Raw genomic sequence first — 68,046 nt, 5'->3', positions numbered from 1 at the left:
TTTACATGCAACTGAAAGAGGAGAGAGTTGACAAGATGCACCGTCCTTTCCGGCTCTTGGTACAGCTTTTGAGGGCAAGGATCCAGTCCAGCTGATTCTTATAATGAACAACTCTTGATACAAATTGGGTTTAAGTTCTATCTAGGTAATTTTGAGTAAATAAAGAGAACATTTGGTGTCTCAGCTTGCTCCAAAGAATAGCAGTGTCTTGAGTATTTTCTCCAGAGGACTTAGCAAGGTCCAATGAAACAATCCAACGAACACAGGCCCAGCTCCAAGGGCATTTACATGGAAGTGGACACCAACAAAAAGCAATTTAGAGGAAGGAGATTTCGGCTTATACAGACTTTAAACACTGTAAAATAACAGGGAGAGAGTGGAGGAAGGGCTCCTTTACATGAGATGAATGAGAAAGGCCTACGAAGATGATACAATTTAACAACCCATGCAGACAGCTGTGTGCCCAGTGCTTGCTGAGTCCTTAGAGTGAGCTACAAAATAGTAACTATCATTATTCCCATTTTGAGTCACAAAAACGGAAACACAGAAAGTTTAAATAAGCTCAGAGTTACATAAGTGATTTGAACCCAGCAGGCTTGGGGAGAGACCACGCCCTTAGCTCTCATGTTAGCCTCTCAAAACTGAGACATTACTCATGCCAGATGTCGAGTAAGGTATCAATTGTCATCATTATTAGTAATTGCGGACAAGGGTCCGAAGACAGAACTCTGTATTTCAAGGAATAGGGAATGGGGCTGGGTGTGTTAAATGACTGGCTCTCAGATAGGGCACTCTCCTATCTGACCCTCCTTTCCTGTCTCCCAGAGTTCTTACTCTCTGTGTTGGACCAGGGTCTGGAGCAGTTCCAGGGAGGAGACCTCCTTTGCCCTCTGAGGACTTCCCTCCACCCATTATTGAGAAGTCACTCCACCCTGGTCTGACTGAAGTGAAAGTAATACAGTAAGCTTTCTGTCTTTCTGCCCTGGTCACAGGATGCCATTATAAGAGGCTGGCAATTTTACCAGCTGACTTCTCAGGAATCCATGAATAGTGAACTCTGGCGACCTATTCTACAAAGGTGTTCTCTTCCCCGCCCCCCCCCCACCATCACCACAAGAATGAGACGCCAACTCTGGGGTTCTAGAAAGTCTTCCTGACAGATGCTTTCTGCTCCAATTAGGCAGCCTAGGTTTCACCTCTGCTTTTACTAATAGAATTAATTTGTGACCTAAGGGAACTCACCTGAGTTCTCTGAGCCTCAAATTTCTCATCAAAGAGAAACAAACAAAGAAACAGAGAAAGAAAAAGAAAGAAAGAAAGAAAGAAAGAAAGAAAGAAAGAAAGAAAGAAAGAAAGGAAGGAAGGAAGGAAGGAAGGAAGAGGAGGGGAAAAGGCGGGCTGGAGAGACGGCTCAGTGCCAGCAAGCCTGATTACCTGAGTTCAATCCCCAAAACCTACATGGCAGAAGGAGATTAAAAACTCTGCAAAGTAGCACGCAGCTTCCACCACGCATATAGTAAAATAAATAACATGTCAAGCAAGACAGAAGGAATTAAGCTGAGGGCCTCTCCAACCTAAGGCTTCAGTTCTCTCCACTTGTTGAAATGAACAGAACCTACTTCGGGAAAAAAACTTACTAATAGGTGAAAATATACCAGAGTAGTAATTATGTTTAGACTGCATCCAAATGAAGTTTTAAATTTTATTTTATTTGGTTAGTTTGGTTAGTTTGGTTAGTTGGTTGGTTTTTGAGACAGGGGATCTCTGGGTAGCTCTCCCTCGCTGTCCTGGTACTCACTCTGTAGACCAGGCTGGCCTTAAACTCACAGAGTTTCTGTGCTTCTGTCTCCCAAGTGCTAGGATTAAAGGCATGCACCAGGGGTTGGGGATTTAGCTCAGTGGTAGAGCGTTTGCCTAGCAAGTGCAAGGCCCTGGGTTCGGTCCCCAGCTCCGAAAAAAAGAACCAAAAAAAAAAAAAAAAAGTTAAAGGCATGCACCACCAATGCCGGCTCCAAATGAAATTTTAAAGATCAGTGTCTCACTACCAAAAGGGAAAACTGGCTGGCAATATGGCTCAGTTAGTAAAAGTTTGCTAAGCAAGTCTGGCAACTCAAGTTCAACCTGCGATGTGCATAAAAAGTCTGGCATTGCCCTCCTGAAGTGTGTGAAATCCAAGAACACCTATGGCAAGATGGAAGCCGGGAGGAACCTTGAAGCTAGCTTGAAGCGAGCAGCAGAGCAAAAACAAAAAATACTCTGACTCTAAGTGGAAAAAACTTCTGACTTCTAGAAGTTGTCCTCTGACCTTCACATGCTTGGTGTGGCACTGGTATACACACACACACACACACACACACCCTTACCACACTACACATATACACATACACACAGACATACACATACAGACACATATACAGATAAACATACACTCACACGTGCACATACATACACTCACATATACACATACACAGACATACACAGACATCTACACATATACACATATGCATACACATATACACAGTATATATGCATAACTGTATGTACCGATATATGCATACAGTATACTATACATAGATGTAATTTTTAATGTGGTTATATCTTGGCTCTATATTTCTGTTTAAGTGTATATAGGTAATATTCATTCTCTTTAATGATCATGCACTCTTAGCACACTCATTGAACGGGTGCAAGTAAGAACAACTAATGCACGTCCATTGAATGCACGTACTCTGCACCCTTGTGTCTATGTGAGGCTTCTGCTACTAGGTGTTTGGATTTCCTCCACATTTTGATGATGTAGAATCAGTGGATTTCCTCGCATGTGGATCTTTTTATTTAAAGGCAAATCTTCCTTTAGGATTCTTAAGAAATGGACTCCTGGGGTTGGGGATTTAGCTCAGTGGTAGAGCGCTTGCCTAGCAAATGCAAGGCCCTGGGTTTGGTCCCCAGCTCCGAAAAAAAGAAAAAAAAAAAAAAAAAAAAGAAATGGACTCCTATGCCTGAGAATTTTAACCAGTGTTATGGGCATCCCACATGCTCCCTCAGAGGTACATAGGAAACGCTTTCCTCTTTGCTCTCAGGATAACGCTGGCAAATCAGCTGACCTGCAACTCCTCAGGGTAGCCTCAAACCGTTCCTTCCTTCCCAGTTCATTTTGATCTTTCCTCTTAAAAACTATCATCATGGTCATCATGGTCACCACCACCACCACCACCACCATCATCATCATCATCATCGGTGTGTGTGTGTGTGTGTGTGTGTGTGTGTGTGTGTGTGTGTGTGTGTGTGTGTGTGTATAGTAGTGTTTGTGTAACGCAGGGTACAGCCACAGAGATATACTTCAGACTGTTAATAAAACAAAGGAAAGCTCTGAGTCAGGAGCTGGAGACATGGCTCAGAGGTTAGGAGCACTGGCTGCTGCTCGTCTAGAGGACCCAGGCTTGATTCCCGACTCCCATACCGTACTCCCATACTCACAACTGTCTGAAACTCCCGTTTCAGGGAATCTGATATACTTTTCTGGGCTCCACTGGTACCAGGCACTTAAGAGGCGCATGCAGGCGAAACACCCATACTCAGAAAAACGTTAAATGAGGGTCGAGGTGAGGTATGAACACTTTATTTTCCAGCTTAATTAAAATTTCATAACAAAGGGAAGTAAATAATTAGCAATGCCAAGAAACTTTTCAGAGGTCTAAACAGACCCAAAGCGGGGAAAAACCAACATGAAAGCAAGCCCTAGCAGCTAATGGAAGAGAACAACAGGGGACAGGGACAGAACGGCTGAGACAGTCATGGAGAACCGATAACTTCACTGTGGTTGAGAAAATGGCCTCTGGGAGCATCACCCTGCAGCTTAAATCCTGCTTGCTAACTTTCTTTACTTGGGCTCCATTCCCAGATGAGAGATGACATAACATCTGTAAGGCTCGGCAAATGTACTGTCCTCCTCGGCCTTTCCCTACCTATCTACTTGCCAATTCTGAATTCGGTGACATGATCAAAATGTCCTGTTGCTGGATGGTTACTGGGACTGCAGGGAGACCATCTAAGAACCTACAATAAAATGTCTTTGGACATTATGTCTCAAGCCCTGGAAATAGAGAATAATTTGAAGAAAATATCCCATGATTTGGGAAAGGGAATTAGCAACTGAAAGTTAGAATGCCCATGTTCCTTTTTTGTTCCTTTGAAGGAACAGTCAAAACCCAGAAGCCTCGAATGAGTTCTCTGACAGGGGTCCATGGTTGTGGGAGTTACACGGAACCGTGGGACATAGATGCAAAGATATGGTCTGACTGGGGTCCGCTTAAGATGTAAGGGACCCTGAGAGAAACCCTGGGGAGGAAGCAGAGGGGTTCAATAGCATTTCAGATAGGAGACGGAGGATGGAATGCCAAACCCACGCCTCTGTAAGGAGATTAGAAAAAAGCACAATTGCTGATAGGCATTACGAGCTGTTGGTTGGTCTACACCTCATCTGTACGACGTTTGCTAGCACACAAGAGGGAAATAATTAGTAATCATGGAATTTTCTTTTTTACTTCTGTCAAGTCTTTAAAAATATTGTCCTATAGATACACACATAAAAATATGAAAATGTGCACTTCGCCTGTGTGTAGTGTTTACTACGTGTGTGCCTGGTATGCACACAAGCCGTGGATTCCCTGGACTTGGAGTTGCCGGCGGTTGTGAGGCATCACGTGGTTGCTGGGAATAGAACCCAGGTCCCCTACAAGAGCAGCCAGTACTTTAAGCCTCTAAACCATCTCTCCAGCCCCCTCTAAGCCTTTTTGTAGTTAAAAACCAGAATTAGGGATACATTCCAGCCCTTGAGAAACTGAGGCAGGAGGATTGAGAGTTTTAGGCCAGCCTGGGCTATACAGCAAGTCCCAATCTCGAAACGACCAAACATAAAACAGCTCTATGAACTGTAAACTAAGGTGACGTTTTTCTCTAAGCAAATTTTAAAAGGACAAAGAAAACAAAGTTCTCTAGAGAACTCGCAGACAGCCTGCGGCATCCTCCCAGTGAAAACAGGTTTAAAGACAAAAGGTCAGTCAAAAGTCAGTGTGTTCAAGGGTAGAGTGTTTGCCTAGCATTCAAGAAAGCCCCGGTCCACCCTTACACTGAAGGAATCAGGTTCAAATTCGTGATTCTCCTGCCGTTACCTTCCACGTGCTGGGAATTACAGGCACACGCCACTGTACTCGGCCTAATTATTTAATCTCCCCGTGTCTCTATTTTCTCAGCTATAAAATGGGGTAATGGTACTAACCTGATTAAATGACAATGACAGTTAAGTGAATTAACACATCTATCATCCTCAAAGTGTCTGGCCCATCGCAGTCCCCTGCAGGTATAAATCTCTTAGCTCAATGGTTCTCTCCTAATGGTGTGACCCCTTAATATAGTTGCTTGTGTTGTGGTGACCCCAACTATTTCTGTTGCTACTTCATAACTACAATTTTGCTGTTGTGAATCATAATGTAAATATTGATACACAGGATATCGGATATGTGGCCCCTGTGAAAGGGGTCATGATACACAGATTGAAAATTACTTGCTGTCTTAAAAGGCCCCCTTTTCCCCCACACAGCAGGGAGAAGAGTGTGCTCTGTCTCTGGTCCAGAATTGCTTGGGGTGTCTTTGGTGGGATTCTAGGGCTGGTGGCAGGTGACAGTGGTCTCTGCACCTGATCCTCTTGGGTTTTAGAGCCTCACTTCTCCTTACTGTGAGTCACTAGACACTTAGCCTAGCTCCTTAGGGAAGCCCAGCTATTCTGGAGTCAGCTCAGACTGACAAAGGAGCAGAGCTGCTCAGAGGTGAGAGGTAGGGCTCTCTCTTACCAGGCTACAGATGTCTGAAGAGTGTGTTCCTGTGTGCCAGGTACTTTGCTAGTCTGTAGGGACGCCTTCACAGCGTAGAATGAGACTTGGCCATAACCTTTAGAAGTCCCGTCCAGAGCGGACCAGGCCCCTTAGACCACCTGGGTCTATCCAGGGCTTCTTTGAGTGGTAGTCAGAACAGGGAACAGGGATGGGGGGCTGTAAGAGAAAATCCCTGGGTTTCTCTCCTCCCTACTTCCTGGCTCCACATCCAACGAGGCCTGCCGTGGCTGAGCATGGTTTTCATAGAAGAGTAGAGAATGCTGGGTCATTCTAACCAGACCTTTCCCACCTCCTTGGGGTAGGTCTCATATATCTTCAAGCACCTTGGCAGAGTCAGAGACTTGGAGCTAGAAAAAAAACAAATCTTGAGGGTTCATTCACCCTGCTTCTTTAACAGGCAAGGAGATAAATCTTGGTGAGACAAGGAGAGAACACAGACACTCAGTAAACACCATCATAGTGACAGGCAAAGAATTTCAAAATGACTTCATCTGACCCCATGACAACCCCAAAGTAGGTATTACTTTCCTACTTAAAGGGACCTGAGGCTGAGAAGAGTCTAACGGGCACAGACGCCCAGAGTGCGCCCACCTAGTCGTTACTCTGTGGAGCCCAGGCCCTTCGGGCATCTGCCAGTCTCATCCTTTGCCACTTCCGTCACCTACGTGGCCGATTTTCCTGGATGCTGACTCAGCCCACGATAATGCAGAAGTGGGGTATCAGGCTTTCCCTGCTAACCTCCCCCAGAAATGCCTATCTCCCCGCTGGGAGCATCACTCCCCCTGCAGATGCATTCTGGGAAGAGGGCAGCAACTGTAGGAGCAACGGCGCGGCGCCATTGGGTCCTAGTTTACTTGAGTATGGCAGGATGTGGGACTTTAGAACAGGGAAGCCAACGTGGTGTCAGTCCAGGGAGGCTCTGGCTGGAACCCACTAGTCTCTGTGTTGTATCGAGTCTGACTGACTCCCTGACCTGCGCCTGCTGAGTCACCGACTTCACTCTGCCAGTATTAACAGCTTCTTATCTGAGTTTTCCTCCCTCCCTCCCTCTCAGATCATATGTTGACCTCTTGATTTGCTGATAATAGTTTTCTGATTAAGTTCCCGAGAATCAATAACTTTTTTTTTTTTACTACATTTTGCACTTGCGTACGTGTCTGCGTCTGTGTCTGTGTCACGCAGAGGACAACATGAAGAAGTACATTCTTTCCCTCCACCAAGTGGTGCCTAGGGATTGAGCTCAGGTCATAAGGCTTGGTGGCAGGAGCCATCGCTACCCACTGAGCTGTTTTACCAGGCCTAGAAGAATCAATAACTCAATGATTCTGAGGCCAGTAGCCCTGTCCCAAAGCACATGAACATGTTTCCTTTTGGAGATAATAGAAATAGATAGCACCTGAAGTGTCTACTGTCAAGCCAGAGGAGCACAGCATTCAGTACACTTGCAAAGCAAGAGAGCAGAGAACAGCATGGCTACTCTACTCAATTACTCAGAAACTTCCTTAAAAGTCTCCAGTTGTCGAGTGTTTTGGGATTCCAATAATCCAAGATCAGCATCTTAACACCCAATCCAGTTAAGTCCGCAATACACAGAGTTACGCCTGCTAAAGAGAGTGCAGCATGGCGAAGGGACATTTTACGTGAACGACCTTCCCTCCCGGTGACTCAGGAAGGTTTGGTAAAGTACTGTCTTGTCACTGAGGGTATGGGGTGTGGGGAAGCTTTGGTGCAGGTTCACTGATGGTAGCCCAAACCTCTGCAGTGGCTGAGGTGCTTTCCCTGTACTCCCACACGGGCCCCTTCAGGGGCTGTCGTCATATCCCTGGCAGAGTTGGGAGAGATGACTGCTACTAACAATGTGGAAACTCAGGCCAGGAGACACGGTGACATGTTCAAACTTTGAATGGTGGAGTCAAGCTTCCATTTTCCCAAAGACGATCTGAAGCTAGTTAGTCAGTGGTCTGATGACCCCACCCTCAGCGGTGACCCTATGACCCCACCCTCAGTGGTGACCCCATGACCTCACCCTCAGCAGTGACTCCACCCTCAGCGGTGACCCCATGACCTCACCCTCAGCAGTGACCCTATGACCCCACCCTCAGTGGTGACCCCATGACCTCACCCTCAGCAGTGGTGCCCCCTTCCCCCCACCCTCAGCAATTCCTGAAGGTTTCCTAGGGCACCAGTCCTCTCACATTGTTCATAACCTGGAGCCACAAAGACTTCCTTAGTTTCTCCAGACTTCGGAAATTGCTCAGATGAAAAGATCCTTGTCATGTAAGTGTGAGCACATGGACTCAATACCCAGCATACACGTTTGAGCGAGACTCTGAAATCCCAAAGCCATCGAGGTGAAGATAGGCAGATAGACCCCTGGCATTTGCTGGCTAGCGGCCTAGTGAAACCAGTGAGCTTCAGACTGTGTCTCGGGAGTCGGGGAGCGGCCTTCCCAGGATCATGGAGAGGCCCACAGCTGAGGCCCTGGTACCAAGAGGCCAGTGGGTTGGTAGCTTGTGGTCCAGGAAGCATGGGCCTCTAGGATTAGGCAGGACTCATGAGATTTCAGTATCAGCCATAAAAACCTGGGCTGCCCGAGGGAGGCTTACCTCCACCATGCCTCAGTGGTACTAGACCCACTGTCCCCAAAGGCCCATCTTCTCCCCGTAGTCCCCTCCTCACAAGGAGCAGATTGATTTACCCTTACCCTTTCCAGGTTGTGCCTCTACCTTCAGCCTTATGTGGAGCACTGGGTAGTGATGAACCCAAGCTCTCTGCACTCACCTCTGGGCTTTTCAAACCCCTCAGGATGGCACTGCAAGCCCGAGGCGAGACACAAACGGGCTGACACCCGCAAAGCAGGTCTTTCCTTGTGATAGCCCTTCCCCACCAACCTGGGCCTCTTCTCTCCTTCCATCAAGATATCCCTTCAGTTCAGTCACAGGACTTGAACTGAGAAGGCCCCTTACAGTTAATCCTGACAAGAGTTCTCATGGGGTCTTCCTCCCCAGGTGCATGATTGTCCAGAATGACCCTTTAGAGAGCAGAGCAGGAAACAGAGGCTGACTGGAAATGGAGGTGACTTGGTGTCATAGTGAGCTGGTGGCTGGCCCAGGATTTGTACATCCCAATCACCTCGGTAATGAATCCTCTATGATACATTTCCTCTCAGAGGCCACATGGGTCCAGGAAACAAACAGCTCCTCGGGTTGGAGGACGCACCAAGAAATCACATGGTGGTAACACCAACTCCACCCTTGCCCACTATCAGATGCCAGGGAAAGAACACCCAGCCTGACCCAGCTAGGGCTTTAAAAACTGAGGGTGAGGTACAGAGGCTTTGGACCAGGATGGTGTGGGGGCTGGGCAACACCAATATGGCGCCCACTCGTGTCTGGAAAGCACGTCCCATCAGCCTTAGCAAGCTGCAGCACATGCAGACCCTTCCCCACCATTCTTCTCTTAGTCCCATGAATTTGGCACGGAGGGGAAGTGGCTGCCAGCAGGAGTGTACCTGACTGAGCTCCTAGCCTCTGTCCTAGCGGCTGCCTGACCATTGCTTCCTTCTTGGTTTCTGAACTTTGAGCTTAGGCTGACATCATGAGCAGGGACAGTTCTGAGGAAAAGGCAAATAGTCAAACACATCCTGAATGTTTCCCCTATGCTTGACCTCTGGCTTCACTACCAGCTTCCTTTATGCAAAACAGCAGGCAAGGCCGTGCTACACTGGAGATACTGGGAAGAGCTAGCCAGGAAATAAAGTCCAGAAGCAACACAGGGGGCCTACGGGCTGCCTTCCCCTCCTCCCTTGTCACCTTCGGGGTCCTCTTAACTCTCCACCCTTAGCCCTACCCTCCTCACCCCAGTGCCGGGAGTGCCAACTGGGCGGGGTCCTCCATGTTGACTGAAAGCATGCCCTACCTGGTGAGAGTATACAGAAGCCGCCAAGGCCTTCCAACTCTGGGGAGCTCCAGGGGAATTCATGTTCTTGGTTCCGGGACTGATTCACCAAGTCAGTCAACACAGTACTGTATGGAGATGGAGGGAAGGAATTTCCATCTTCTATAGCCCCTTCTGTGAGCGTCTGAATAACGCTAGGTAACTCAGCTATAACACCATGCTGGTGGCACACTGAACAGCCCACCCCATTTTGGTGCTGGGATGGGTAAGAAGTCAGTGTGGGAGCTAAAGGGATGTGACATAGAATCTGCCGGGTTATCTGGGGCTTTGCTGCTGTTAACACACACTCCTGCTGTGCACACTAGGCTGGCCTCGTTTATGTTTATTTGCAAGTTTAACAGAGAAGTCTGCCCCTTCCTGAGACATCTTTGAGAAGTCTTCCAAGGTGAGGGGCTTTTCTCATTTTAGGAGATAATAAAATTATTTTGTTGCTGCCCCGTAACTGGAATTTCTCCGTTATGAGCAGTAATAAACATCTGATGTGCAGGATATAAGATGGGCAGCCCTCAGAGTTTGTAAGATTGTGTTTAGTACGGAAACCATGTCCCCTGCTGTAGGCTTTGTTATTCTTCCCTGTAAGAAACAGCGACGGGTGACCTAAGTCTGCTCCTTAAACAGAACAAACCACACAAGAGTTCGACACCAGCGACAGAATTTACTATTTGAAGCAGTTTGAGAAAGCTCAGGTGTTGGCCATGGCCTTCTCCAGCAGAGTCTTTTTTTTTTTTTTTTTTCATGTGACCCCTACTCATAGCTGAAGAGGTGGATTACAGGCTGCAGCCCAAGTTACATCACAGTTACTGTGCTCTTCTTGATTATCTTAAGATCACAAAGGGCATGATTTGGACCCAGATCTTATAAAGAAAAGCCCCATGATTTAATTAGGCTCTGTGATACCCATCCATCAGATATCACCAGCCTTAACAGCCGAGAAGGGGAGCATCTTCTGATGCCAGAACTGAGTGGGATGGGATAATAACTGCCTGGGAGTGAGCCTGGGAGAGGAGGCCAACCTGTGAGTGGGAAACTCAAGCCCTCCTGTGGCCCTCTTGTATGAGTTAGGCTGGATTTAGGATCTTTGGGTGGAAGTCTCCTGGTTGCTTAGCAACCAGTACTGCTCCTGATCATGAATGAGCACTGTTGGGAAGATGGCCTCCACTTTGCAAATGTAAGGACAGAATTCTGAGCTGAGGCAGAGCTGAGTGCCCTTATTCCCCTCAAATCAAATGACACTTGAGAAACACTGTGCTCTGAACAGCTCTGGGGCCACTTCCATGTTAATGACGTCATTTCTCCATGTTAGCCCCACTCTCTGGCACCCGCATTGGAACATGGATGAAGGCATGCTTCGTCTCTTCACCCAAAGAAAGTACAGAGAAAGGGCATTTCCGGGACCTCTGCCAGACTCTTGGTTCTAGACTTTACTCAGTATACACATCTCATTCTGGCTACGAGGTCCCCCAAGGTGCCCCTACTTCTGTCTTTAAGGCACGCCAGCTCCTCTAAGGCTCTCGGCTTATGAGTTTATTATTCCTACCATTCAAAAAGAAAGTTCTGCATTAATGGCTTCCCCTTCTGGTCCATTTAGCCCTTAGATGCTGAGAGAGTGGGCTAAGGGCATAGAGCAATCACATTTAGGGGTTCTGGTCATTGGGGTCACACTTGATCATAACTTTCAGCCCCACTCCCTTTTTGGCTGTTTCAAAGGCTTCTACAGCCTTTTCCAGGGGGAACCTATGGGTCACTAAGGGCTTTACATTCAAAGTCTTCGATGCAAGCATGGAAACTGCCATCGGCCACCTGTAAGAGATCACAGGCAGTCCATTAACCTTCCGGAAGAGTCAGGTCCCCCAGTTACTAAGCTCAGGAACTGTTCAACCATATTTGTTTCTGCAAGGTCAGCTTTAAAGTGACAGAAGCCTTGTGGGTTATAATCTTTGGGTACGGAGTTTATTTTCAGTCACCTCATCCATGCTTCTAGCTCCTCTGTGACAGACCTGTGCCATAAAGTTCTTTGGCATGAAGGCCTAAGTTATACTATGGATGCCAATACAATGAAAGCATCAGGGAGGTAGCCTAGGACGGGCTCAAGATAACCAATTAGCAGCCCAGAGTGGCAGAGCTGACTATAAAGTGGGTGCTGAGGGCATGGAACTGTATAGGCTGGAAATAAGAGGCATCACTGGGGAAGTGTGCTCCAGAGAGAGCACCCTTCCGGCACATGCTGGGGAACAGCAGAATATGTGTGAGGTGGGAGAGAAGCAACTCTCCAAGACAGATCCCTTATTCCCTTTAAAGGGGAGAAAACAAGTCTTAAGAAAGAAGTACACGCTCTCTCTCTCTCTCTCTTTTTTTTTTCTTTTCTTTTTTTTTCGGAGCTGGGGACCAAACCCAGGGCCTTGCACTTGCTAGGCAAGCGCTCTACCACTGAGCTAAATCCCCAACCCCGTACACGCTCTCTCTTAACAGCCCTGTGGTCAGGGAAGGGCCACATGAATAAGCATGCAGAGACGCCTGGTCTCAGGGGCTACACAGGACCTGTCTTGGGCATGCTGGCCGCTGGTCACCTTCCATCACCCTAAACATACTCACGTGTTGCAGTATCGAAACACGCCTTTGATATCCACCTCCCGCACAGCTGCGTGCACTAGGGGTAAATTGACCATCTCGGGGCCCATTCCCACAACCACCAAGGTCCCGCCAGAGTGAGTGGCCTAAGGAAGGAATAAAGACAGGAAAAGTCAGGATGTACACAGGAGGTCCAGATGAGAGCTGGACAAGTGTTTCTGTTATACTGCCACACTACTCTTCAGCACACCACCCAACGCTAACAGAGCAGCCGGTGAAAATCAGCTTTTGAAGACCCAGAAATGTGGATTGATAGAGTGGTTGACAGAGAAGAGACACTAGAAGTCAATTACTGGGTGGGCACAGTGCCATACTCAGTACCAAGGAAGCCAATGCAGGGGGCTTCTGAGAGTTCAAGACAAGTGTGGGCTACAGAGTGAGGGCCAAGTCAGCCTGGGCTACATAGTTGAGACCCCCCACATCTCAAAAAAAAATAAATAAATAAAAATTGGGAACCACACTCTGAGCTCATCAGTAGGGAGAAAACTGCAGCCATCACATAAAGCAGGCGACACAGCTTCATCCACACCATCACACAGACAGACTATTGAAACTACTGTGGTTTAAAAACAGCTTCATCCAGGAGGCCTGACAGGAACCACTTTGTCTCTCACCTCAAAAGTACTGGGCATAATGGATTTTTGTCTTCCCTAATGTCTGCTAACATCATGAAATTAGACTCAGTGAATCACTTCCTCCTTGAAGCATGTTGGAGGGGGGAGAAAACCTCCATTTAATGCCCTGTAACTACAGTGCTGGCCCCATGGCATTCAGTGGCCCTGGCCACAGGAAAAAGGACAAGTTGGTCAGACAAGGCAGCAGCTCTTATACCAGGACCATCGTGAAAGCTACAAAAAGAGCTACAGGGATGCGTACAGCCAGCCCTTTTGAGGGAGGCCGAAGAAATGCCAAGGAGAGAGGTCTTCGGTACCCAGATGAGAGGTGGTACCCCAGGCTGCTGGCTTCAAGACTGAGCAGCACAGCCCTGAACATGGTTCCTCAGCAAGCACCTCATGAATAACAACCACAGGGTTTGGCACTTACGTGCACTCAACATGTGGCTGTTTTCTGTTTTCATTAAAGTGCAGAAATCCTTACAAACCATTCAGAAATATATGTGCAATGGAAAAACATCACTGTCCCTATTGGAGATCAGTGAGAGGTCAAAGCTGTGAGTTGAGTCACAGAAAACTCTTGATTGATTTTTCCAGGAAAATGGTTTCCCCACTTGGGAGTTGCCTTCCTTGACAAAAAGGAGGAACTTACTGGCTATTCCAAGTAGCAAAGGCCAGCAGCATGCTAGCCACAGGTCAACGAATGCTCAGATCACCAGCCCACTGTGGGTGTGGTTAATATACTAAGAGATGCCCTCATTCTGCCCATGGGCATCCACACTCACAAACAGCACTCAGTCACCTTCCAGGCAGGAAGATAGTAGGCCCGCATTTGGTGCCCCTGCCTGCTGTGCTCATCGGAGGGATCACCATACCTTCTGCATGATGGCTCTACAACCATGTCAGGAGGACATGAGTCATGCCTGGGGAATACCTCAGATCATATTCACCTCTATGCCATCCAGGTTGCCTGGCAACTGTCCTACAGCATCAACGGTGGAAGGTGACATCTGTTCCCAGATATCAGGGCAGAATAGGAAGGGCAACCGCGTGCCTCACTGCTGCTCTGTGGTGTGGTACCACTCGCCTGCAAGCCACCTGCAGATGGCAGACAGAACTTCCTTGCTGCCACAACTTGCAATGTGATTAAAACAGAGCCTGGCACCCAGGAGGTACCCAAGAGAGTGCACCATGAGAGTAGCCCTACCATCAACAGACTCATCATCCCTAGGTCCCGCATGGAGACCACTGGCTTCCTATGAAGGTGGGGCAGAGGGTTTGTTGACTCTAGTAGAAACTCAGGACAGGACACTTGCTCATGTCATCCCCTAGCTCTGTGACACTAAGTGTCTTGGAGAAAGAATCATAGCAATGCTGCATGAGTTCCAGGCCCAAGGGCATGCCACAGCTAGAGGTAGGTGTGCCACAGCTGGCTGCCAGTCTCCCTGAACTTTTCACATGCTGCAAAGTGACCCGTGCATTTCTGAAGCAGGTCCTTAAGGTAGAGGCAGGAGCTTCTCCCAGCTCGGGCCCTCCCACCACACAGCTGCTTGTCTACTCCTTCCCATCCAGTGACAAAAGCTTAGGCAGTAGGGCCTACTCAGGCTGGGGCTGATTCTTGATCCTGACTCAAGACACTTAGAACCTGAGGACTTGGAAGCAGTTGAGCCAGGATGCTCACTGAAAACTGATTTCAGGAATTACGCTCAGAGGGCTGGCATCCAAAGGGCTAGTTTTTCCTCCTTTCCTTGTACTTTGCTCTGTCACTGCCACACCTTCCCCCACCCCAACTCCCTCTGTTTCCTATAAGTTGCTAATGGGGTGGGACCTTGAGGGGTGAATCAGGCACAGAGAGCTTATCTGCTCCTAACTCTGTAAGACAGCACCTCAATTACCAACTATGGCCTTGAAAAAAAATCCATCTCACCTTTGTGACTAGCTGAATTATTAACTGTGGCTTTGAATAAATGACACAAAGACTAGTTTTCCTCAATAAAACAATACAGGAATTTCCCACTCTACCAAGGCTCAGTTCCGTCTATCCTGTTTATGACTTTGCCAAGAGCGTTGCTTCCCTGGTACTTGTGCGACACCAACAGCAACCCCATCCTGAAGGGGTGTGTCTGCTTTTCACACTTGAACCTCACTAGGACTCAAAGCAAGTCCACACAAACAGTAGGAAAATGAAGTGCAGAAGGGTTGTCTGCCTCAGCTTGGGGGTCAGACAGCAGCCTGGCCGAGCTGGATGGCAGAATAACCTCCCCGCCACCCCCTCCCTATCTGCACCATCTCTGCCACGAAGCTGCACACCGGCAAGCTGCGCTCCGCTCACTCACATAGATGCCCGTCTGGATGGAGGACTCCGCTCCCGTGCATTCAATGGTGACCTCTGGCTTGCTCCCCAGCACACTTTCCACCTTCTTGGCAATGTCGTGAGGGTTCTCTTTGGCAACCTGGATGGTAAAGTCTGCTCCAACTTCCTTGGCCTTGGCTAACCGAGAAGCAGAGAGGTCTAAAGGGAAGCACAGTCATTTCAAGTGGAGAAGCCGAGCACCGACAAGGAAGAAAATAAAATGGGACAGGCGAGCTGATACAGCAATCCCCAGTGCAAGGGCTGAGGCTGCTGAGCCTGACACAACCCACGCTACACATCGCCTATGTGCAACACATATGCACCCACTCACAGACACCCTTTACATACAAACAAACCTCTACCCAGCCTCCCACACACTACAGCGCTACATAGCAACACACACACATGGACATGCATGCACTAATTTTGGTTACAGACCAAGCATGATCCTTCATTTAGCATTAAGAGGGGTAGTGTGAGTTTTCCTCTCTACAACAGCTACCTTCTCCTTTCACAAAAGGGCCTACTGCTAAATCCTGACTTGCTCACTCCTGGGAAGGCTGTTCCACTCTAGAACCCAGGAGATAGCAGGCGGAAGCTCTTTCAGACACCTATACTTCAGAACATGCTATGGTTTATCCCTTAAAGGTTCACACAAGGGGTTGGGGATTTGGCTCAGTGGTAGAGCGCTTGCCTAGCAAGCGCAAGGCTCTGGGTTCGGTTCCCCAGCTTCGAAAAAAAAGAAAAAAAAAAAAGGTTCACACAAGGTTTGCTCTACAGCATGAAGAGCTGAGGTAGTACAACCTTTAGGAGCAGGGACCTGTGCACTGGGCTACTGTCCAGGAAAGGGACCAGTGTTCTGGGACCGGGTCTGGATCTATCTAGTGTTCTGTTTTCACCCCACGCTCCTGTCATTGTGATGCCATCCACGGTGGGGCCTTCCTGAGAGACCAGACTACTAAAATAGTTTAATCTTAGATTCTTGTCTTCTGAAACAGTGAAGTAAAGCATTTCCTTTCTAAGCAACAGAAAATGGACTGACAGACAGAACGAGGCCCATTGTTGGCTTCAATTCCAGCTGTTTCCCTCTCAAAGAGATGTAAACAGAAGAAAACCTTACCACCAGATGTGGTAGCCATGCCTTTAATCCCAGTGCTCAAAAGGCAGTGGTAGACAGATCACTAAGTTCAAAGCCAGTCTGGCCTACAGATTGAGTTCAAGGTATAGCCAGGGTTACACAAAGAAACCTTGTTTCAAGGAAACTAAAAGAAGAGGAGGAAGAACAAGAGGAAGAGGAAGAAAGAAAAGAAACCCATCTTACCAATCACCACTACTTGAGAAGCTCCCATTGCTTTGGCCACAAGCAAAGTGACTATCCCAATTGGCCCTAGACAAAGCAGAGAATGGAGAATTTTGTTATATGTTAATAAAAGCATCAACTTTTTCCTGCCTGAGCCCCAGACAGGAGCCATGTTTTGTGTACACACATGTGCATGGGTTGCAAGTGTCCATCCAAATGCCTAGCAAACAATAAGAGTTTTAGAGCTGTTCATGAACACAGATGTGTACAAATGAAGGGTTTTTCTCTTATTAGTTAAGTTCTGGTTGACCCTTCACTTTTCAGTTTCCTTTCTCTTAGGCACTGCTGGAGAGAATTGAAAAGCACCAGAGACTAGATACCAGAAGGTCTGGATGTATTTCCCTGACCCCAACTTCAGGAGAACATACCACCCCCCTCCCCAGGGTGAGTCACATTCTTCCTTGATGCATCAAGCATCCTTCTTCCTTGAGGTGGGTCCCTGGGTTGACCCACCCACTAACCTGGTATTTGATTGCTAGATGGCACTGTGGTTTTAAGATAAAACAAAGCCCCACACAAGGCAATAAAAAAATACGTTGAGTTTGGCTCTTTTTGTTAGAAAACAACTTTGTGTATTTCCCCCAGTAGGCAAAACACTGGGAATACCTAAGATGTCTGAGATTAGTGCAGGTACCATGTATGGTAGGGTTGCTGCACGGCTTCAAAGATGTGCTGTAACTTTGCAGCCTGCCGTTGACATGGCAGGATTTGGTTCTTCATGTGGGTCCCCAGAATTGAGCTCAGCATCAGACTTAGTGGTAGGTACCTTTGCAGCTTTGCAGCTGAGCCCAGGGATGTTTGTTTGTTTGTTTGTTTGTTTAAGGGAGCATAGACTTCCGTAGCCTAAAGCCTATAATCCCAGACATCAGGAGGCTGAGGCAAGACTGTAATTCAAGGCTAGCCTGAGCTACATTAGCAAGACTCTACTTTCTAAAGTCGTAAGCCACATGCAAAGCCTAGCCAGGGATGGTAACACACATCTGCATTTCCAGCATTTAGGCAGCTGAAGCAGGAACATCATGAATCGAAAGTAAATTGACTACCCAGCTAGACCACTAAAAAACAAAGCAAAACAGTAAAAAAAAAAAAAAAAAAAAAAAAACCCACAAAAACTAAAAGCTGACTCTGCACCAAAATATTAACAGTGGTTCTTCTCCCAGGCTTGTGGGTAATGGGCTATGAACGAATTCCTATGTATGTCCGCACACTCACATGCATGCACATGCACACATGTGCATGTGTTATCCAGCCTACCAGCAATTAAAAACCCAGAATTATTTGGTCTTGGGCCTCTGAGATTTGTTCCAAGTAGCAAGAACAGGGTCCTGGTCAGTATCTGATCCCTCCTGTTACCAGGCCTACCTACTCCCTTTGCAGAGCGGCAAACCTTTCACTTCTCTTGTGTGATTTGCAAGTTCTTCCCTTCACTACCCCCAATATTTCCCTAGTGTATGTCAAGGGATTAAAGTTTATTGCAAGGTTTATAATGGCTAAGAGTTTATTCCCTGTGAAATCTGATGTTAGTTGCTACCATGCTCACAGACATTTATTCTTTTCTTTGTTTGGCCTTTTTGAGATAGGTTCTTACTGTGTAGCTCAGACTGGCCTGGAATACACAGGACTTCTCCTGCCTCAGCCTCCAGGTGCCGATGTGTGTGGATACATTCCCTCGCTGGTTCCTTTATTTAGCCCAGTGCTGATCACTGAGCCAGACTATCTAACGCTCTCCTTCCCAGAAAGAGTCTATGGTCAAACCCAGTTCTTGGAGAAGGAATGAGAGAGGGGAAGGATCTCCTCATTCCTGTCCGGGGAATCCACAGCCTCAAGCCCTCTGTTTCTTACCAGCTCCACACACAAGGACCTTGTTCCCCAGGGAAACCGAACCTCGACGGCAGGCATAGATCCCCACAGAGAGAGGCTCAATCAGGGCCCCTTCTTCAAAGGTGACACTATCAGGAAGCCTGAGAAGTAATCCAACATCCACAGTTAGTCTGACTCTATCAAGGTACTGACGATGCTCTCAAGTCTACACTGCAATACCACAGTAATACTACAGTAATACTGTCATTGACGTTACACTGTATTTGCCTAAGGTCCTACACCATCATAACATTTAAACCCTGACGTATGTGGATAGCCATGTACTAAGTGAACACGCTATGTTTGCTCACAACAGTGTTAGAATGATTTGGTAGTTGCTATTAGCCCCCTCTCCCCTGCTTCCCCACCCCCCACTGAGAAAGAAATTAGGCTGCAAGAGTTAAATGGCTCATCTCAGAAGTTCAAAGTGAAGCTCAAAGGGTTTGAATTAGAAGCAGATGTTTGCCCCCAAAGCCATGCTATATTATTATGTCCCTAGGAAAGTAAAGTTCTTTGGCAACATCACTTCAGAGTTCAGTGAACACATGGTTTCTGGTGATTTTTTTCAAGTGCTAGGGACTGAATGAACCCAGCAACCCAGTACTTGCACATAAGCAGCAGTTCACACTATGGCTTTCTAGTATGCACTTGCCAAGCAGTGAGGTAGCATCCCTGTTACCATCCTCATCACGTATCCCTAGCTGCCCCATGACTGGCTGAGATGGAAGTGGGAACTTTCCACAGAGCCCACAGAACCTTTGCAGCTAAGTTCTCGGCTTCTTTACTAAGCCGGCTGGCATCTCAACTGCATCCACAACTCCGATTCTGTGATGGCAACAGTGAGTGTTTGGGGAGGCTTGGCAAAGTGGGATGCCTTCTCGCCTACCCTCAGGACAACACTGTCAGGCAGGCAGGGAGGATTTTTCCCCTTTATTCTTCAGGAGACAAAAAGGCTAAAGGTGTGACAAGGAGTCCTGGCCGCCCTCGGTTGGCACAAGTGTCTCTGGGGGGTCCTATCCTACCCCTGGTTCCCAGCTATCCAGTGTTTACTTAGGTCCCATTTCTACACACACACACATATCCTCAGTCAAGGCATCCTGCCCCTTCACATTCTCCCACAGAGCAAGGATTGGCTCTAAGCTGAGTTTCTCTCCTCTCTCCAACCTCTCCTTAGCATACAAACACCAAAAAAAAATGAGGTCAGGGTGAGAGGGGAGGAAAGGGACCTGTCTGAGTGTTCTGTCAGGGGCTGCCTCCTCACGCTGTGCCTGGCTGACAGCAAGGCTCCAAGTTCACAGCGGAAGGCCAGGAGTCCGAGAGCAGCCCTTCTAACAACTGACCGAGGGCCAGAATGACGACTATGGCTTTCCTCGTGCAGAGCCCTTTGTAACTTATGAACGCCAGAGCACAGGCATCCTGGTGGATTTTACAGTAGTGTTCAGGTGAAAGACAAAAGGGTAGAAGGGGGAGCTGGACACCAGAAGATGTGGGACAAGAAATGCAGAGGTAGTGGCAGTGTAGGGGTCCTGAGAAACAGGATCAGAGAGGAAGGCTCTCTGGGTATACATCCAGGGAGCAGAGGCAGAAGGATGTTGTAGGAAATAATATAAATTAAAATCAAGACATCAACCCACACTATCATCAGCACCAGTGGTCCATAAGACATCTGTTTTCAACTCAATCAGCAAAACATTTCAACCTGACTAAGTTTCCAATTTCCATCCCACGCTGTCACCGGTTACTTCTGGGCCCAGCAGGCTTCCAGAACTGAGACAAGTTACAGAGACAGCTGTCTACCTGTACAATCCCCTGTCAGCAACACATAAGAGCATCAGTCCTCAGCCTCCTGGCTCAGGATCATTGGACAGACCTTTGAATTTTGAAGGACTGATTATTCTGACTTGGCAGAGATTATCAGAAGGAAGCCTTGGAGGAAAGGCAGAGGGCCCTAGGGGACCTCCTCAGATCTGCTCCTCAGATCAGTAGCTATTCTGTCAGGAGGTACTATCATGACGCCCATTTTACAGGCAAGGAAGGACATTAAGGATTTTAAACCCTAAAGTCCTTGCTCAAGATCAGTTTTGCACTTTACCACTGTGTTCCTCTGACTTCCATGACTTGGCAAAGGACCCAGAAAAAACCGAGCTGATTTAAACCTTGCTGAAAAGGCACACCCTACCCATATAGCCTGCTTTCTTTTAGACCTCAGTCATCACCACAAGATCTCTAGCCTGTGTCTCTCCTGTGTCTTTTCAGGGAGTACTAGAAAATCTCAGATCTAACCAGCTGTGGTGTGCATGTCTGTAGCCCCAGCAATCCGACCAGCTTAGCAGGAGGGCTGCCGTGAGCCTGGACTACATAGTCAGTTACAGGCCAGCCTGGACTCTATGGTAAGATCTTACTGAAGAAAAGGAAAGGAAGAGGAAGGGGAACCAAAATAAAAAGTGAAAAAAAATTAGAAGAAAAAAAAAAAACTCAAATTAGTTCCAGCAGACCAACTGAGCAGTTGACACATTTAGGCTCTGTCACACAAGCCCATACTGGCTGAGAGCTGCCTCTGGGACCAGGGTATACGGGAAGAGAAGTTGGGTCGATAAGGGGAATGGCATGCTAGCAGCTAGGGCCCAAAGGGACAACATGTGGCACCTTGCTTTTCTCTCAGACGTATCTTTCTGATCAAGACTGTTCCAGGCGAGAGAAGGGCGGTTTGCACCCTGGCTGTGATGTGTGCCTTGGTTCGTTAGCTTTCTTCTGCTTCAGCTAAGCCTTGCATACACTACCACAATGGTTCTCACCCCACTGCCATTCATCATTCACTAGGTATGCAAACCCGACTGTATACAAGCACACGCACTGATTGCCTCACTTAGCCTTCTGCTAGTTGACAGAAGCAGAGAGTCATCCTCTCCCCAGACACATGGAGGGGTTGACCTTACCATGCCAGGACTCATGCCCTGCACCAGCAGGGTCCTGAAGTGACTCTGGCTGGCCTTAACTGTTATAGACCAAGCCTTCCTCTGCCTCCAGAGTGCTGGGATTAAAGGAGAGTGATATCACACCTAGCTTTCTGTGGTTGCAGTGGACTTGGTTATAACAAGTTCTATCCAGAACTGCTGGAAGAGGTAAGTGATTTTGGTGGTGATTTTTTATTAGTGATCTGGGTAACGCGAAGTTAAACTGAAGGGTCACTGTTGAGTCAGACTGACCCCGAGGTTGACTATCTTCCTTCACACCACGAGAGGAAGGCCTGCCTGTAACGCCTTGTAATTAACAGACCGCTGGGCTGCATGTGGTGCCACATGACACTGGCAGATCTCTGGTTAGTTATCCTGATATATATCTCCATGAGTTTGGGCCTAGCCGGAACCACCTAGTGAGTCTTCCCCCCTTCTCGTATGTATGTATATATGTATGTATGTATGTATGTATGTATGTATGTATTATGTAAAAGTTGCTCGAGATAAAGAACTAAAAGAAAAATCTCCAACCAATGAAAAATAAAGGACCCCAGGGGTTGGCAAGGCTCTGGGCACCAACTTGTAGCAGAAGTCAGCGCTGTGCTTGTAGAAGCGGCAGAGGTTCCCATCATCTGGGGGCGTGGCACAGAAGAAGATGGATGGCGTCAGATTGTATCGGCCGATCTTGCAGAATTCATCTATTTCTCGGGGAACGCCAGGCTCGATGGCGACCCGATCTCCTGGAGAGAAGAACGCAGATGGCACCACATTTAAGAACAGAAGCTGAGCCTCAAGCCTGCTGGGTCTGGTTCTGCTTTCCAACCTCTGAAAACAGCAGCAGGGGCAGAAATGCCATGAAAGCATGGCCGCTCACGGGCCGAGGCCGGATGTGGGAATCCAGCATGGAAACCCTGACATCACAGACAAGGCTGACCTGTTTGTTGGCGCCTTCTCATTTCTCCTCCCTTTCCTCTTCCTCCGACCTCTCCACACCACCTCTGAGATCTAGCCTAGCTGGATCTCTAAGCCTAGCTGGCCTTCAACTCTCAGCAATCCTTGTCCTTTAGCTTTCTGTGTGCTGCGATTACGTGTGGTGACACAGTTCTCTCAGTGTCTCAGAACCTTCATCCTCTCGCCTCCCACTCCAACCCCTAAGGCACCGGAGGCTCTGAGTTTGTCTGTTTTTTATTAGCACTGGTTACACAGTATTTATTAAAATGGAGACCACCATGGTGTATATTCCTTGCACCTCACTTTTCATTAAGGAAATTTTTAGGTTAATACATGTTATAGATCAACGGTTTATTCCTTTGGGTGTGTGTGTGTGTGTGTGTGTGTGTGTGTGTGTGTGTGTGTGTGTGTGTGTGTGTGAGACTGAATAGCATTCCATCCTGTGAGCACAGCACCTAGAGCCAAGCTATTCTCTTGTTGGTAGACTCCTGGTAATCTGTTTTTAGATCATTTCTGAGTATTTTGACTCCTCATTTAATTGAGAGTACCTTAAGATTAGTAAGTCGTCTGCTTCATATATATTTTGCCATAATAAGAAACCACGGGAGAAGGCCTGGAAAGAGCACTGACTGCTCTATTAGAAGACCCAGCCTTGATTCCCAGCTCACAGCCAGCTCACGAATACCTGTAACTCCAGTTCCAGGGGATCTGACACTCTCTTTTGGCTTTCATAGGTACCAGGTGTGCACACGGTGCACAGACACACATGCAGACAAAACCCACACACATAAAAACATTAAACTTTAAAAAAAATAAAGCTTTATATTCTAAAAACACAAAGGGTTCACAGAAATCCCAATGGCTTTGAAGAGGTAGTCCTCAACTTGTCTGATCTCACCTGCTCCCACTGCCTACCTTTTCTGCTGCTCACGTAACAATTATTAAGGATAATATACTCGACATTCAAGGTCAACTCTTACATTATCTCATTTTACCTCCTAGTTATTATTAGTACATTACAACATGGAAACTCTCATTTGAAGAGTTATTTTTAAGAGGGGTATACATATTTTTTTCATCTCTACCAACTCCCTAGTAGAAAACATCTGCTGAGAATCGATGTGTGAGAATCCAGACACATTACTTAACCTGTGTCATTTTATTGGTCTGACCCTCTTCACTAGCTCAAAATAAAACCTTCTCAGATGACAGGTGGCTTATTGGTTCAAATATTCACTCTTGAGCCAGATCAAACAGGGTGGCATTCCAGCTAACTCTCAGACTAGCCAGTGGGTGACCCTGGGCAAGAACCACATTCCAGTGTCTGTATTAATAAAGCTAATAATGTGTACCTTGTGTCATTTTCAAGAATTAAATGATTACATGTATTAGCGTTTAATGGACAGCCAGCCAATACACACAAGCTTTCTTCTTCTGTTTATAACTATTCTTGTCATATATCCAGCTCCAAGACCCATATCTATGAACTCTCTTTAACCACCTCTGTGTCCTTTCCTTAACCCCTGACTATGTACTCTTTTTTTCTCCAATAATTAGTGCTGTTTGCAGTTCTAATGTCTGGCTCTCTAGCCAGATGTATAAATCAATCCAGGGCTTTTTTTTCCATTTCTCAAAGCACCTAACCCAAGTCTGAACCCACAGTAGACATTAGTTGAGCACTTGTTAGAACTTAGAGAACCTGGTCCAACACTACAGGAAGGAGTCAGTCACTGGTCGGGTGTTGGAAGACAAGAGCCTTCCACTCTGAGATGAGCCTCCATCAACACAGGCCTTTTCCATCTGCATTACCAACAAGTAGAGGTCTTGATTTAAGAATCCTAAATGAGACAATGTTTAACTTCTAAGTTTACCAATTCCTCTTTATGTCTGGGCTCAGAAACTAAACTATTTCACAGCACCTCCTACCAAACCCAAGCTTCCACCAATTAATTTGAAGCCATCTCCAGGCCATTGATGGCCTCATTAGCAAAGGAAGGTTGATACTAATAGTTACCTATGCCTAGACAGTTCAGACCTAATTCATTGTGCTGGAGGACGATGCAGTCTGCTGCTGCTAACAACTCTAGGACAATCAAATAAATACAGGTTTTACTGTTTTCCTAGCCATCTAATAAAAATCAAAGACTACATTATAGGCCCCAGGGAGAAGCCTACCACCGTTGCTGAGCTAAATGGATGTGTTGTCAAGCTACTTTTTAAATATTCGTATTTATACACATAGCTGAGTGCTGCCTACCCTCAGCCTTGGCCAAAAAGGTCTCTCTGCAGTGGTCAGCAGGTAATGTAGAGACCCAGAACAAAAGTGCCGAGAACAAATGACTAGAGTGCTCACCCCTAGGTGGGACATCTAGATCACACCGCACCCCAGGCTCAGGCTACAAGGGAGGAGGTAAAGGGATGTGAGAGTCTGGTGCTGTGAGATGCTGTCTTCCGGACAAGCCATTGCTATTGCACTCACAAGCTTACTGCAGCCATGTTTTCCTACAAGCAGTGAACATTCCAACAGTAGTTGGGCTCTGGTTTGTAAAAAGAAGGCAGACACATAGTAGGGTTAGTTGAGCATTGCTGGGTTCCTGGGCAAACGTGAGGATACATCACTAATATGCACAAAACTGTTACAGAAGAAATAAAAAGATACTCTATTTATTCTACTTAAATAAAACAAAAACTTTGGAATGAAAGACTAGTTGGCTAGCTTAAGGTTGGGTAGAAGGCTTAGCCTTGTTAAAAAGCCACAGTGCTGCCTAGGATGAGAATTTAAGGGAGCAGAAGGAGGAACGCCAAGATTTTAAGGTCATCCTTGGCTATATAGCAAGAAGGAAGCCAATTGGGCTGGAAGAGCCTCTCTCTGAAAAGAAAAGCAGGATCTAATTCAAAGATTCTAGGGTGTGGGGTTGGAATAGCCCTACCAGGAGAAAGCCGACTGTGTGCTGTGCATCCCAAGGTGACACCACACCCCCTCTCACACCTGGGAGAGACTCTCTGGGCACTCAGGATTATGATAATGGCAGAGCACGCCTTTAATCCCAAAACTCAGGAGGCAAAGGAAGGCAGATTTCTGAGTTCAAGACCAGGGCTGGAGAGATGGCTCAGCGGTTAAGAGCACTGACTGCTCTGCCAGAGGTCCTGAGTTCAGTTCCCAGCAACCACATGGTGGCTCACAACCATCTGCAATGGTATCCGATCCCTTCTTCTGGTGTGTCTAAAGACAGCGACAGTGTACCCACATACTTGAAATAAATAAATAAATCTTAAAAAAAAAAAAAGATCAGCCTGGCCTACAGAGATCCAGGGCAGGCACAGTTACAAAAGTAATCCTGTCTCAAAAAAACCAAAGAGTGTGCCTACACAGGAATAGACTCACACCTGAAATCATGAAAGCCAGGCATAGTAGCTCATATTTTTATAACAGTACTCTAGAGGCTAGGGCAAAAGGATCACCTTGAGATAGAGGATAGCTTGGGCTATAGAGCTCTAGGCCAACTTGGGTTACAAGGTGAGTTCTGGGTCAGCCTGGGCTATAGAGTGAAGCACTATTTCAAAAGTAAATGAGGGGCTGGAGATATGGCTCAGTGGTTAAGAGCACTGACTGCTCTGCCAGAGGTCCTGAGTTCAATTCCCAGCCACCACATGGTGGCTCACAATCATCTGAAATGGGGATCTGAAGCCTCTTCTGGTGTGTCTGAAGACAGCTACAGTGTACTCTATATATATTACATAAGTCTTTTTTAAAAGCTTCAAAAGTAAATGAATAATTACAAGTAAAATCAGAAAGGTCTTGATTTTCATTCAGTATATGGAAGCAGTTTGTAGCTTATGACAGGAATACTTTCCCCACCCCCTTTTCTGATTTATTTCACATTTTCCATCTTTTCCAAAGGGGTAGGGGGTCTAGACAAGAAACGTTGATCATTCCTGCATTCCCCAGCACACACTGTGACTAAGTACCTGCTTCTGTCCCTGGTCTCTGAGGCAGAAGGTAAGATTCCTACATTGGGGACCCAGCACTACCTCATACACCCCTGTACCTGTGCTTAGCGGAGACGCACTCCCAGCGAGAGCATTCCGACATTTACTGACCTGGTTTTAGGTGTTTCACCATCGGCCCCACTTTTGTGACTGTTCCAGCAGCTTCATGCCCAAGCACCATTGGCTTTTTCACAACGAAGTCCCCAATTCGGCCATGCTCCCAGTAGTGAACATCCGAGCCGCAGATCCCCACCGAATGCATCTTTAGTAATACGTCTAATGTGATAATGGAGACAGAGGAAACACGTGAGGGAAAGGCGAACCTTGCATTGCTCTCAGAGGCTCTAACAATTTCCCTCTGCACAGAGCAGAGCTGGGTTCTCAGAGTCAGGTACAGAGTTGAGATTACAAAGGAGAATGAGCTAAACAGAGAGCCCAACTGAGCTAGGAAGACAGATCAGCTTGAACACAGCAAAGTAACTGAGTGTGATGGTCCGTGCTTGTTGACTTGGCTGGGCTAGGGGACCCTGTTGCTTGGTCAATGTCCATGCAGATTTTGCTCACAGGGCAGAGTTCTTGTGAAGCGTCTAATGGTACAATTAGCATCTAATCAAGACTGTGAGTGGACCAAATTATCCTCCATAAAGTAGGTAGGTAGGCCTCATCCAATCAAGTAAAGACCTTGGGAGAGACTGCTGCCCTGCTCTGCAAGCCCAGAGCTTTCCAGACCCCACACCGCCCAGTCACAGGGTCAGAGGCTTAACATAAAATAAACTGTCCTCCTCCCCCTCTCCCAACTTCTGTATATATGCACATACATATACATAGGTATCTTACTTTGTTTGTACAAGATATTATGAGGAGTGAGCACTGTGTTAACCATTTAAAAGAACAAACTTCTGCAGGACTTGCTTGCCACTGCATGATGAACTGCCAAGTTCCTTATTTTCTAAAAAGGTGCAGCTTTACTTAGCTCTCCTCGACGTTAACTCACACATCCCCTTTGAGGGACTGAATCACGTGAGGTGCGGTGGTATTTCTACTGCCAAGTGTCCAGGTTTAAAACGATGGCACTGCTGGGCCTCTCAGCTCAAGTACCAAAGGATTCCTGCCCTGTCTGACTGAGCTGACTTTATGAACACCTCCCTGAGGAAAAACTCCATTTTTGAAAGACAAAAAGAGGCCAAGAGCTGTGCTATGTACTCGGAAACCTCAGTTACATACAGCATTTGTCACAAACCAACAGCAATCGATCCCCCCCCCCATTGTCTCTGTCCTTGGTTTTGATTGAGCAGTTAGGAACGACAGACTGAATTCTGAGGTCAAAGATAGAGAAAGATTACTGAAAACAGGAAAACTCAGCTTTCTCTATAGAAGTTCAAATCTGCATCAAGAGATGAGATGTCTCTTGCTGAAATGCTTGCTTTCTGAAATATTTTCTCCCAATTCAACTACAGCAAAAGGCAAAAGAATGAGAGTAGGCTGGGTGAGAGGGGGCCCTTCCCAGACCAGGAAAGGCCTTACTGACCTGGCTGCCTCTGCAACCAAAGCCACCTTGTCAGGACAGTGAGGTGCCTCCTCGGAACAGTCAGAACAGTCGTGAAAATGTTTACACCTTAAATTTGCATTGTTGCTAAACACTGAGAGGAACGGCTGGGTTTTTGTTTTTGTTTTGTTTTGTTTTTTGTTTTGTTTTGTTTTGTTTATCTTATCACTGCAAGTCAACAATCCAGCTGACCTTTGAGTAGCAAAGTTCAGGAGTTACCAAGAAAGCTATTTTCAATCTGATATTTGCCCAGAATCTGTGCTTCTGGGCTGAATTGTGTTGCGAACAACCCAGGTCATCAAGGACAGGAATCCAAGGGACCGAAGACTTGTGCATTGACTAACCCCTAGCCTCACCCTGGGATTCTAGAGATTATGAACTGGATTTTGGGATGGAGGGATCTACCCTGACCAACACACTCAGCATAACCTCCCCAGGTCCAGATGCCATCAACAAGTCTTCTTGACAGCTCAGCCCAGTGGGCTCACCCACTGAGAGGCCTAGAAATGGAGCAAAGGTTTTAGGAGCCCTGCCCCTACTCACTCAGTCACTTTTGATTAGGGGAAGGGACAGGGCTTCCCACAGCCCCGCCTACCCTCACCAAACAAGTAGATAGTTCTGGTCTGGCCCTCTTGGGTGTACTAACACAGTGTTCCTCTACTAACTAGGAGATTTAGTTCTGTAGATTTTTAGAACCAGAATTATGATTTGGCATCTAATCTGGTAGACACGATACTGGGTTGTTGTTAGGTAGGAATGGTTGGTTCTGCCTTTGGTCCACATGATTCACATCAGAAACCCAGGGCAAGTTGGCAGTCTGGTATCTAAGCTTCTCTCCTTCTATCAGTGATTCTTTTACCTCAAACAGTAGCCAAAATAAACTGTTGTAGCTAACAAAGACGTAAGCACAAGACGTAAGCACATTAGCTGGTAGGGAGAGAGAGGGGCAGGGACCAATACACACGCCTCCAAGGCCAACACCAGCAGATACAATGAATGTCACATCAGGACCTACCATTTGGGCCCAGCTCAGGGATTGGGTAGTTCTCCTGAAATAAATAACACAGAGAAAGTTGTTTAGTCTGCATAATAATTTATCTATATATTTTTCACTTATAAAATATTCTCCTGTAGTTGCGTTGAATTATTTCTCAGAACACAAGTTCACACCATACCCTACTACCAGTAAACACACGAAAGGCAGCATGTCAGGCAGGCTAGAAACCCTGGCCTACTCACCACCATACTGCTCAAAACAGAGCCACTGGCCCAGATGTCAGACCGACATAGTCCCAACCCAATAGAGAACACAGTTGAAGTTAGTGACCGGCCGCTGAATGGAACAAAGTTCTGAAGCCGGAGTCCCTCCCTGGAAAACTGCCCCGCAATCGATTGTCAACTGTCAGATCCTGACAGAAGCCACTCTAATTGCTCAGCACACCACCACCCCTCTGGTGCTACTTGCCCAGGACTACGTATGCTAGACGTGTCCCAGGCAGAGAGGGTGTCCGAGCTGCTCTGGGTCTCTAGATTCGCCTTCCACATTGGATCTTTTCATCCTAGAAATCATACTCTCAGATACAGATCTGCTTGCTCTGACCAAGAAAGTAGTAAGCAGGGCTTGCAGGGGCTGTGTAGACTGGTGGGAGGGTATCTACACTGTCAGTCTGTTTTTACTTCAGCACTGGTGGATACCCAGTCTTCCCGTCTAAAACCTCCATGGGGAGTTTAGTAGCTTACTAGGAACACAAGGGCCCTACATTTTAGTGCAAAAGCAACCTGAGGTATTCTGGTGTTTACAGATAGTTTTAGAATAGAATTTGCTTACTAACCTTTTCTCCAGGGTTAAATGGCCAGGGTTAAGTCAGGATTGACAAGGAGCAAGGACACTGAGTGGACAAACCCAAGTGTTTACTAATTCTTTGTGGTCAGATAAGTAAGAATCAGAGGGAGAAGGCAACATGAATTGTTTACCATGCCTGCTGTAGGCCAGATAACACTTTCAGCTCTGTCTTACCACAGCCCAGAGCTTAAAGATGAGAAAGAAACCTGAGGTTACAGAGTTAGTAACTTGGTCAAGATCCTGCTACCAGACAGAGAGGATTAACCAGGGCTCAGCCCAGCTGAATCTGACATCTATACCAGTTTCCACTGTACCTAGTGCAGTCCTGAGGGAGTGACTTTTCTTCTTGGGTGAAAGCTGTCAATCATGTGAGGTGATTGATAGGTGGGCCCCATGCAGAGTGTCCTGACGAGTCTCTCTGCTCTCCTGGCCAGTGAGATGGTTCAGCATGTAAGGGGCATTAAGACAAGCCTGATGACCCAAGTTTGATCCCTGGAACCACATGGTAGAAGGCGAGGACCAACTCACAAGATGTCCTCTGACTTCCACACGCCAGCCACACCCCACCCCCACATCTATGCATACAGTGAATAAATATTTTTTTAAAAGGTAAATAAGCTCTCAGCCTTCCCAAAGTTTCCTGAGCTGCCCTTTTATTTTTATGAAACAAGGCCTCACTATGTACCCATGTATTGGATTCCACTGTGCACCCCAAGTTGACCTAAACTCACGAGTCTCCTGCACCAGTGTCTAAGATTGAGGCTGTGCCCCTAGGCTTGGCTCAAGCCACTTGCTATAGGCAGCCTCACAGCATTAATCCACACTGACACCAGCTAGTGATAAACCCTACCCAACAGTACCGTGTTATTTCTTCAACACCAGGTCCAGTGCCCAGTTCCAAACCGAAGCAGTAGCCTTCCCCAAAAAGCTTCCACATAATATCTAAATGCTTTAGCTTCAGGCCACCAGTCTCTCCAGTGGGAGAAACTTATTGCTAACTGAACTCCTCCAGAGGAAAAAACCCCAATCCGTGTGCTAATGCAGACAGGCACAGAGCTAAGGTGTTCGTCCCCCGGGTTATCCTGTGCTCCGTGTTCTACATGCACCATGCACCATCAGTTCAGCTCCACAGCCTGAGAATGAAAAATTGGGAGAGTCAGCAGCCTGCCCAGCAGCCACAGAGGCTAAGCAGGAATGACTTCTATTGGAGCCCAGGGTGAGGGGAAAAAATGTCCAGAGTAATTAAGGCACCTTTTGTTTTGCTTTGTTTGCTTCTCAGTAATTTAAAGGAAGAAGGTGAAAAAATCCATTAAAAGAAATCACCGGGTTGGGGATTTAGCTCAGTGGTAGAGCGCTTGCCTAGCAAGCGCAAGGCCCTGGGTTCGGTCCCCAGCTCCGAAAAAAAGAAAAGAAAAAAAAAATCACCACCTTAGAACAGATTATCACCAAATCTATTTCCAAGAAGTCACGGGTTCCACGTTTGACATTAACTAGCACCCTGGATTGCTGTGTAAACTTTAGTTTCTGTTATAGCAGATAAAATTTTAACTCCAACTTCAGTGTAATCTAATAAACTCAGTTTTATTTTTAACTTGGAACCTTGCCCACCCTCCCTACTAACGGCATCAGCAGGCACAAGCCCCAGGCACTATGGCTCCTCCTCCCTACCTCTGCTTCCAGCTAGGGCAAGCCATGCTGACCTAACCACACGCAGGGACGCAGTGACTCTTCAGGACACCAGAGGGTGCTATGCTGAGTCTGTTTACTGTTGAGTGGCCGAGGACATTGAATACTTTTCTTCCCACCATTTCCCTCCCCCCTCTAGGCTTCCAGGTGACCTTTAAGCTGTTTCTTCTCCCAAATGCTAGGAATACAACTGAGTGCCAGCATACCACATTTTTGTGGTGCTGGAGAAGGACTCCAAGGCGCTGTGTATACACGGCAAGCAACAGAGCTCGAGTCCTTAACAACCTCTCCCTGCCTCTTGATGATTTCACTCAACTGTGGCTTAGCTGCGGCTTCCCCTCTCTGCAGGGGGCATGCCACTGGGCATAAGACCTTATTAAAATCAACCGTGGTAACTAGAGAGGTGGCTCACCAGTTGAACCTGCTTGATGATCTTGCAGAGGGGACCAGAGTTTAGATTCTGGCATCCATGTTAGGCTGTTTACAAACCCCTGTAGCTCCAGCTCCAAAGAATTCAACACTGCAGGCACACATGTGCACACACACACTCTCACACACACACAATATAAAACGCTGCAGGCACACGTGTGCACACACATACACACGAATATAAATAAAATGCTGCAGGTACACATGTGCACACACATACACACAATATAAAACGCCCTCTTTATACTTAAAAACATATCAGTTCTCACAGCTGGTAAGCATATATATACCTAAAGCCCCAGTTTTGAGGACGTTGAGGCAGAAGGATCTAAAATTTCAAGATTGGCTGAAGTAGACAGCAAAATTGCCTCAAAATAAATAAGCCTGAAGAGTGTAAATACCCTCCTCAGAACCACTGGGTCCCACAGCCTTACCGTGCCACCACAGCATGGCCACTGCGCACTGAAAGGCACTGTGTAACAGACTGCCCTGCCTCCCTAATCTCCTTTTCCAGCTCAGATTTCCTGGATGCTAAGCTTTCCTTTACCTCCTTATCCCTCAGGGTTCTTGAGGGCTGTAGCTCAGGGGTAGAATGGATGCCTAAGAAGGGTGAAGACAGACAGACAAATGTACCTATGCACGCACGCACTCACACACACACTCTCACACACACACACACACACACTCTCTCTCTCACACACACACACACACTCTCACACACACTCGCACGCACGCACGCACTCACACACACACTCTCACACACACACTCACTCTCTCTCTCTCTCACACACACACACACCAGTTATTTAGTTCCTCTGAGAGCCTACAGTTTCACTTTATTCTCTGTAACTATTATTTCAGATACAATCAGGATTTCCTAAACAGGATTTCTTGTGAATGTCTCACAAAAGTACAAGAGGAGCTCTAAGTCTTCTTTAGCTATGTCAGCATTCTAGAAACATCTGACTCACATATAAAGCTACCCTTCTCTCTCTTCAGCACACTTACTCTGTAACCCTTAGAAAATCTCCAGGAAGATGTCCCTGGGTAGGTGGGATCATCTCAGCTGTCTGTCATCCAAATTGTGTGTGTGTGTGTGTACATATGTGTATATATATGTGTGTGTGTGTGTGTGTGTATGTATGTATGTATATTATGCATACATATGTGTGTGGTTTGAATGTCTCATCAGCTCCCTTTGGTATATTTGAATTCATACCCTCAACCCATTTTGCCTAAGTCAGAGGTTCTCAACCTTCCTAACGCTGCAACCCTTTAATACAGTTCATGTTGTGGTGACCCCTGATCACACAATTATTTTAATTGTTAGTTCATAACTAATTTTGCTAGTTATGAATCATAATGTAACTATCTGACATGCAGGGTATATCTAATATGTAACCTCTGTGAAAGGGTTAAAAAGCACTGTTTGAGAACAGTTGGCCTAGGTGGTAGTCAGGACATCAAGACAAGGAAGGAGAGACCAGGGAAGGGCTATTTTCCCTCCTCCAGCTGCCCGGGGTGAGCCTGAGCAGAAGTCAGGCCCTGTACAAAGCTGGCTCTCCTCAACCTGCTGTGTACCTAGGCATGTTATATAACCTCTTGCATTTCCTCTTCTGTATCATGAGGATAATCATGAAAGAGAATGCCGACTCACAGCAAATACCTTTGCTCTTATTACAAAAGAAATCGCCCAAAGTTCTGTTCCTGTAACAGTTTAACCAGCTCTGGACAACCTTGTCCTTTGGGAAAGGGCAAAATACTTCATAGTGTTGTAGGGGGAATACTAGACTCCCCCTTTTATCATGTTAAGTTCGGAAAAACAAAACAAAACAAAACAAACAAAAACCTGTCCTTTAAAGGGATGGGACTTGGAGACCTGAAGCAGGACTCTAGCAATGACTGAGGCTTGTATCCTGTGGTGTGGAGATGAAGCCACCCCCATACCTTAAAGGGACAGACAGGGAAGGTAATAAGGCCTGTGCCCAGATTCTTAGCAGATGTCTTCGCCACCTTCTCCTACATGGCAGCTTGCCTGTGACCCCAGGGGCTGTGTTGAATACTTGAGGTGGAAAAGACTCTCTTGTTACCCTCTTCCTGCTTCATTTTTTCCTAACTCCCATGTATTTGTCTTGTGTTCTCAGAGTGAGAGGAAAAGCCAAAGGTTTTCCAATTGGGCAAGAGACTTTGTTCTAGCCATTGATCCTGGCATATGAGGCGGGCAAAATAAAGCGTTGAAAGCTCTCCCAAAGTCAACTGACCTCGTCCTCTGCCCAGGCTCTCCTTGCCAGCCAGCCTTTGTCCTGATGAGTCTTTCTGAAAGACTTATACTCCCCATTATCCCTGAAAAGTCCTATTCTCCTCACTTGGGGACCCCATTCACCTCCAGTCACACCAAACACTTCCTACTTATTTATCCACATAAGGCTCTCTCTCCCCAAGATCCATGAGACCGGAAGTGAAACATCCTAACTCCTGTGGGACACTAAGACTCAGGTTCAGATACGTTAGGATTGAAGAGTCTGGAAACACCCAGATGGGTCTATCCAACTGTCTGGACTGCTGTTTCTAGTTTTGCTTTTTGAGGCAAGGTCTCAAGTGCTGGGGTTGAAGGTCACGGCAGTACCTGGCTTTCAGCAGGCCTTTGAGGGCCTAGGGTTCTCAGGCATTCCTTTAAGAAGCCTTCCCTGGGGTAACATGACCGGGTACATAATTCATTTGCACCCTCTGACCACAAGATCCCGATCTACACGGGATGGAGAACTACTTAATTCTTATCCATAATGTAAAATTTTTTCTTCCTAATTAAAAATACAGGAACATCCCCCACACAAGGACCCTGGTGCTAAGGTTTGCCCTGTCGCCATGAGTTACATCAACCTGCCCACCATGCTGCCCATCTCCCCCAGCAATACCCGGGGGCATATCCAGGTGATTCTCAGGCCCATGTTCTCAGGGAAAAGCATAGAGCTGATGAGGAGAGCATGGCACTTCCAGATTGCCCAGTACAAGTGCCTGGTCATCAAGTATGCCAAAGACACGTGCTATAGCAGCAACTTCTCAACACATGATCGGAACACCATGGATGCACTGCCGGCCTGCATGCTCCGGGATGTGGCCCAGGAGGCCTTGAGAGTGACCCCGTCATTGGCATTGATGAAGGGCGGTTTTTCCCTGACATTGTGGATTTCTGTGAAATGATAGCCAATGCAGGCAAGACAGTGATTGTGGCAGCGCTGGACAGAACCTTCCAGAGGAAGGCTTTCAGCAGCATCTTGAACCTGGTGCCCTTGGCCAAGAGTGTGGTGAAGCTCACTGCCATGTGCATGGAGCCCTTTCAAGAAGCTGCCTACACCAAGAGGCTGAGCCTGGAGGAAGATGTGGAGGTGAGTGGCGGAGCAGATAAGCACCTAAGAGGTCTTCAGCCCAGACTGCAGACAACAAAGAGAACTGCCCAGTGCTGGGGCAGCCGGGAGAGGCCCCGGCTGTCTGGAAGCTCTTTGTCTCTCAGCAAGTCCTACAGTACAACTGTGCCAACTGAGGGGACCTGGGGCCTGCCAGATCCTACCCCAGGTTGGACTCCCAGAGAGCAAGGGAAGGGCCAGGGCCTGCCACTCCTACTGGACATTGTGCCCTGGCTCATCTGCTTGTTGAAACCTTTCTTTGTTCCCTTATAATGGTTGTAAGCCACCATGTGGTTGCTGGGAATTAAACTCAGGACCTCTGGAAGAACAGTCAGTCCTCTTAACCCCTGAGCTATCATTTCAGCACCTTTAGTTCCCTTCTTGGTTGCCAAGGCACCTCAGCAGACTGGAGCCCAGACCCTGCCTGGTGGCTAGGGTCTCACATTCAGCCAAAGGTGAGGACAGAGCCTCACCTGTGACATTGGTGGTACTAGCTTCTTCCCTGTTGGTGGCTTTCACTGCTGGGTTTCAGTCTCAGAGCCCACCCTTGACAGTGAGGAGGGCTCCAGCCCTCTCACAGCTCTTCATATGTGTACACATGACCCCTACTGCCACTATGGCTCCAATCTTTCTCTGCTCCAGCCCTCTCACAGCTCTTCATATGTGTACACATGACCCCTACTGCCACTATGGCTCCAATCTTTCTCTGCTCCAGCCCTCTCACAGCTCTTCATATGTGTACACATGACCCCTACTGCCACTATGGCTCCAATCTTTCTCTGCTCCAGCCCTCTCACAGCTCTTCATATGTGTACACATGACCCCTACTGCCACTATGGCTCCAATCTTTCTCTGTTCAGCCCTTGTGCCCCATTACTTATAACTTAATGAAAATGTGTTTTCCCTTTTAAAAAAATACAGGAATAAAACCATATGCTAATTAGATAATACTTATTTATAGTAAGCAAGAATATGCGTATTAGCAGCAATGGAGAAGGCTTGTGCACAGTTTTATATAAGTATTTATACTCTTTTATACTGGACTGACAACTCTCTGTAAACCTTGACCAAGTTTCCTGTGGTTAGAAATATTTTTAGTATAAAGTCTAGTTTGGAGAAAACCTCTACTTTCACCAACCATGCTGAGAACTAGCTAAATTTGTTGCCAATATTAATGTATAACTATACACGTACACACATCATTATATACGCACACACGCAAATATTTCCCCTCACTGTGTCATGGATATCTGAAAAGGAATTTCCCTAGTCTATGAGCCCTTCTCAGAACACTAAAACCTCATCAAACTGGTGCTTCCTTCTGGATGGGAAGCATCTCTGTGCCTCTGGACCTTCAGACAAAGGCAATGCTTTCTCAAGCATTTGACACAGAAGCCAAGTTGCTGGTTTTGAATGTGAAGTTTGGGTTTTGTTTACTACAGAAACATAATTTAGATAAAAAGAAAGGAAGTATTTCTTTGGACAGTTCCTTGTTTTCTAAATGAGTTTGCTGTTCTATTTCTCCTCAGAAGTGCCTCTGACAGGTAAGAGACTTCATTCAATGCTTTTTCTTTCTTTTTAATAATGAGAATTGAACTTAGGGTCTTGCCCATGGTAACCCTATCGCTAAATTACATCTTTAGCCCTCTTCTTACTTTTGAGATAAGGACTCACTAAACTGCCCATGCTGGTCTCATTCTGTAGCCCAGGGTAGCCCTGAAGGTCTTTAACTTTCAGTCTTCCTGCCTTGCCTTTGTGAGTACCTGGGGCTATATATAGGCTTTGACTAAGCCCAGAAATACTAAATAATGTCTGTGCCCCCTCCTCTCCAGGTTTTCTCCCTGGTTGAATCCAGTTGCTCACTAATGCTATCAAGGCAGATGTCTTGGACCACTTGACACCCCCACCCCCACTGCCGCCGCCGCTGCCGCCGCCACCACCACCACCACCACCCCAGGTGATCATGACAAGACCCTTCCTTCTCATCCATAGCTTAACCATGAAGTGTGTTTTATTAGAGATTCAACTTGTTTAAAAACATTATCAGAGCAATTCTCTTTCCACTGTATCCTATTTATTTAGCGTGCCTCTGTACATATACATACATGCCACATACAGGCAGGTGGACATCAGAAGACAACTTCTGGGAGCCAGCACTTCCTTTCTACCATGTGGGTTCCAGATATCAAACTCAACCTGTCAGGCATGGCAGCAAGCACCATCTTGCCAGCCCTTAAAGCAATTCTTTTGCCCTAGGAAAAGCTGACCTACTCTGTGTCCATGTGCTGGAATAAGCAAGGGCCGGTGTTCAGGAAGAAAGGACATAGCATGCTCCCATGCATCCAGAGGTCGGTCCATGGACTGATTGGAGATGGATTGAACAAGATATCGGGAGGCACATGTAGAAATGGCTAGCATTCTGTTAGCTGTAGAGTCCAGCAAACATTAGACTGTGGTCAGCTGGATATGAAAACAAACTCATTCTTTCATCCCAGAGTTTGAAGCACTGAACTAAGTACCCATCCTGTGGGTGGGATGTAGCAATGTACTAATGTCTGGATTCCTTTCCTAGTATCCTCACTAGTCTAGCAAACTCTACATCATAAAATATTTCTTAAAAATGCAAAAAAAAAAAAAAATCTCAAGCCACCCACTTGCCCCCAAGCCAAGATTCTGTGCAGATAAGCAAAGTCTGGTGTTTTCCAATTTCACGAGCCAACAATTCATCGCCCAGTGAAGAAAGTTCTAGATTCTCAGTTTAACTGCTGAAGTTGTAGTGTTCTGCTTGACCCACATTCTAAGAATTTTGCCAAATCTGTCCATACAGTTGGTGGTTTTGGCCTCTATCTCTCCACAGTAAGATTGTTTAAGGCTTGGGCTTCCTGCTTGACTCTAGTCAGCACAGACAGTAGGGATGCCTGGGACTCTGTGTTGGCTCTTGCATAAGCACAGTGCCAATGAAGTTCACACAACGCAGATAAATTCTAAAGTCTCTCCTCTTCCTCCCCTCCTCTTCCAACCCCACCTTACCCCACCCCTTCCTCCTCTTTCCCTGTATTAGGGATTTAACATAGAGACTCTACCACTGGCCTTGAACTTACTTTGTAGTCCAATCCAGCCTTGAACTCTCAGTCTTCCTGCCCTAGTCTCCTGAGTAGCTGGGACTGCAGGCCTGGAGCTCCTCTTCCAGCCGAGTTAATTATAGCGGGAGAAAGACTGCTGGGCCACACAGCTGCACACAGCTGCCGGCAGCGGGGGTGGGCCGGCTCCCACTCCAGGCCCCTTGGTTGACTTTACTGTTTCCTTTCCAGTAACCCCTTATGTGTGCTGAGGGATGGCTTGCCTCCTTGTACCTGAGCACTCATTTATTTTTCCCTCTTAAATTCCAATCTCTCCATTTATAATAGAGAAATCTGAAGCCAGGGTGGTGATGGCAGGTGCCATTAATTCAAGCACCCAGGAGGCAGAGGTCAGCAGATCTCTGTTCAAGGCCAACCTGCTCTACAGAGTTCCAGGACAGCCAAGGCTACACAAAGAAATGTCTCAAAAACCCAAAAACTACATAACATAAATAATAAACTGGAGAGATGGCTCAGTTAAGAGCACTGGCTGCTCTTCCAGAGGTCCTGAGTTCAATTCTCAGTAACCACATGGTGGCTCACAACCATCTGTAATGGGACCTGATACCCTGTGTCTGAAGACAGTGTACATATACACAAATTTTTTTTTTTGGTTCTTTTTTTTCGGAGCTGGGGACCGAACCCAGGGCCTTGCGCTTCCTAGGCAAGCGCTCTACCGCTGAGCTAAATCCCCAACCCCTACACAAATCTTTTTAAAAAAGAGAAATCTGGTTTTTTTCCCTCATTATGAAGGAAACCTACCAGCCTGTCCTAACATGTCCATACACAAACCTTCCAGTCTCCTAACATACACCTACCCATTTACTAGTCCTTCCCAAAATGCGTGTTAAGTGTCTACACACAAACACATACATCCCCCCTCTCATTCATCACCCAAATGACAAGCGCTCTCCTCAGTGTTGACACTAAGTGTAGGAAGACTTCCATCACTGTCGCTGGGAAAGGGAATCCTGTCTCCCAGGCAGGCAGAGGTCAGGCTGGGTCTTAGGTTTCCGTCCTGCTTGTCTTAGCAAAGTAGCTCAGGTCCTGTTTTTCCAGAGCCATGCCCTGGACAGTGGCCAATTTTGGGCCTTACTGGTGACTGAGGAGGCCTCACTGGGCAAGTCTGAGGTCTTTCCCTTCACAATCCTTTGGAATGCTGCTTTAGATACTAGGAAGGGTTGTTTTTCCAAAGAATTACAAAGAATGTGAGCTCCCGAGGCAAGGGGTTTTGCAGACCCAGCCCCTAGTCTACTCAAATGAGAGCTAAGCCTTAGTTCCCCACCCATCCTAAAACCCAGAAAGACCTAACATTGTGGCTGTGAGGCTTGACATTAAAATAGGAAAACATGTCTTCTCCCCCATTTTATAGTCCATAGCCAAACTAGCCTATGACTCTCAGAAGCCACCGCCACCTAATCTACCACTCAGACACCCTGGGTCTCACTGTGGTTCTCCTAGGAGAGAACAGCTCCCCTCAAGATGCCAGGGTTTGAGGCTCATTGCACCACCCAAACTTGTACGACTGAATCTGCCCCAAGGAAAGAGGAATAGACTACTCCACAGGGGTGGGTGGCTGGGTAAGGGTCATGCCTGGGAAGGAGGAAAGCCCAGGAGGCCTGTGTTGGGTTGCAGGGGTCCCAGCAATAGCATACTTTCCATTGAGAGCCCTGATGGCCTTCAGTTCAAGGGTTATTTACAGGCAAGCTGAACCATCCACAGTTTCCCTAAAGAGCAATTACGCCTTGGCCCAGGACGGTGCTTAGGTGTCACCTGTCTCTTCAGGGATGCCTGGGAGTAGGGACAGCAGTCCTCAGCACGCAGCAGGCATATTCTCACTTAGTAAACATTAGTGACACAAGGACTGGAGTACAAAATCACTTTGTAAGCTATGTAGCAATAGATCCCTTTTCTGCCCCCATACACAGTGTCTCTTTAATTCAGGATGTTGGGTAGAGTTCCAAAGTGACTGGAAAGAGCAGTAGAGTTTGAAATGAGTTGTTCTGGCTGTTCGCTCACCAAGCCTACCACCTTGGGGAGTGCCAGCTTCAGGCAACAGTTCTTGGTTTGGAATCCACAGACAGGTGGAAGAGTTAAGGAACTCTGAAAAACCTGGAAATGCTTCCAAGCTCAGTTGTTTGCAGTCAGCGGAGTGATAAACCACTGAGGACAGGCTATTAAGCTGACAAGAACTGTTCATCTGGAAGAGTCTCTCCTAGTACATGTTCTTTGAGTGAGGACTCAGACTCTGGGGAAGCACAGGAGATAGCTGGTACCCAGTCCACATACTGCATGCCCCACTGAGATGGACTTTGTCAAGGGAATTTTGGCATGACCACAGAGATGATTCAGCAAACGTCTGAACTCTGCTCCAAGGGGGCAGAACTAGGCTTAAAGCCAGAGACAGAGGTACACAGAATGCTATATCACCAGTTAAAGTGCACCATTTGCACTTACTGAGTGCTGGGCTCTCTCATGATAATAATTCTGCTAGGGGATATTATCAGTTCCAAGCAAAAAGGATTAAATAGAAAACTCACAGCTTTTTTTTTTTTTCTTTTCTTTTCTTTTCTTTTGGAGCTGGGGACCGAACCCTAGGCCTTGCGCTTGTTAGGCAAGCGCTCTACCACTGAGCTAAATCCCCAACCCCCGTGATTCACAGCTTTTAAATGCCACCTTGCCACCTTTTTCTGTCCTGCACTGTCTACCAGAAAAGATCTGGGTAGATCCTAATCCTGGAAGTCTCCCTCTGATCCTTCTGAGGAGCAATAACAAGAGTGTGATTCTGCAGCTATCAGAGGTGAAGGCTTGATAGGTTTTTCAATGGTCCTGAGCACAGGTCACGTGCCTGGCACCGGGCTAGGTTCGGGAGCACGCGACCAGAACTCTCCTAAGAGATAGATAACGGCCGCCCAACCCCCACCTCCGGGTAACCAGCTGAGATCGGAGTAAACCGAGGCAGCCAGGGGTGCTTGGCGCGAGCTACCTGCCAGCCCCGTGAGCAACAGAACTTGAGAGCGGGTGTCGTTACTGAGCTTGCCAGAGGGGCCAAGCAGGGCTGGCTGCCTGGATTTCCACACTTCCCCTTTTTACCAGGCGAATGTCTCCAGGTCCGTGCACCACCAGGGACAGGTTCTCGCCCTTAGCAGGAGCTGCCATGTCGCTCTCTTGCTTTGAGGTGTCGGCTGGATCCGGCGGGGAGCTGGTGTTTCTGCTCGTCAAACCGCCAAGGGTCTGGAGTAAGGGGCAGGGGCGGAGCCTGAAGACGGCAAAGCGCGGGCCCGGGGCGGGGCCTGTGCGCTTGACAGCCAGGAGGCGGGGTCGCGCCGAGGGAGGGGGTTGAGGTGGGGGTTGGGGTGGGGGTGGAGGACGAGATTTCCTTCAGACCTAAGCGGCCTACTAAGTCCATTGTGGATTTGTGGCTGCAGAAGACCGGGCTAGCACCAAGAATCCTCCAACAGCAAGTTTAGGTCTGAGGTGGAGCGCGGGTGTTTTGTGTTACTAACGGGAACAGTGCTGCTGCAGGCAGGCCGCCGCTAGCGCTCTGAAAAACCGCTAAGTGCTGCAGCGGCTTCGGTTACTCCATCAAACCAGCAAAGGGCCTGGCACCCGCAGGACTGAAAGAAGGAATGCATGTGTCACGTGGCCCTGATGCATCCGCATAAAGATGCTGTGGGGCAGAATTTGCGAGCCTTTCTCTTTAAAGGCTTTCTCGCTTTCCATTGGCAGCCAGAATTCGGCCCAGATTCAGCCTTTAGTGCCTCCCCAGTCAGGACAAACAGGTTTTTACTTTAGCGATGGAGCTTGCTTCCCCTTTCTTTAGCTATCCATGCTGGGAGTTTCGTTTCCCTCCCTCCCTCCCTTTCCCTTCTGTGTAGACTTGACTGCCCTTGAATTCGCTCTGTAGACCAGGCTGGCCGTGAACTCAGAGAGTTGGGATTAAAGGCGAGTACCACTGTCTCAGGGCTTTACCGAATCATACCTACTACTAATCTCCAGGGGATTCTCACCAGAGCTCCCAACTCTTGATGCCTCCCTGTGAGGATGGAACGGGTTTTACATTCTTTAGCAGCATCCCCAGGACGCACTAGAGGACCCTCTGAGAAGACAGATGTTTGGCACACCAGGGGAGCTTAATGGAAATCGATACCAAATAAGAAAGGGGAAGCGAGGAGGGATGGAGCAGGTAAGTTTGGTGCAAGGCTTAATAAAAAACAAGATGTATTTTTAAACATGATTTTATGTCTGCGTGTTTTACCTGAATGTATGTATGTGCACGATGTGGGTGAACCGTGTCCCTGGAGGATACAAGAGTGCATTGGATCTTCTGGATCTGGAGTTACAGTGAGCTGCCCTTTGGCTGCCAGGAATTAAATCCGGGTCCTCTGCAAGAGCAACAAGTACTCTTAACTACTGTGCCAGTCCTCCAGCCCCATGGATTTTTTTAAAAATGGATCTTTTAATTGAAAAGCTAACAAATTTCTAATTACATTTCTCCCGCCAAAACTACAAACTGAGTATTGTAGTTGACATTCAAAGCTGAGAAAATTAAAAAAAAAATTTTTTTTTTTTTAAAAAGAAGTCCTCGGGTCCTTGCCACACACGTAGGTCAATAGCAGCCCAAGACCTGACCCACAGCCTGAGACCTGCCCTGGGATCATTAACCTTAAGGTGCTTTGTTCATTCATCGGTAAAGATCATATGCTAATTCTACCTTGGAAAACTTTGCAAGCTATCTGATTTACAATGTCAATTTGTAATAGCATAGTAAGTCAATAAACTAAATCATTTTACAAGAACAGAAGGAAGAGGAGAAAGCCCTCAATCGATTTTCTAATTGTATGCCTAACTAAGAACAAAGGGACCTTCACTCGCACCTGAAGAAACAGCAACCAGTATGGAATCTGCACTCCAGCTACATACTATGTTCTGCTAGTTCAGTGGACCCGGAGTCTCCTCTCTGTCTAGTGTTAAGGGGGACATAAGCAGCAGTGCAGCTGGTATGGGAACGATCCCACAGTGTCCGGCACATGCTCCCTATCACCACCGCTTCTCAGTGTGCAGCCAGGCCTCCTCCTCTTCAGTGAAGTCGTTCTTCATATTAAGGGTTGTGCACCTCTGGGGAGTTTTCCTTAAATGTCTTAGCAATGGCCTAGCATGTAGCACAAAGCAAATCCTTGGCATCTGAAGTTCGCAGCCAGAATAAATTTGAAGAATGTTCCCAAACTTGATCCCAAACTGGAACGTCCTCTGTTCACTTGTCCTCAGCATCCTCAGGAGAGTCCTCCTTGTGGCCGGGATGCCACTGGATACTGCTGTATTAACATTGTTAGAGGAACTTAGCCATCACCCCCATTGGCATCCATTCCCAGATCTTGCAATACATGCTCGACGGTCACAGGCTGATTTTCCAATTTGTAAAGTGGACTTCCAATCTCTATCAAAACTCCGTGGAGTAAAGGCACGGTGTCCTGAAAGGAGGCAGCAGACAAGGCCAACAAGGCTGCTACAGAATGGAATTTTGACCAGAACTATTTACTCGGAGATTGGGTTCCTGCTTTGGCACACCTCCCACAAGGCTTAGCTGTGCTCGGCTGGTCCTTCCCACATCCACACCTTGTGTTGCTTGGCTTGCAGACCCTAGCACTCACTCACTGAACTAAAACCCAGCTTGGAGTTTCCTTGGTTTCCCAGGGCCGTCATTCCAGTGGGCGAAGCTGAAGCTTCAGAATGGTTTGTGAACAGAGGAACACTTCAAGTAGAGACTCCTTGACTTAAAAATTTGAAAACAAAGTTAACAGCGAGGGAGATTCAAGGGCCACCCTTGGACTTGTCTTCTCTCAGGCAGTAACACCAGCTAGATGCTGCCTTATAGTGTTTCCTGGGAAGGGTGTGATGGATACTGCATTGGTCGCTGGCCATGTGCTGTTTTAAGTCACTAAGAAGCAGGTTGTAGAACCAGAGATGCCCTTGCTCCACTTCAGACTCAAGACCCCTTCTGTGAGGATGGGTCAGTGTTCCTAACTCTGTAACAGGGAAGGAAGAGAAAGGCAGAACAGCACAAGAGTAAAGACAGTAAGCCATAGTAGTAAGCGGACTACTACTATTAATCCTGGTTTACAAAAGCCCCTGCAAAGGGCACACACAAAACAAAAGTCAAACTATGTACGACATTGTATAAAACAAAACTTTATTTAACCAAACTGGAACTAGCTCGTTTTTCTAAACAAAGATAAGCAAGGGGAGGGGTCATGGAGCCCAGGTAACTAGGGTGAAACAAAGCAAGAGCTGAGCCTCAAGGAGCAGTCCCTGCCCCTCTGGCCTGGGTCCTGCTGCTTTGAAGGCCACCAGATCTCCCTTACTTCATGAGCTGGAGAATCCAAATGGCCTGGGTCCCAATCTAGAATGGTCACTGAGGTCCTGGGCATCAGGCATCCACACATCTGGTGATGGAAACTTAAAGTCCCCTCCGAACCATTCCACGGTTGAAACATAAAACACTGCAATTGGTGAGGCGCTGACTCAGCTGCTGAGCTGTTCTGATTCTTCATTGAAGGAGCCATGTCCTAACTTGACTCCAGCTGGGGAGACTGAAGCCACACCTTTCTCAGCTCCGTGCTACATTCCAACAATGGAAACAGACACCTGAGGTCAATGCACAGCACGCTTTCTCTGATACAGGCCAGTGTGCAGTACCAACATGTCTGTGCATCAACGCCAACATCAAAGGGAAAAGTCCTGCCGTGGTTTAGACCAAAGGAGCTCAATTTCCAGTTTCTCTACCTCTCTCCCCGGCTCTTCTGTCTGTCTCCGTTGCGCTATTCCGAACAAGGGGCTTTGCTTTGAATTTATCAAACAGCACAGAAAACATTGTACAGGAAAGGAATTGCCTAAATAAGTGATTTTACTAGCACTTACCAGGAAAGGATTTACTGAAACCTACTGAGTACGGAACAATATTTAAAACCGCAAAAGTCAGGAGGACAAGAAAGAATCCACTGAGCTCTGTATTCGTCAAGGGCAACCAAGAAACGGCCGCACTGCCCGCAGCAAAACAGAATTGCATGGAGCGTCACATGGTTGAAGAAGATAGGAAAATGAGTAAGACCTGCCTGGCATGCAGACAGCCAATCAAATAATCTGCTAACTCGTTTCAACCGGCTTACCCATCCACAGTTACATTTTACCTTTTCTTGAGACAGGGTTTGTCCACCACCACCTGGCTATTTTTACTTTTAAAATTACACCCTAACACTGAGACCGTGTGGGTTTTAACTTTTTATATCAAAGCAAGAATGTATCTCAGTCCATGTAAATGTCTTTTTGTGTAATTTTACCCATTCTGGAAGTCAGAAATCCTGACTATTTTACTTTCATTTAGGAAATTTTTACTCCTGGTTTATAGTTTATACTAAGGTTTTAATTTAATTTGCACTGGCTATATAGCTTATCTTTTATCTTTTTCTCCATCTTTATTAAATTGGGTATTTCTTTTTTTTTAGTGTTATATAATTTAGCATAAAAGTTTAATCCCAGGTCTATTGCTGCAACAATTTCTAGCAAAAGGACAACGATCAGGCTTATTATATAAACAAGTGCTCACTCAAACACACACAGGCCTACTAGCACATATTAAATCCTCTAGTTTTGCTAGCTGTAGTCCTCCCTTGCTGTCTGTGGTCCACACGGTGTTTCCAGTGTTGAGAGCTATGATTTCTCTCTGTGCCAATTTGTCCTTGTGCCTTATAGATTGTACTGGAATATATCTTTCTCTTTTTTTAAAGATTTATTTATTTATTATATGTAAGTATATTGTAGCTGTCTTCAGACACACAAGAAGAGGGCATCAGATCTCATTACAGATGGTTGTGAACCACCATGTGGTTGCTGGGATTTGAACTCAGGACCTCTGGAAGAGCAGTCAGTGCTCTTAACCGCTGAGCCATCTCTCCAGCTCCCGGAATATATCTTTCTTGAAAGTAATCCATGGCTACTATGTGCTTGCTCCCTGACTGTCCTGCTTCTCCTTCAGGTTATTCCTGCCTTGTGTCTAAATTGGGTATTTCTTATTTACATTTCAATTGTTATTCCCTTTCCCAGTTTCCAGGCCAACATCCCTCCCCTCCCCCTCCCCCTCCCGTTCTTTATGGGTGTTCCCCTTCCCTATCTTTTATCTTTATGTTTCTTTTTAAAAGATTTCTCATTTATCGAACTGTGAGAAATGTCTGACTTCCTTTTTAAAATGTAAATTGAACCATCTAACTTTTCATGTAAATAGTAAAAGAACGTGTGACAAGTTTGTTGATGACTGGAGCTCTGACCTCTCTATTCAGCACACGATGACCTTGAACTTCTGATCCTCGTGCCTCAAGCTCTCTAGTGCTAACACAAACCCAGGGATTCATAAATGTTAGGCAAGCACTCTACCAATTGAGCTACAGCAGCAGCTCTCATGTGACAAAAAATTCTATATTTAAGGTAGGTGTGGTGGTGGACATCCTTAATCCCAGCATTCAAGAGGCAGAGGCAGGTGGATCTCTTTGAGTTGAAGGCCAGCCTGTTTCTACAAAGCGTGTTCCAGGACAACCAGAGATGTTCCACAGAGAAACCCTGTTTCAGAAACAAAAACAAAGAAAAAAAACCAACTGATAATTAAATTTTAGGCATTCATAAACTCCAACCCTTATTTTCTCTGTACTCCTAGAAGTTGTGAGTTACAATTGGTCCTACATGGAAAGATATACCTTTTAAACAGAAAAAAGAAAGAGAACAAAACACAAAACCAAACCAGAATAGAACGGAATGAAATCTTAATGTCCCAGCTGATCGAGTTCCAGTGAATAGTGACCTTTTCTATCTCCCCTTTCTTGGGCTTGAATTCTGGTTCCAATCAACAGGCCACTCAGGCAGCAAGAATGGTTATGGCACTATTCAATGATTGATTTGACTGTCAATTTAGGAGACAAGCCTCTCAGCAGACCCCTGTGAGGAGATATGAGCTAAAGGAAGCAGGAAAACCCACCCTAAGTATCAGCAGCAACATTCCACGAGCTAGGATCCAGAACCAGAGAGCTGAGCAGAGCATTCAGCCCTCTATGCTTCCAGACTGTGTGACACGACCAGCCACCTCCCACTCCTACCACAACATCCTCTCCACTAACGAACAGCATCCTTAACACGTAGGCCCAAATAAACCCTCCCTTCCTACACTGACAGCAGTTGTAATACAACAATAAAAGTAACTAATGCAGAAACCCACTTACAGCTTTTCCATGTTTCCAGACTTGGCCATGTTTCTAGGCAGTCTTGCATAAGCCACACAAGATTAAATGAACAATTTAAGTGGGTTCTAATTTTCATAAAAACTAGAGAACATCAACAACAAAACAAAAACCTAGAGGAAAACAGGGTTTAAGAATGTCAACAAGTGACCCTCTGTTTGGGTGTCTGGGGTTTGGAGTTGTATGAGTCTGGGAGTCACTCCGTGACTATGATCCTCAACTCAGCTTCCAGAGAGCTATGATTCCAGGGGTGGGGCCCCAAGCCTCCATCTTAAAACCAGGGGTTGGGGGGATGAGATATGAGGCCTTAAAATATTTTATTTTAAAACAATTTAAGAAGCTGACACTAAGGAGGAGGAGGAAGAGGAGGAGGGGAGAAGAAGAAGGAAGAGGAGGAGGGGGGAGAGGAGGAGGAGGAGGAGGAAGAGGAGGAAGAGGAGGAGGAGGAGAAGTTATTGAATTTAAACAAAGTATGACCATTCTTTACAAGTTGTTAACCAGCCAGAAGTCACAATGACTAAGAAGCAGGTTTTTCCAGGCATTTTGCTGAATAGCCCATAAAATGATAACTTTGCCTTTACTGATGGCCAGTTTCCTCAGTGTCCTTGGGTCCCTGTGTTATCTCCCCAGCCACCATAGCACTGTGAGACACACCTTCTGCTGGACAGAGCTAAAACATGCTGTTGATAAATTTCTACTGTGGGCATTTAAATGGAATTTAAAAATTAAAATCACAGAATTCTCTAAGGTCACACATGTAACAGAAGGGAGACAAGCTCATCATGACTACTAAAGTCTGGATTTAGGGATTATATTTGTGCTGACAGGTGAAGCCTGCAGACCCTTGGTGTTTCCAGGGTTAGAACATCTGTAAAAACTTAATTTCTGGCTTTCTCTGTCAGTTTATCAACTTTATCACTTATTCAAACCCAGTTGTTTATTGCAACAAAAAAAGAGAAACACATAAATATGAAAGTTTCTTACACACCTTCAAAATAAGGCTACTGTTGAAAGTTAAACTAGTAAAATCTATATGCACTGGATGAGATTAACAGAGGCTACCCTGAGGAATACTAAAATATTCCCAGTGAACAAACCTAAAGCAAGCCCTAGAATGGGTTAGGAAAGAGATTGAGAAAGCAGGGATTTGGGTTTGGAACTATCTAGGGAATGAAGGCACTAGGTGGCAGAGGGGCTGCTGGGAGAGAGTGGCACAGGAAAAAAAGGATACAAAGTTACTGCTGAATGCCAGCTGAGACAGTGGCACAGGAAAAAGGGAAACAAAGTTATTGTTGGATGCCAGCTGAGGAAGGCCTAGGAATGTATAAACTGTGTAAGTGGCAATGGTCTAAAAGGGACAGATATAAGGTCTATTTCAAAGATTTCATAAGGGATTCATCTATGGGAATCAAAGAGGAGATAGTAGAGAACAATTTACTTTAAAATTTCTAATGTGTCAAACAGGATGGATGAAAATGTTGTTACCATATATGGGCAAGGCTGTGGGGAAATGGAGCAGACTGAGGAGAAAGGTCACTCTTGTCATTTTGACTAAGTTAGTTTGACATTCCCATGAGACATGTAGGTGAGGGGAGTAGGTGATGTAAGGGCAGGCTTGGTAGAAGAGTCTGGGAAAGTCTAGGCTTGAAATGTCTTGACTAAGTTTGCAAGCAGTGGTGTACACACTGTTTATACCAAAAGAGAGTGATACAACCCAAAGAATGAATTATTTATACAATAAAAAAAAAAAGACACAGAGACAGAGACAGAGACAGATGGAGGGGGGGGGGGAGAAGACAGACAGCTCATCCTCCAACTTCAGGAACCAGCCAGGGATCTTGGAAGTAAGTGAAGCTACCATAGGAAAAGGTGGAATTTTAAGAAGAAAGTGGCAAAGTGTTGAGTACTGATAAGTCAGCACAAAAAACAAAATTACCTGAGTAATTTAAGGGTACCATGGTTCACGTGTGGGTAAGGTTCTGTGAACTACTGGGGAGGTGGGACCTGAGGGAGATCTTTATGTCACTGGGAATGTGCCCTTGAGGAGGAGTGTGGGATTCTAATACACACACACACACACACACACACACACACACACACACACACACACACACACGTTACTTCCTAGCTTATGAGGTAAGAACTTCACTCTGTTACAGATTTTTCCAAGGTGTGGGTTTATCACATGAGGCCCAAGTAAACAGAACTACCTGATTTTGGCCTAGAACCTTCAAGATCATTTGTCAAAAATAAATCTTTTCTCTTTATAAATTAATTGCCACAGGTAAGGAAGCAGTTCATGATTTTGAAGAGAATTTTGGTGGAAAGATGGGAACAGGAACCACGTGGGAATGGATCCTTATATATTCACTTAGTAAACATGTAATATATGCCTGTGGATATATCAGGTGCAATCTAGAGATATAATGAATAAGACGTGATGGAGGGGAAGCCATCATTCAGACTTTCACAGGGAGGTGTCTGTGGCTGTGTTATAAATGGCCCTACAGCACGCTGTCTTTAAGATTCATGAAACCAAATATAAGAGCTCTTATAAACATATACATGGGAGTATTTGGCCTATATAGTGAGTCCCAGGTAAGCAAGAGCAGATAATGAGACTGTGTGTGTGTCTGTCTGTCTATCTGTGTATGTGTATATAGAGAGAACTCTTATTAAAAACTTAGGTAATAGAGAAAGTTAAATTAGCCTAGAATTCAGCCATTTCCTCTTCATCTCTATAACTATCTGTTCTAGAATTTTGTTTATAAATTAGCAAAGAAAGAGAACAGAGGGTGTACACATGTGCTACAGGGAGAAAGAGAAGAAGGAAAAGACAAATTTAATCCACCAAGAATGCTGGAAAGCAAATGGACCTTGTCACAGAACATGCCACATGTTATACCACAAAGCTGATGGGCACAGAAGTAAACCAGCAAAAGGAACCAGTCATGAGAATCTGGAATTTTTGTTTTCTTTCCAAAAAAAAAACCAAAACAAAACAAAAAACAAAATACAAAGAAATATAAGACTATGTTTTTGTTTGAATCCCAGGTATGGGTTATGGGGCTGCTTCAGATTGTCCACAGCAGCTGACTGTGATTAGCCTCGTGCTCTAGCAGGGGCATGATTTTGCCAGCTGCAGACAGTTCCCGTGATTGTGTGACATTTGGAATTCTGGAGACTTCTCAGAGGATGTAGAAATGCTAGGGCCGTGAGAGGTGGTGTGGGTTGGGGTGGGTTGTTGTTTGTTTGTTGTTAGTTGCAGTTTAAGTAGTTGTGTATAAAGAAGAAACAAGAATAAATTAAAGATGGCGAAGAACACACTTGCCCCAAGGAACTTGATGGCCCTAATCAGCAGGAAGTAGTCTAATGCTAAAGATACCCCTATCCATTTTTCTTTCTTATTCAGTGTTAGGGGGTTGAAGGGATAGAAGAACAAAGGATGGAGAAGAGTGGAGGAAAGAAGAACCACAAAGACAAGCTGTAAGTGGTGCCCAGACATGGCGCTAGGCAGAATGGGAAATCTGACTTCAAATGCAGTAGAGAAAATAGCAGGGGACGAAGGGATGGATTTTTCTTCAAGATGACAGCAAAAAATTTATTGTGGCTGCTACCTCTGACGTATCCCCCCACTTTGCTCCCAGAGGGAATTTTCTGTTTTTATTCTTCCTAAATTCTTTTTCAAAAAATGATTGGAAGAATGGCTGAGCAACTGGGAAAAATTGCAGTGGAAATGGAGACGCCTGAGAAACAAAAAATGGCTGACATGGGAAACAAAAGGCTCCACTCTGCTCTCTCTCTTCTGAAAGGCTTGCAGAGTTGGCTGTGCAACAGGAAAAACTGTGGGTGAAAGTAGAAGTGTTTGAGAGGCAAAGCACACCGGAAAACGGAGAATAAAGAGGCTCAGTCCCAGAGACTAAGCAAGAGTCTCTTGCGGGAGGAAAGAGGGAAGGAAACTGTGCCAGAAGCAGAGAAAGGCTGGAGGTAGGAGGGCAATCTGATGAAACAGCCCACTTCCAAGAAAGGGTTAATCCTGAACCAACCAGCAGAGTGTGAAGATGGGTGGCCTGGGGTTATGATATCACCATCAGCTTTCCCAGTTGTCTTACAGCATATGCCTTCTAATGGTGTGGAACAAGGTTGTGATGAGATACAATGTTGTCCTATTAAAAAAAAATAGACCAGAAGCATTTTAAAGAGGCCATGGTTTCATATGGGATGCGTTCACTTTATGTGAAACAAATTTTTTAATAACTGAGCTACTCAAAATCAAATTATTCCACAAGACAGGAAGGGGCTTGGTGACAGCTATACTAGAGGCTGTCAGCAGTTGCAATGGTTAATATGATAAATGGAAGAAGCTGTGGATATTAAACAGTAAAATAGTGTAAGGGGAATGAATTAGTAAAAGGCCAGTTACTAGGTGAAGAGTGGTACTCGGATATACAGAAACAGATTGAATCTGATGACACTACTATAGAATAATGCCAATTAGTGGCTTTAAGAGCTTGGGCAAGAGGGGTTGGGGATTTAGCTCAATGGTAGAGCGCTTGCCTAGGAAGCACAAGGCCCTGGGTTCAGTCCCCAGCTCTGAAAAAAAAAAAAAGAAAGAAAGAAAGAAAGAGAGAGAGAGAGAGAGAAAGAGAGAGAGAGAGAGAAAAAAAAAAAAAAAAAAAAAAAAAGAAAAAAAAAAAAAAAGAAAAAAAAGAAAAAAAGAAAAAAAAAAGAGCTTGGGCAAAGTTGGGGGCAGGGGGATCTACCTCCTTTTATTTATTTTATGTATGTGAGTACACTGTAGCTGTCTTCAGACACACCAGAAGAAGGCATCAGATCCCATTACAGATGGTTGTGAGCCACCATGTGGTTGCTGGGAATTGAACTCAGGACCTCTGGAAGAGTACTCAGTGCTCTTAACCACTGAGCCATCTCTCCAGCCCTCCTTTACAAAGATTATACAAGGCTCTGGAGAAGATTTCACTGACCTTTACAAGGGATTAGTCTTATCTGTGAGCAAAGCGGTATATTCATAGAAATCTTGACATATGAAAATGTGAGTACTGAATGTAGAAAAGTTATTAGACCATTAAAGGTGGGAGCAGTGCCTATGGGTGAATGAATAGAGGATGCAGACAAATATTGGTTCTAATGTGTATCATGCAAATGTCATAAGCCAAGCTATAGCTACGAGTCTCTGATGTCAAAATGCCCTGTGCTTCAATTTCAGGAAGTGCAGTGATTTGCAATGAGACTGACCAAGCTGCTAAAGGTTGATCTCAAAATGCTCTCTGCTGTGATTTTTTTAATTGTGGGAAATATGGTCATTTATGACAAAACTATGAACAAGTCATCTCTAAGGGCATTTGTTTTTCTAAATATGAACCAGAGAAAAGACCCAGACTTCCAAGGGTGAGCAATGTGGCAAAGATTGCCCATTGGACTGACCTCAAGGGAGGGAGTGAGGATTGAAAAGAAAAAGACAATTAGACACCATTATAACACAACACCAGACAGTTCTGAAGCTGAAGCAGGTTTATTTTTTCCAGTCTGCTTTTATATCATTCTAGGATTATACAAAGAATACGGTCAGACCTAAGGCATAAGCATAGTAGTTCAGGAACAAACAAGGCATAAACAAAGGTCCCAGGATCACTGGATTCAGAGTCTTAACAGGACCCATCAAGATACAAAGGACACATTCTCAGCTGTATTCATCTTGAGCCTACTTCCTTGTCCTAGCCCAATATCAAAGTCTTGACTGAGCCTACTTCCTTGTCCTGGCCCAAAGTCAAAGTCTTGACTGAGCCTACTTCCTTGTCCTGGCCCAATGTCAAAGTCTTGACTGAGCCTACTTCCTTGTCCTGGCCCAATGTCAAAGTCTTGCCTGAGCCTACTTCCTTGTCCTAGCCCAAGGTCAAATTCCAGCCCAGTTTACTAGAAAAAAAAGCTCTCCACATTGGACCAATGAGTATATGTCCAAAAGGGATATCTAAGGCAATTTCTTACCATTGGGAAATGGCCTTGGGGGCCTGGCTCAAGCCTCCTAAGCAGAAAGTACAAGCCAGGTGGAACAAGAGCAGCCGAGAGTCACAGAGTTATAGAATTAAAACAGCCTATATACTATAAGAATGTGTGAACACCAGAAGGGAAGCCAGTGAAAGTTTTGTGTTGGGTTTGTCAATTTGTTTATATTTCCACAGGAAATGAAAAGCTATGGAAATCATTAAAACTGATAAAGATTAGAATAGAACAGGAGAGGCGTCCTGAAAACCTTGGCCATTGACCCAAAAATCTCTTATTTCATTGCAAATGTTTTTGTTTATGATTCCCTGCTACACCCAGCATAATTAATGGCTTAAAACAGAAAGGGGAAATGTAGTGAGAATTCTGAAATTTTGACTTCTTTAAAAAACAAATATTATAAGAATATGTTTTTGTTTAAACCCAGGTGTGGGACATGGGGCTGCTTCAGACTGCAGCTGACTATGGTTTGCCTCGTGTCCTGGCAGGGGTGTGATTTTTGCCAGCTGCAGACAGTTTCTGTGATTGTGTGATGTTTGGAATTCTGGGAACTTTTCAGAGGGCGTGTAACAGCTAGAGCCCAAGGGACAGTGTAGGTTGTTGGTTGGTGGTGTTTGTTGTTGGTTGCAATTTGTTAAGTAGTCTTGCTCAATGAAGAAAAAAAGAAAAAAGAAGAAATTAGATATTCTGATGGAGAAAATCAATCTTGCCCCAAGGAACTTGATGGCCCTAATCAGTAGGAAGTAGTCTAATGATAAAGTCGCCCCGTTTCTGATCTCTGTCTTTATTTGGGGATCTCTTTCCTTTCCTCTCTCTGCTCTATCTTTTTTTTCTCTCTCTCATCTGGTGTTGGGACATTAGAAGGGTAGAAGAAAGAAGAACCTATAAAATACCCAAAAACCAACTATAGGGGCCAGCTGAGAGTAAGTGTGAAGCAGATGCGGGAGAGTTGATGGAAAGGAAGGAGGAACTAGTCACAAAAGTGGGAGACTAGTAAGTAAATAGAGTTAAGGTGATGGCAGTAAGGTTACTCACTATGGAGAAAGGGGTTACATGTGTGTGTGTGTGTGTGTGTGTGTGTGTGTGTCTGTGTCTGTGTCTGTGTCTGTGTTGGGGGGGGCAGAATTATTCCTGTGTAGTGCTAGAAAAACCATGTGAACTCATTACCATAGGGAATAGATACAAAAATAAATTTTATGTTATGGTCTGAATGTTTGTGACCCTGTGACCCTTGTCCAACTCATACACTGAAGACCTACCACTCAGAGTGATCGATTAGGAAGCAGGACCTTTAGAAGAAGATTACAAGAAGCCCAGTGTATAGGGAGTGAGTGACAGTCTGAGTGAATGTTAACTGACATGAGTTGGCCACGTCAAGGACCAAGGAATCAGTCCCATGGCAAAGCCTTTCTCTACCCAAGAACTGGTTACCAATGGTTGACAAGTGCGTACAAACACTAACAACTATAGCCTCTGGGGTGACTGCAGCCTGAGACTCCTGGCCTACAGAGACTCCTACTGAGACTTGCTAATCCTTCCCCCATTCTGAACACATTAAACTTACTAAGGTGCGGTTTTGTCAGTGTGTGCAGTCATCGGACCCCAGCTTTTCTGCATATGTGCCTGTCCCTTCTTCATGGCCCCAGGCAGGGTTCCAGAAACAAGCTGTGGCAGCCAAGGCACCAAGAGCTCACTTGCTCCTTCCGCCATATAAGGATTCAGAGAAAAGCTCTGACTGGGAGGAACTGGCCCTCCCCAGACACTGATTCAGCAAGCGCCTACCTGGACACTGGCCTTCCCAGGCATTAGAACTACAGGAAATCAGCATTCATTATAATAAGGGTCAGAACACCAGCCCCCTTTCCTCTTCCTCTCCTACTGCCTTGGTTTTCAAATACCACTGTAGGAAATGACTGGATCTATGATTGGTTAAAAAAAAAAAAAAGGACAAGATGAACCTGGGACATCGTGTGGTGATAGAGAGAAAGGAAGTGATCCAGGAATAATAAGCCATATCAAGGAAAGCAACTTAAAGAAACATGGACTAGCTGAGGAAGAAAAGCAGACCGTGAAAATGTTGGCAGTCCCCAGGGGTAGTGTGCACACATTTAATCTCAGCATCCAAAGGCAGGGGCAGGGGCAGGGGCAGGGGCAGGGGCAGGGGCAGGGGCAGGGGCAGAGGCAGAGGCAGAGGCAGAGGCAGGGGCAGGGGCAGAGGCAGAGGCAGAGGCAGAGGCAGAGGCAGAGGCAGAGGCAGAGGCAGAAGCAGAGGCACTGATTTCTGTGAGTTCAAGGCAAGACTAGCCTACACAGTGAGTTTCAGGACATCCACGGCTACATAGACCCTGTCTCAAAACAAACAAAAATGTGTTGGTAATGAGGTTGAGGACACAGCTCAATGGTAGAGCACCTTCCCAGCATGAGCAAGGCCCTGGGTTTGTTTCCCGGAGAGAAAAATAAGAACAACAAAAACCAGTGGTATGTTTGAAAATAATAATAAATAATGATTACTTTTGGTCTATTGGCTAAGATCAAGCGTAGGATCTGTTCTCATCAATTTAATGATGATAGTAACAAATAACCTGCTGGATAAAACAGGAGGGGACACAAAAACTAATTAGACATAAAGTTTAATAATTAAATTAGTAATTTAATCTACAAGCACAAACACATTCCTACAAACTATGTATTATTTACATAAAAAGACTAACTTACTATATTAGTGGGTTCTGTGTTGCTCTGATAAAACATCATGACCAAGGTGACTTACATAAGAAAGAGCTTATTTGGGCTAACAGAGGATTAACATCCAAGCTGGCAGAGCTAAGGCTCTGCGGGAAGCAGAAGACTCACAAACAGAACCACACGGTGTAATGGGAATGGGCCTAGGCTTTGAACGCCAAAGCCCGCCCCTGTAGTGGTAACCTTCTTCCAACAAGGCCACACCTCTTAAGCCTCCCCAAACATCCAGCGGAGGACCCAAGATTTTGAGGGGCATCGCATCAAAACCACCACACTTGTCATGAGAAAATCTGATACATGGCAGCTTAATAAAGTGGTCAAAGCTAATCTCTGTGATCAAACTGAAATTATGCACCACATTAGGACGTTATGAGATGAAAAGAGAATCACCACAGGTGTCCAGGCCGCCAGTGCACAAAGGAAGGAGAGCCTGGGCAAACCCTTGGCACACCCAAGCTGAGGAACATCTCACAGTTTTGTTCTGTAATCTTTAGATCCATCAGTATCATGTAAGTCAAGGAAATCCTGGGGCTCTGTCTCAAGATGGAGGAAACTAAAGAAACATTACAACTAGACCCAGTGCTGCCTGTGAATAGAACAGTTCTCATGGCTGGAACAGATACCATCAAAGCAACCGGTAAAGCCTGAAGGAGATCTGAGGCTTGACAGGTAGTTATTATACAGAAGCGAGAAGTGATTGTTAGCTTCCTGATTTTAGTGGGTCATCACACTGATCAGTTATACTCAGTGGATTGGAAGATCAAGTTCTTTACACTGTACTTGCAACTTTTCCATAAACAAAGCTTAACATAAGCATGAAGAGAAATAAGCAAATTCCAGCTCTCTACCGTATACAATAAAAATATCAAAACTCTGTAATTTAAATTTTTTTCAACCTTTAGTTTCAATGATGGTTCTTATATGATTTAACCTCCCTTGTAGCCCAATACCCACTAGAGGTAGTGGAAAAGAAAGGAGGAGGGGAGAGGGGGAAATGAACCTGTTTAGAAATGGTTCTTTGGAGCAACTCCTATCTGTGTTATCTGGAAAGCAGCAGCTCCGTTCAGAGATTAGCAGTGGCAGCTCGATCCACTGGAAAACACTCCATGGATACACCAGCAGTCCAGTTTGGTAGAGGTGGGATAGCAAACACGAATTAGCAGCAGTGGCACGACCTAGCAGAGATAGCCAGGCCTCGGTCTCAGCCTGAGTCAGCAGGAGGGACCAGGGAGGAGAGACTCTCAGGGAAGCAAAGACCAGCGAGATGCATCTTTTATATTCTTTCTCACCCTTGGCCCCTTCTTCTCTTCCTTCTGGGACAGTCTTTCATATCCCAGGATGCCCTTGAACTATATCACATGTTGTCAAGAATGCATTGAATTCCTTGTTCTCCTGACTTCACTTCTGAGCCCTGGGCCAGCAAGCGCCTTTTACTATTTTAGTATAACTTTACACAGTTTAGCACTTTCTAAAACCTCTAAAATTGGTCTCTAACAGTATCCCAGCTAATTTACTACTTCATTGTTTTTTTCTTTTCAGATTTAAACTTATTTCTTATCACTCGTCCATCTTCCTTCCTCTCCACTCCTAATTGTGTTTACTATCTAAGTATACTCTATATTGCCCTTGGTTCTTTATCTTCTAACAGTTATTACAGTAAAAGAGAACAGTATTCTTTATGGTTAACACAATGTTTGCACAGTGGTAATTATCCAGCAACTATGAGGACTCTTAGAGTTAATATTCTACTGGGGGAATATTCAATAGACACTCTGAGCTCCCGGATTGAGGAGTTATTTTCTGAACTACACACCTCAATTCTATGACATCCAAGTCCCATTTGAATATTGCCAATACTTAAACTGAAATAATACAGCTGATTTTTTTTAAGGTTCCAAGGAACAAAACAACCCTTGACAGATAAATCTCAATGTAAGAACAATAAGAACAACAAAAACAAGACAAAACAGAAAACAAGGCAACATTACTCCTCCAACAATTTATTAATTTTATAGTACTGGCTCAAGTGAGAGTGTGTTAGATACAATCTCAGGCAGAGAACTCAAAACAAGTAGTATAAGTGTGTTAGAAGAGAACGAACTTCTGATCAAGAACAAAAATTGTTGAATGGAGTAAGGATGGCAAGGCAAGCTATGGAAAAGGAGTTTAACAAACAAATACTGAGGAAAGACACATAGGAAATGCTGGAAATGAAGCACACAAGTCAAGTGGAAAATGGCAAAATGGCGGGATGTCCTGGCAATAGAATGGATCAAGGAGAGGGCAGGATCTGAGCTTGAAAACAAGATGAGAGAACTGGAACATTCCAATGAGGACAAAGACAAAATAATCACAAGATCTGAGCAGGAATTTCCATACACAACTCTTGGAAAAGACTGAGTGCTTGGATTATGGACAGAGTAGGACAAGAATCTTGTTTTAAAAAGAAAACAAAAAACCTTGTTCCACATGAACAGAAAACATTTTAAAACTTACAGAGTAAAGCAAAGGATGTGGGAATCTAGAGAAGATGCAGCCACAGAATGGGAGGAAATCTTTGTCAGTGAGGCATCCAACGGAAGATTAATATCCTCTACACACGAAGGACTCAAGAGACTAAACACCAAGAAAACAAAGAACCTAATTTTAAAAATTGGTTATAGAGCTAAACAGAGAGTTCTCAGGGAAGAAGTAATGCAGAGAGCTAGTAGACATCTTTGAAGGTGTCCATCATCCTTAGACACCAGCAAAATACAAAATGAAACTTTTGAGGATCCCCTCACCCCCGTCAGATTGGCAATCCTCAAGAAAACAGACAAGTGCAGATGAGGATGTGGCAAACTATAAGCTACATCCACTGAGGGCGTGGTTTAAATGTTGTGCCCACTAGGGAATCAGGGCGGATGTTTCTCAAAAGGCTAAAAAATGGGGCTGGAGAGATGACTCCATGGTTAAGAGTGTAGCCTTACAGAGGACCCAAGTTCAGTTCCCAGCACACACATCAGACATTCAGTTCATGATTACCTACAACTTCGGCTCTAGAAGCTCCCACAACTTTTTCTGGCCTCTGTGGGCACCGGCACACATGGCAGGCACACAAACAAACATGTACATCCATGCCAACACACACACACACACACACACACACACACACACACACACACTACTTATAAAGCTAAAATCCAGAAGTGCCATATGGTCTACTTATACCATCCTGTATTCTGGACATACACCTTGCTACAGCCAAGCTCGTACAAACACATTCACTGATGGTTTGCTCACAGTAGCTGAGAAATGGAATTGGCCTACGTGTCAACCAACTGATGATAATGAATACAGAAAGAAAATCTGGACACAGTGTTAGCATTCTGTCTAAGCTCTGCCCCCACACTTACTGGCAACAGCCAGGTATTCTGACACGTAAAAAGGGACCTTGTCCCTCCTCATTCTCTTGCCTCTCTTGCTCTCCTTTTTTTTTTTTTTTTTTTTTAAAGCATTTATTATATGTAGGTACACTGTAGCTGTCTCCAGACACACCAGAAGAACCAGATCTCTTTACAGATGGTTTTGCCACCCTGGGAATTGAACTCAGGACCTCTCTCTTGCTCTTTGAGCCATCTCTGCCCTCTTGCTTCTTTCTTGCCCTTGCCTTCCTTTCCTGCCCCTGCTCTCTCCCCTTCCCCTCCCCCTCTCTCTCTACTACCCCCTCAACCCCCTCCCCATGCCCTGAATAAACTCTATTCTATACTATACCGTCCGTTCATGTGGCTGGTCCCTCAGGGGAAGGGATGTCTCAACATGAGCCCGCTGAGGCACTCCCTTCTCCCATACCTCACCACACCTCCATAGAACATATCCCCCACTCTTTATCTTTTTATAAACACATAGCACAGGAGTTTTTTAATTTTTATTTTTTACCTAGGGGTGTTTTTTGGCCTGTGTGTTTGCCTGTGTACCATATGCTTGCCTAGTGCCTACAGAGGCCAGAAGAGGATGTCAGATAGAGCCCCTGAAACTGGAATTACAAACCATTCTGAGCCATTATATACATACACTTAAATATTGAGTCATTACTCCAGCCCCCCACACACACACACAAAGGAAGTTGAGTCCTCTGTAAAGAAAAATGAAATTATTAAATTCATAGGAAAATGGGTGGAACTGGAAAATATTATACTAAGTGAAATAACCCAGGCCCAGAAAGACAAATATCACCTGTTGCAAACACCAGAGCTCCAGCCATCAACCTGATACACAAAGTCACTTTGGGAAGACAGAAACTCAACTGAAGAGTTGCCCCATCAGATTGGCCTGTGGCCATATGTGTGAGGCATTTTCTTAATTGCTAGTGTATGTAGGAGAGCCCAGGCCACTGTGGGAAGTGCCATCCTAAAGTAGGAAAGGGAAGAGGCCTTAGGAGGGGATGCAGATAACACATGTGATAAGGAATAGAGGCGAGGAAATTCGGGGTCCTGGAAAGGTGTGAGCTGTAATAAGGCCAGCAATCATGGGGGAAAGGTGGGAGAAACATAGGGGCTGGTGGTAGGAAGGGTTAAGCAGAGATGGGGAGGGGAGGTTGGGAAAGAAGGAAATAGGAAGAATGTAAACAAAAAATAAGATATATGAAAAGCCTTATGGAAATCTACTATTTTGTAAGCTAACTAAAACATATTTTTTAAAGATTTATTTATTTATTATAAATACACTGTACTGTACACTGTAGCTGTCTTCAGACACACCAGAAGAGGGCACCAGATCTCACTACAGATGGTTATGAGCCACCATGTGGTTGCTGGGATTTGAACTCAGGACCTATTGGAAGAGTAGTCAGTGCTCTTACTCACTGAGCCATCTCTCCAGCCCTAAAACATATTTTTAAAAAGGATTTGAAGTTTTGGCCATGGTGGCGTGCATGCCTTTATTCTCAACACTTGCCAGGCAGGGCAGGAGAATATCTATGTGTTCAAGGCCAGCCTGGTTGATCTACAGAGCAAGTTCCTGGACAGCCAGGGCCACACAAAGAAACCCTGCCTCAAAGAAAAAGAAAGGGAGGAAGGAAGGAAGGGAGGGAGGGAAAAAAAGAAAGAAAAAAAAGAGAGAAACAAAGAAACAGAAAGAAACAAAGAAAGAAAGAAACAAAGATACAAAGAAAGAAACAAAGAAACAAAGGAGCTGGAGAGATGGCTCAGTGGTTAAGAGCACTGGCTGCAGGGTTGGGGATTTAGCTCAGTGGTAGAGCGCTTGCCTAGCAAGCGAAAGGCCCTGGGTTCGGTCCCCAGCTCCGAAAAGAAGGAAAGGAAGAAAGAAAGAAAGAAAGAAAGAAAGAAAGAAAGAAAGAAAGAAAGACAGACAGACAGACAGACAGACAGAAAGAAAGAAAGAAAGAAAGAGAGAGAAAGAAAGAGAGAGAAAGAAAGAAAAAGCGAGCACTGGCTGCTCTTCCAGAGGTCCTGAGTTCAATTCCCAGCAACTGTATGGTGGCTCACAAACATCTGTAATGGGATTTGATGCCCTCTTCTGGTGTGTAAACAAAATAAAATAAATCTTTAAAAAAGAAAGAGGGAAAGAGGGAGAGAGGAGTTTGAATGGAGGTACCTTAACATGGGTAGATACTATTTCCCCAAGTCACAGGTTATCACAGAAGCATCTCAGTGGCTATGGTTGTTGGTCCTCAGATGTTTCCCAAAACAATACAGGCTCTTGGAATTGTTCTTGCTTGCCCTCCATCTTGTTTGCCCTCTAGAACTAGAGGGTATGGCATGAATGTTGTGGGGGGTAACCAACAATTTTTCTAATGATCTGAGGCTTGCTCCACAAGATGAAATTCAGGCCTGTTACTGTAAATCTGGTCACACCTACTCCCACTGTTTTGCTGAATAGTGTTTAGTAGTGTTTATAGGAAGGGAATGGAAGGAAGGAAGAAGAGAGTTGGTAGCTGCCCTTTAGAAGGTGAAACCAACCCCCCCTTTCTACTTACCCTTCTCTTCACAGCATGAGCTGGCAACATAAGGTTGTATATTTCATTCAGTTTAGTCAAGTGTTCTTTCACCTAATTATCTTCATTCTCTCCAGCTTCAGCAGTTAAAGCAACTGACAAACCACAACGGAAGTTCACAATAGGCCTCCTGTACTGGAGGAAAAAGGCATTGTGCAGAGGAGGGCAGGCTGAATAACGCACCACACCGCATCCCAAGACATTCAAGCATAATCTCTGGAACTGTGAGTCTTTCCTTACTTGAAGAAAGGGCCTTCTCGGGTTTGATTAAGATTCTTGAAAATGGGGGATTATCCTGGATTATCTGGGTAGATACTAAAGTGCCCTTAGAACAGAAAAGTAGCAGACTTTACCACAGAGAAAAGCACCAATCTGATGGCTAGTACAAGAATCTATGCTGCTGGCTTCCAAAATGAAGGAGAATTCCATCAGAGTATAGTTCTGGGCTGCAGAGCAGGTCCCTCTGGAGCCTCTGAGGAAGCCCAGTCTTCTAATCACTTTGACTTTGGTCCCTGAAACTAATTTCAGACTTCCGACTCCTAAAACTGTAAAATGATCAACTTGTATAGTTTTAAGCCACAGAAATTTGAGCAGCAAATGTAAGAAGGTATCTATGCCCTGTTCTTAAGGTGCCAACCTGCTATCTAATGGTTTCCCCTCATACCCTATGTAATATCCAAGTGATGACAAACCAATATCATAATTCTGCCTAAGATATACGCAACACAAGATGTGCTAATGCCTTCCTCAAAGCCTCAGCAACTTTGGCATTGCTCAAAAGTTCAAATCCAAAGTCTCTAATGAGGTGATCTCTTACCTGTGAGTCTCTGGGGGAGGTGAGAGCAACCTTACCTCCTCCCCACATAGAAGCCAACACCTTCATGAAAGGTTTCTTTCTCTTTTTTTTTTCTTTTTTAAAGATTTATTAATTTATTTCATATATGTGAGTACACTGTCACTGTCTTCAGACACACCAGAAGAGGGCATCAGATTCCATTACAGATGGATGTGAGCTACCATGTGGTTGCTGGGAATTGAACTCAGGACCTCTGGAAGAGCAGTCAGTGCTCTTAACCACTGAGCCATCTCTCTAGACCAAGGCCAGTCTTAAAATTAATTTTTCTTTCTTTTTCCATTCAACCTAGGATTTTAGCTTGTATATATATTATAATAATGTATTTATTGACTTTCCAAATGTCATATTGCATATACTAGTTACTTTGTTTCATTGGTTGTGTTTGGGTGTGGATGCTGGGAATTGAACTCAGGTTCTCTTTAAGAGCAACAAATGTTTTTAACTGCAGAGCCATCTCTCCAACCCCTATATCGACCTTTTTATAAGTAGTTTATTTGAAAAAATATTACTGCTATAGACAGACAGATGGTAGCATTTTGTGTTGGGGGCTCTGAGGAGAATTCAGTCCACTTATTACATGTTCTAAAGGGATAAAGCAGAGAGAACGTTGAAAAGTTTCCCCCTTTGGCCAGCAATTGGCCCTTAGCCATTTGCAGTCAGTTACAGAATGTCAGATGATGGATAGAGATCTTCCTTGAGCAGCCATTACTGGAGGATATCAGGGTAGGGTGGGTAAGAAGACACAGAAACAAGTCACTTAAGTTCTAGAAACCAAACCTAGCCATGGAATTGTCACAGTTCAACCAAAATAGAGGAGCTGAACAAAACGGTGTGATCCTGACCACACAGGGCAAACTTTGCTGATGATAGAAACACCTCTTACCACAGCAGAATGACTGTGATGGTTTATTCTAGAGCTAAATAAGAGTGGCCTGGGCCCAAGAGTACAGAACCGTGGTCCCCCAAATATGGTGTTTCCAAGGAAGCAGCAGTTCACGGACTTCTCTATAGTAACAGAAGAAAGTCTCAAAACAACATGCCTTTCCTGTACATTGGTGGGTTTTGAGCAGACAGGTTACAGCAAAGCACTGAAAACTCTAATGTAGGCCTCAAACGCTATCTGGTAGCATTCTTAGACCTTTGGTGGAAACTGGGATCTGCTCATGCATTCCAAATACATACTGGTCACACACACACACACACACACACACACACACACACACACACACACACACACAGAAACTACACATCATGAACAGAGAAGGGCAGTACACAGCTATTATGGAAGCTAAGGATACCCCCAAGAAAATATGGCTTGATACTTACAACATTCCAACCTCTCCATATCATCAAAGTTCTGGTCAGACATTCAGCCTTAGTAAACATATCCTCCAACCCTGGGAGTTCTCGTTCACAACTCCCATTCCAAGAATGGAGACATAGAAAAAGAATAATAGAACTATTGAATGGCAAACACAGCAGGCTACGGTCATGCTGGTCTTCTCAGCTCCCACGAGGTCACCTGATAAGCCCTGTCCACAGTGTTCAGCTTTCTGCAGCTTGCTTCTCCAGATTTTCCAAACTCTTCCTCCAAACTAGTCCCAAAGGCTTCTGAACCACATTAATGGGAACAGAAGTCAGAAACTGGTCAAGTGGATCAGGAACCCTAGAGTAGCAGTTCTGAGAATGTCCTTAGGGGAGGCCAGGGAGACCCTGGTGCTCCGTTATCTTTTTTTTTTTTTTTTTTTTTTTTTTTTTTGGTTCTTTTTTTCGGAGCTGGGGACCGAACCCAGGGCCTTGCGCTTCCTAGGCAAGCGCTCTACCACTGAGCTAAATCCCCAACCCCGCTCTGTTATCTTCTAAATGAGCAACTCTGCTTCAAGGCTGTATGGCCCTATGTGGTTGAAGCTGAGAAGCGGAGCCTGGACACTTTGTGGCTGAGCCAACCAGACTCCAGTCTATCCCTGTCTCTGCACCTCACCCTCTGATGTAAGTTCCTTAAAAAGCACCCAGACTAGCAGTTGGTGGCACTCTATTTCCTGGGTGAATCCAGGAGGGTATTGGGTCAGAAGAAGATATTGGATCCCCTGAAGTTAGAGTTAAAGGTAGACATGATCTGCCCAAAACGGGTGTTGAGAAACTAACCCTGCAGGGGCAGTGGGTGCCCTCCACCCCGAGCCATCTCTCCAGCACTCGGCTTTGGATGTTTGATCTTGTTTCTGGCTCTGGCCCGGATTTTGTTTTTTTGAGACAGGGTTTCTCTGTGAAGTCCTGGCTGTTGTCCTGGAACTCACTCTGTAGATCAGGGTGGCCTTGAACTCAGGAATCCGCCTACTTCTGCCTCCCTAATGCTGTGATTAAAGGCATGTGCTACCTACCACCTGACAAATTCCTTAACAGCCCGGATTTTGTTTGTGGTCACTTTTGGTTGGTTGGTTATTGGTTTGAAAGGTCTCGTGTATTCAAGGCCAACCTTGATGGCCTTGAAACAGGATGTTATGCAGCCCAGGATGGCCTCGAGCTTGCTATGTAGTCCAGATTGACCTTGAACGCTTTACTTCCCTAGTTTCCTGCCTCCACCTCTGGAATGCTGGGATTCCGAGGTATGCCATCATGCCCAGTTTACAAGGCCTGGGACTTACTTCCTGCATGCTAAGCTAACCCTCTACCATTAAACTTAATCTCTAGACCAGAGTCATGTGTAATGCATAACAATTATGCATATGTGATTGATTTATGTGAATGTTCTTAGTTGAGCTGGAGAGATGGCTCAGTGGTTAAGGACGCGCAGCACTGTTCATTCAGAGAACCCACATTCTGTTCCCAGCACCCAAATAAAGTGGTTCACAATTGCCTGTAACTGTAGCTCCAGGTCATACAACACCCTCTTCTAGACAAATAAACATACACATAATTTAAAATCTAAAGAGACTTATCTTACAGATGTTCCATGTATATTTAAAAGTAATTATCAACTGTGATTATTAATATTCTGTTGTATCAAGAAGTAAAGCTCACTCAAGTTAATAAAAAAAAAGAAGTAAAGCTCATTAGCTTGTGCATTTAAGTCTATATGCTTAATTGTCTGGTTAGCTTTTATAAGTTACAGAGCAGGATATATGAAAAATCTTCACTATGATTCTATATTCGACTATTTTCCTTTTAGTCACCCCAGACCCCACCGGGCCACACTTCAAGTCCCTAGTTCTATAATTTCTTGCTTTGTGTTTTCTCTTCTTTTACTGTCAATTTATTTGTTTATATATTTAAGCCAACATGATGAGTTTTATTATGAAATTTTTTTGTACATTTACATCTTATTCATCTTTCTACCCAACTACTTTCCCTTACCCTACTCATCTGGCCCCTCTTCCTGGTCTCTACCTCCCCATAGCTTGTCACTTTTCCTGTTTCCATGTCACATGTATTCCACTACCCTATCATCCACCGTCCATCCGTCCATCCGTCCGTCCATCCATCCATCCATCCATCCATCCATCAATCCATCCATCCATCCTCCCTCCCTCTCTTGGTGTCTCCATCTCTAAGATTACTTTCTCCCCTCATAGTCCTCTACTTTTATGAACACACACACACACACACACACACACACACACACACACACTCTTACTTCAAACCCAGAGTCTGCACATGAGAGAACATATGCAGTATTTGAGATTCTGGCTTATTTCACTTGAATGATTTCTATTTGTATCCATTTCCTGAAGCTATCATGGCTTCCTTTTCTGTATGTCTGAATATATGTTGGCAATCCTTCTAAGCTCCACCCAACACTTACTGTGCAACAGCTAGGTGGCCCTGTCTTGTGGGCTATCTGGCCCCTCCTTGCTCTCTCTGCCCCTTCACTCTCCCTCTCTCTCCTCCCCCTCTCCACCCTCTTCTCTCTGTCTGTCTGTCTTTCTCTGTGCTATTCCCTGCTTAACATCCCTTCTCATGCCCTAAATAAACTCTATTCCATACTAAACCCATCTTATGGCTAGTACCTCAGGGGGAGGGGTGCCTCAGCATGGGCCTGCCAAGGCAGCCCTCCCACCTCATTGCACTGTGCTCTATAAAATATCCTTGGCTTTTTAGAAAAACACAACAATATGTACGCATGTACCACATTTTCTTCATCTATTTGACAAGTGAGGAACATCTGGGCGGATTCCACTTGTTACTGCAACAATAAACATGCGTGTGTGTGGCTTGAGAGATGGCTCAGTGGCTAAGGAGCTTTTAGAGGCTCTAAGTTCAGTTGTCAGCACCCACATCTGGGGACTCACACCTGTCTGTGACTCCAATTCCAGATCTGAGGCCCTCTCTGGACTGTGAGGCACACACACACACACACACACACACACACACACACACACACACACACACTTTTTTTTTTTTGAAGATTTATTTATTTATTCCATGTATGTGAGTACAGTGTAACTGTCTTTTGACAGACCAGAAGAGGGCATCGGATCCCATTACAGATGGTTGCGAGCCACCATGTGGTTGCTGGGAATTGAACTCAGGTCCTTAGGAAGAGCAGTCAGTGCTCTTAACCACTGA

The 68,046-nt window shown here is 45.5% G+C and overlaps 1 protein-coding gene and 1 pseudogene across 1 annotated transcript; one reads left to right on the top strand and one right to left on the bottom strand.

The window, feature by feature from the left end:
• Positions 1 to 10,487: 10,487 nt before the first annotated feature.
• On the bottom strand, positions 10,488 to 41,850 carry Sord (sorbitol dehydrogenase). Its single transcript, XM_032904091.1, has 9 exons — positions 41,682 to 41,850; positions 29,123 to 29,156; positions 26,673 to 26,837; positions 22,201 to 22,360; positions 18,646 to 18,764; positions 16,765 to 16,830; positions 15,427 to 15,602; positions 12,441 to 12,562; positions 10,488 to 11,648 (listed from the first exon to the last, which is right to left on the bottom strand). Exons 1-9 carry the CDS (start codon positions 41,745 to 41,747, stop codon positions 11,483 to 11,485), a joined length of 1,074 nt encoding a protein of 357 aa, XP_032759982.1. The 5' UTR covers positions 41,748 to 41,850; the 3' UTR covers positions 10,488 to 11,482.
• LOC116901883 lies at positions 34,931 to 35,606 on the top strand (annotated as a pseudogene).
• Positions 41,851 to 68,046: the final 26,196 nt, after the last annotated feature.

Source organism: Rattus rattus, chromosome 5 (assembly GCF_011064425.1).
Source record: "Rattus rattus isolate New Zealand chromosome 5, Rrattus_CSIRO_v1, whole genome shotgun sequence".
Lineage (NCBI taxonomy): Eukaryota > Metazoa > Chordata > Mammalia > Rodentia > Muridae > Rattus > Rattus rattus.
Note: the sequence above shows the minus strand (reverse complement) of the source record. Positions and strands in the feature narration are given on the sequence as shown.

Excerpts from the sequence above, each read along its gene's own strand:
- Sord (XM_032904091.1), bottom strand. The coding sequence starts at position 41,747 with ATGGCAGCTCCTGCTAAGGGCGAGAACCTGTCCCTGGTGGTGCACGGA. Across the intron at positions 12,563-15,426 it reads CCATCCAGACGGGCATCTAT|GCCACTCACTCTGGCGGGAC; the intron begins GTGAGTGAGCGG and ends TTCCTTCCTTAG. Across the intron at positions 11,649-12,440 it reads GTGTTTCGATACTGCAACAC|GTGGCCGATGGCAGTTTCCA; the intron begins GTGAGTATGTTT and ends GATCTCTTACAG.